This window comes from Coptis chinensis, chromosome 4 (genome assembly GCF_015680905.1).
Source record: "Coptis chinensis isolate HL-2020 chromosome 4, ASM1568090v1, whole genome shotgun sequence".
Lineage (NCBI taxonomy): Eukaryota > Viridiplantae > Streptophyta > Magnoliopsida > Ranunculales > Ranunculaceae > Coptis > Coptis chinensis.
In genome coordinates, this window is record NC_141459.1 from 18,835,312 (window position 1) to 18,907,400 (window position 72,089).

The 72,089-nt window shown below is 37.4% G+C and overlaps 2 protein-coding genes, 2 long non-coding RNA genes and 1 pseudogene across 6 annotated transcripts; 2 read left to right on the forward strand and 3 right to left on the reverse strand.

Annotated features, from left to right (window-relative positions):
* Nucleotides 1–8,353: 8,353 nt before the first annotated feature.
* LOC147502363 (short-chain dehydrogenase RED1-like) lies at nucleotides 8,354–9,212 on the reverse strand (annotated as a pseudogene).
* A 14,219-nt stretch (nucleotides 9,213–23,431) lies between these two features.
* On the reverse strand, nucleotides 23,432–24,405 carry LOC147502364 (uncharacterized). Its single transcript, XR_015221676.1, has 2 exons — nucleotides 24,272–24,405; nucleotides 23,432–24,056 (listed from the first exon to the last, which is right to left on the reverse strand). It is a non-coding gene; the product is annotated as an uncharacterized LOC147502364 (long non-coding RNA).
* Nucleotides 24,050–25,355, forward strand: LOC147502365 (uncharacterized). Its single transcript, XR_015221675.1, has 2 exons — nucleotides 24,050–24,438; nucleotides 24,588–25,355. It is a non-coding gene; the product is annotated as an uncharacterized LOC147502365 (long non-coding RNA).
* A 5,169-nt stretch (nucleotides 25,356–30,524) lies between these two features.
* Nucleotides 30,525–33,444, forward strand: LOC147502366 (callose synthase 7-like). 2 transcript variants are annotated; one of them, XR_015219987.1, is made up of 4 exons: nucleotides 30,525–31,060; nucleotides 31,158–31,307; nucleotides 31,799–31,890; nucleotides 33,026–33,444. XR_015219987.1 is itself a non-coding variant. In XM_086603873.1 (4 exons), exons 2-4 carry the CDS (start codon nucleotides 31,176–31,178, stop codon nucleotides 33,034–33,036), a joined length of 252 nt encoding a protein of 83 aa, XP_086459999.1. In that variant the 5' UTR covers nucleotides 30,525–31,060; nucleotides 31,158–31,175; the 3' UTR covers nucleotides 33,037–33,444. The 2 variants fall into 2 exon arrangements, 1 of the variants encoding a protein (XP_086459999.1); XM_086603873.1 differs by having other exon boundaries at nucleotides 31,158–31,324.
* A 12,281-nt stretch (nucleotides 33,445–45,725) lies between these two features.
* LOC147502367 (serine/threonine-protein kinase BRI1-like 1) lies at nucleotides 45,726–49,572 on the reverse strand. 2 transcript variants are annotated; one of them, XM_086607191.1, is made up of 3 exons: nucleotides 49,285–49,572; nucleotides 48,405–48,929; nucleotides 45,726–46,813 (listed from the first exon to the last, which is right to left on the reverse strand). In XM_086607191.1, exons 2-3 carry the CDS (start codon nucleotides 48,808–48,810, stop codon nucleotides 46,146–46,148), a joined length of 1,074 nt encoding a protein of 357 aa, XP_086463317.1. In that variant the 5' UTR covers nucleotides 48,811–48,929; nucleotides 49,285–49,572; the 3' UTR covers nucleotides 45,726–46,145. The 2 variants fall into 2 exon arrangements, with proteins under 2 accessions (XP_086463317.1, XP_086463316.1); XM_086607190.1 differs by having other exon boundaries at nucleotides 48,405–48,912; nucleotides 49,285–49,571.
* Between the last annotated feature and the right edge of the window lie 22,517 nt (nucleotides 49,573–72,089).

Here is a 72,089-nt window from a genome sequence, read left to right on the forward strand (position 1 = left end):
TGCATCAAGGTAAGTTTACATCATTGGATGGAGAGGAAGCCTACAACTTTCTCGAGAATTTAGCTGAAGAAACTCAACAATGGAGTACTAGCAACGAGGACGTAGCTAGAGTGGAGGGGGTGCCGAAGCAATTTGGCAACCAAATTCAAGAAGACCCAAATCATGCAATGCTATCAATTATGGCAAGCTTATCAACAGGGACTTGAAACTCTAAACAAGAAGTTTGATAAGTTCTCCATGAATCCTCCAAAAGTAAACAATTTCCAAGCTAAACCTCAGCCATCCAAGCCTTGTTATGCAATTTGTGAGCTATGTTCTGATGGAAGCCACACCACTGAAGAGTGTTCGTACTATCTGGATACTAATGCAGAGGCATGTAGTATCAACTCTTTAGGAAGAAATAACTAGTTCAATCAGGGACAGAATTATTGGAAGCCACAAAATACAAATCAGAGGAATTTTCCTCCGGATTCCGTGAATCGACCAAATCGCCTGTAATAACCCGATGATCGGTTCAAAACCGACAAAGAACCATACGTAAATCAACAGTCATACCATAACCAGCAATACCAAGCCAACACACACAGAGAGTTAGTACCAGATCTTATGAGTGGATATATTACCCCTATGCCTCAGTCGAGCAAAGCAGTTATCCCACATATGGAAGAAGCTATCACCACCATTGTCAATGAGCTGAAACAGACAAATCAAAGAACCTAGAAGTTGGAGAATAACTTTAGTGTCATTCAAGGCCAGATAGGGCAAATTGTTGCCGCCTTGACAGAGAGATCAAAAGGAGCATTACCAAGCCAGCTGGAGCCAAATCCGAAAGGAAGAGGTGTCCTGCAGGTGGATAACCTGGAGATTACTCAATCGAATGCCCAAGTTAATTCTGTCACCACTCTGAGGTCAGGCAAGATAGTTGATAACAAGATTGTCTATGAACCAAGAAAAGATTCTGCAGAGCCTAAGATAACTTATGTCCCCACCATCCCACCCAGTTCTAACATTCCAGATATATCTAGTGTTGTGCAACCTGCTGAAGAAACTGTTGCAAAAGAAGTTGAAGGAACTACTGTGGAAGTAAGTAAGAAGAAGCCATCACGAGTGACTCCACCTGTCACTCCATTATCTGTTACCAAGCCAACCGAAGCCGAACGAAGAGAACCGATATTGAAGAATCCGCTAGCACCGTTTCCTTTGAAACTAGTGAATACCAGAAAAGATGACCAATACAAGGAGATTTGCGATGTATTTCAGAATTTACAGATTAATATCCCATTTCTGACCGCCATCAAGCAAGTTCCCTCATATGCCAAGTTCCTGAAAGATCTAGTAAAGAAGAAGACCAACATTCCGAAAGAAGCTTTTATCGCTCAAAGATGTTCATCATACCTACATAATCTATCGGTTGTGAAACCGAAAGATCCCCGAAAGTCCAACTGTTACATGCGAATGGAGATTCTTTGGAGGAACAAGCTTTATTAGATTTGGGTGCCGGTGTGAATCTTCTACCATATTTCGCCTACAAAAGTTGGGCTTGAAGGATCTAAAACCGACCGATGTTACTTTTACAAATGGCGATAGATCGCTGAAGATACCTAGAGGAATAATTGAAGACGCGTCATAGTCAAGATCGAAGATTTCTATTATCCGGTTGATTTCATAGTACTTTCGACACATAACCTACATCGGTAGGCGATACCAATCATTCTAGGCGCACCATTCTTGGCCACTGCAAATGCACTCATCAACTGTCGAAACGGTAATATGACGTTATCCTTTGGTAATATGAGAGTCGAAACCAATATTTTCCATACGTTACAGCAACCACAGGAGGTGTGTGCTGTGAACGAGGTTTGTATGATTGAAGCGTTAGCACAGGATTATCTGACTCATTCATATCCCAACGACGAAGTTGTTAAAAGCTCGGCCGGACTTCGGTATGAGGAACTTAGTGTTAAGGCAATGCCTGATGTACCATATAAAGAGCTTAAGAAGGAGCCGCCTAAGCTAGAATTGAAGCCTTTGCCGTCTACACTCAAGTATGTTTTCTTGGGAGAATTGGGAACCTACCCAGTAGTCATTGCATCAGATTTGACTGAGGAGCAGGAATCCAGGTTAGTAGCACTTTTAAAGGAACACAAGTCAGCTATAGGTTGGACAATTGATGATATCAAGGGGATCAGCCCTATGATAGTTCAACATAGGATTCGTTTGGAAGAGGATTCCAATACTTCTAAGCAACCACAGAGGAGGCTTAATCTGAAGATGAAGGAAGTAGTTCGAGAAGAGGACGTCAAACTCCTTGATGCCAACATTATCTACCCTATTTCTGATAGTCAATGGGTTAGTCTAGTTCAAGTTGTGCCGAAGAAGTCCGGAACCACAGTAATCGAGAATGAGAACAATAAGTTGATTCCAACCAGGATTCAGACTGGATGGAGAGTTTGCATCGATTACAAGAAGTTGAATAGCGCATCGAGGAAAGATCATTTTCCATTGCCTTTTATTGATAAGATATTAGGAAGATTAGCTGGACAAGCTTACTACTACTTTCTTGATGGTTACTCAGGATACTTTCAGATCCATATTCACCCTGAGAACCAAGAGAAGACATTCACATGTCCTTTTGAGGATTGTCTGCATCATCTCTCCTTAGTCCTTAAACGTTGTTGCGATACCAACTTAGTTCTGAACTGGGAAAAGTGTCACTTCATGGTAAAGGAAGGGATACTGTTGGAAGGAATTCTAGTAGATCGAGCAAAAATGTCTACAGGAAGTAAGCATGTTGTCAAAAGATCAGTTTTGAGATGGAAACCTAAGTATTCCCCACCTGTTAGTTTATGGGATTTACTCCCTGTTGACCTTCAAAGGAAGATTATTTCTATGGCTCGTATAGGATTCGGTAAAAGTCCATTTGCACATAAGAGGAGAGTGCGTAAGCTAGGTTGCTTTGTAAGAATTACCATTCAAACTTGTCCCGGGTTCTGACCATTAAGAGAAAATTGTTGGTACAAGGTATACTTTTGTCAATCACATGCTGAGACAGACCAGAAGAATTCCTACAAAGTGGAACCGAGTGGGTGGGAGTACTAGTCTTGAGGATTTGACTATAAAGGACTCAAAAGTCTTGAGGATCTGACTTTAAAAGACTCACATTATGTCTTGAGGATCTGACTTTAAAAGACTCACATTACGTCTTGGGGATCTGACGTAAAAAGACCTAAAAATTTGTTTCTTGAAATAATTCTGATATTCGGCATCAATGGTAATATCCTACCTTTTTCTCATTCATTTCATTTACTTCTTTATACATTGAGGTCAATGCATGCATAAGTAGGGGGAGGGTGTACTTGAGAAATGAATTTCGAAAATTAGTTTTCAAAAACAAAAGTATTTTTGTTTCTATATCAGTAGCATTAGAAAAATGAATTTTAATGATGAGTCTGGGATATATATTCTATACTGCTTAGTGTTGAGTTTGATAGATAATTGATATTATTGATTTCATTACCGCTTAGACTATTTATTATGCTCGGACATAGTTCTTGTTGATAGAATTCTTTATCAAGGCACCACCATAATACTTGGTCAGTTTTGTGTACTTTTGCTAGAAGAGAGATTTAAACCCCTAGTAAACTGGAAGTAGAATTTTTAGACTTAGCCCGTGAGACTTGAGCTTTATATCCATTCTTTGGAGAGTTCTTATAAAAAATCCGAATCTTAGTGACTCATCATCTTTCAGTTCTTTATGTCGTTGTAATATAGTCTCATTATTCGTTGATTTGGTTAATCACAAAGTGACATCAACTGGGGAGATAGCCATTAGGTCTTGTAGTCTATTCAAAACAGAGTATCATACTGATAAGTCAAGTAGTAAACCCATTCAGCCTTTATCCCACCTAGTAGGACCATCATATTAAACCATTTTGAGCCTTACAATAAGCCATTTTCTTCCAAAACCCTTTATCCTTTACCCAACTCCAGACAAGGAGTATAGCCAAAATCTTTATCAGCCACACCCATATGTTTCTGAGAATACGAGGGGCACAAGGAAGAAAAAAGACCACAAAAGGAAGATTATAAGGAAATATCAGAGAGATACAATGAAGTCCATCATTCTGTTCAAAGTGAAAGAAGCTAGTGGAAAACAAGCATATCCAGTACTAATCAAGGATATACCACTTTTTTTTTTTTTTTTTTTTTTTTTTTTTTTTTTTTAAAAAAAAGTTGAACATAATGGATGGAAAAGCTAAGACAAAGGAAGAATTTTCTCTGCAATAGAGAATTTGAAGAAATCTTCCAAAGAAAGAAGCAAAACCCTTAGTGTTTTTCAGAAACAACCTTAGAATCCTTTTTACCTTTCCTTCATAAACCAATACCCAAGCCAAGTTACAACCCATGACTTATCACTACAGTATGGTACGAAGTCTAGAATAGGTGAGAGGATGCTAAAGTGAAGGACCCGACACTTCATATGTGATTGACATTCTTCCCATGAGACTACTTTCATTCAGAAGTCTGTTCTTCAAGGTAGTATGTGGGATGTTTGTATGCATTATTCTTTTCCTCACATACATGAGGTAAAATAGTAGACCATCTTCTGAGAGATTCTTTGTTGAGAGTATGACTAGTGAGGATTGAAAGTCGAGATTTATCTGTCTAAAGGTAAACTAGGGATTCCGTTTCTTGGATAGGAGAGTATAGAAAATTGACTAAGTACACACATAAGCCTTGACTAAGAATTTTTGTCAATTTTTACTATCTCCCATCATAATCTATGAGTCTTTGCAGCAATGTAGTTAGTAATGGAGACCGTCTGTTGGAGTAAGCACTAAGTGGGTAAGGAATTTCCCTCTCTTAAAAATATCATCATTCTTGAATATGCTATTGATTGATTTTGTGGGTATATCACCTGAAAACCCTCATGAGACTATAACTCGTCCTTTTTGGGGAACTTAAAGGTTTAAAGCCTTGTTGCATATAGTAAATGCAATCGCGATGCCTGCGAAAATGAGTTAGGATTTTATTTTTGTTATTAGGATGTGATTTTGATCACTTATCTATTTTTTTTATCTTATTTGCTAAGAGACTAGCAAAAGGCTAGTTGGGAGTTGTGATAAGTGCTCAAAAAGTGCTATTTAACCCTCGATTATGCCTTTTGTTTAGCCATCTTAGTAGACTAATAGTGTTTGTAAGTTATGTTTTAAGATTCTACAGGTGAAAAAGAGAGTTTTGTAGAATATTAGAGAAAATGGGGTAAAACGAAGCAATTCGGAGCATTAAGGATCACATGGGAGGTCCGTGGACAATCATGGAGAAGGCCAAGGAATTGGAGCTATTAAAGATGCGACTTGGACCTATTTTAAAGTCTATTTGGAAGCCCAAGGCTAAAAGATTCGTTGCTTGGACCAAAGCCCGCAAAAGAGGATAGAAGGATAGAGCAGAAGAGAGAAAATCAGCTTATGCGTGCCCGGACGATGGATCGAAAGGCCCAAACGTATTGACTACATCCGGGGCGATAGATCGAAAGGCCGAGACGCATTGATTAAGTCCGGGACGAATGAATAATGCGTCCGTGACGCATGAATCGACAATCGTGTAGTCAATTCCTTCTCGGTTTTGAAAGACAAGTCGGACTCGAAGAAGTCCATTTGTATTAGGAAACAAATGACGGTTTGGAATGCTTCTAGAGCTCATTGTAACCCCTATAAATAGAGGACCTAAGTGCCTCATGTATTTTGCCAATTTACTTATATTCTTGTCTCCAGAACTTGAGGCAGAGAGAGATTAATAATAAAAGATCGGTTTTAACTAGCTGAGTCTTAATAAATTAGTCTTTCTAGTCTTATGTTCTTCGACTCTTCTTCTTCTCGTTCTTCGTGTTCTTCCTTCTATATGGAAGGCTAATCTTCTCCTTCAAGGGAGGAGATGAAGCCGGTGCTTAAGGTTTAATGATTCTTTTGGTTCATGGTGTTCTTCAATCAGGTTAGTTCTTTATATTTTTAGTTATTAGTTCCATTGCCCACACCAGGGGATGGAAGTATAGAATAGGGTTTATGTTTTGCAATATTAACATCATGCTAGTGTTCTTTACTTTTCTTCTAGTAGTGTAATTCTTTAGAGTTAGGGAAGTATTCTTTGTGTTGCCTTAGAAAGGGTAGCTCAGGGAGTGGCTGCCTAGGGGAAGTATTCTTTGTGTTTGCCTTAAGTGGTGATTCATTGAATGGCCGCCCTATTAGGAAGTACTCCTTGATGTTGCTCTTGGTAATACATTGAATGGCTGCTCGAGCTTACATAAAAGGAAAGAAGATATTAATAGCATAAACATAGGAATAACCTTAAGTAGAGTTAATTGTTAACGATGTTTCATCCAAGAGGGCATCGACACTCGCTCGATTGCCTAATTGTAGTATACTTATAAGAACAACCATGAAGCAGAAGGTCATAGATCAAAAGTATTGGTGGATTCTAATCTCTTGAATTCCCTCTTTTATAAATTCTCAATAGTTTAGTTAATTTAGTTTAGTTTAGCATTAGAATCTACAATCTCTACAATATTAGTTTTTAATCCCTCAAACCCCTTTTCCAGTCTTGTCCTTCACATAACATACACTTAAAAGTGGAACGATACCCTACTCATCCTTTACTTATTGAGGGATAATTAGGTTTTGATACGCTTCTATTTGTTCAACGACCACATACATCTACATCATCTATCTACATCATTCATAAATCATCTAAACACACAAAAGGAGCGAGTGTCACTGTGTTGTTTCGAAGAGGCACCACTCACCTATAAATAGTGGATGAATTTGGAGAGAAAGACACCAGATCACACAGAGTTCTGATCTTTCTCTTCTCCCCTTGTTCTTAGTCAAATACTATGTTGTGTTCGCTGATTCTATAGAATTGAAGTGCTAGCTTTCTATAGAAGGAAATCTGTTCTATCTTAGGAGACAGTTTCTCATCAACCTTCAAGCACCGTGAGAGGTAAAATCTACCTTAAGGACATAGTGTATCTATACTAGGCTCGGATTTAACTAAGAAGTACAAGACACATACAAGACAAAAGGTTTGTATAGTTTGGTAATTGGTAAAGAGTAAGTACAATTAAATTGTATATTCCTAACAACTTAAGACAGATTTTCTTTTCTTCTTCTTCTTTACCGAACAGAATTTGTTTATGTTTTTTTTTCTTGGTTTAAGGGAATAACAAAGTGTAGTTGTATTTCAGAATATGGCATCCCCACCAGTTACTCCTGTTGTTACTGTTCCTACTGTTGTTTCCCATTCTGTTCCTTATAAGGAGAAGCCTGAAATGTTCAATGGAACTGATTTCAAGCGCTGGCAATAGAAGATGCTCTTTTATCTGACCACCTTTAACTTGGCAAGGTTTCTATGGGATAAGGCTCCTGATGTAAGCCCTGATGAAACCGACAAGGAGAAGGTTTTGGCCAAGGATGCTTGGTTTCATGCTGATTTCTTGTGTAGAAATTATGTCCTTAGTAGGTTGGCAGACTCATTATACAATGTGTATAATGTGTTCAAGACTGCTAAGAAACTTTGGGATTCGTTGGACAAGAAATACAAGAGTGAAGGAAATTCATAGTTGGCAGATTTCTTGATTTCAAAATGATGGATAGTAAGACCGTCATAAGCCAAGTCCAAGAACTTCAAGTAATCCTCCATGATGTCATTGCTGAAGGAATGGCCCTAGGAGAATCTTTCCAAGTGGCTGCTATAATTGAGAAATTACCACCATCTTGGAAGGATTTTAAGAACTATCTTAAGCATAAACACAAAGATATGAATCTTGAAGAACTGATTATCCGTCTAAGGATAGAGGTAGATAACCGCCTATCTGAGAAGAAGGGCAAGGATCCCATCGTGGCAAAAGCCAATGTTGTGGAAGGATCAAGTGCTAAGGGAAAGAGGAAGCGCCAAGACAAAGCTCAAGACAAATAGAGTAGTACGCCTACTAAGTTCAAGGGCAAGTGCTACAACTGTGGGAAGGCTGGACATAAGGCAAGTGAAAGTCGCAAGCCAAAGAAGTACAAGAAGCAAAAGACTGAAGCAAATGTGACAATGGACACGCTTTCTGATAATGTTAATAATATGAACCTATCTGTTGTGGTTTCTGAATGTCTCATGATTGGAAATGAAAGGGAATGGTTGGTGGATACTGGGGCTACTCGCCATTCATTTTTCTAACAAAACTTTCAATATTCAACCAAAAAAATTCATTACTCAGCTCACACTTTCTGATAACCATAGATAAAACACTTCTTCATATGTTCTAATACATAAAAAAATAAAAATAGAAAACTAGTAAACGAAATACATGAACTTATGTTGCAATTAAGCAAATTTTTTTAGAAGCAAAGCTTCGGCTTAAAGCCTTAGACCACAGATGCAGGAGGCTTAACCATTTCATTGACTTGCCAAAGATAAAATCTTTGATAGAAAGTGGTAGGTGATCAGAATAGCCGAAGCTGTGGAGTACGGACCATACGTGAACCACGCTGGTGGATTCTTTTTAAGAACATCGTCAATAGTTTTTTTTAGCGAACTCCTCAGGTGTGATAGGTTTCATGGTGTGTAACAGGGTGGTTCTTGAATGAATGACATCATTGAATGGTTTGTAAAGCTTCCACTCAGGCATCCGCTCATAGCTAGTTGTGGAAGTATTAGCTATATTTGTTCGTATTGCTCCAGGAACCACAGTAATTACATCGATTCCAAAAGTTCGCAGTTCACTTTCAGAAAGTCTAAGAATATAAATCATCTTTCGGCTAAATGACTGCAAAGATAAGCTATAGAATAGACAAATCAACACTTGACATAATGTCTGAAATAGATAAGATCCTAGTTTATGCAACCAGTTGACGAGACCTTAGAATAGACCTACTAATCCCAAAGGATTTACAAGTTGTATTAAAGCAGGATGAGATGCACAAGATACAATAGAGAGATGGTGATGTATATAAACAAAATAGATGTATTACAAATCTGTTGAGCTAAAGAAGAAACCAGGTGGTAAGCATTTAAAACCTCAAACTGTCAATCAGGGAGTGAAAAGCAACTTTGGAAGCAATGTAAGCACCCGCCCAGGGACCAGGTGCCAAAGCGCCAACACTTCCACTATTTACGATCTTTCCCTTTTTCCTAGTGACCATGTGAGGCACCACAACCTGAATTAACCTCATTGGACCTATAAAACAAAATGGGTAAATAAAAATGAAGGACTACACAACATCTGCAACAAGTTATACATTTAGTGACAGCTTTGTTTTGCATCATATAGTCTAAGCAACTTTGAGATTGACCACATATTTTCTCTTGATGTGATTTAATGGGAGAAGAAAGAGAAGAGCATGGGTCGCGCCTTGGGCAACAAGGCCAAGTCGAGCGTGGGTCATGCTAAAAGTTTTGGAGGCCAACCAAGGCAAGAGCGCGGGGTCGCGCCTTGGGCAAGGATAATTGGAGCGCGGGGCGCGCCCTAGTTGGTTTTGACAGAGATTTGCCAGATTCGTATGTTTTCTATAAAAGAAAGTCTCCAATCCTTTTGAAAACTATAGACACGAATATGCACTCATGTTGTGCTATATAAACATCTTTGTAACATAAAAACAAAAAACCAACCAAGCAATAATATCTCTTTCTTCTCCCATGGACGTAGGTTGCCGCATTGGCACCGAACCACTATAAATCATTGTGCTTTGTCTCTTTAATTAGGTGTTTAATTCTACATGGAATTAGAGCGGAGCGCTTAATCTCTCTCTAAATCAATCTTGATAAACACAATACACTATGTCAGATCCAAATCCAAACCCAAAGTCTGCTTTGTTACAATAGAGACTGATTCTAATCCTGGTTGGAAGCAGTCATCAGTTCTCTTGAATGGAATGAACTATATACCTTGGTCTAGGGCGGTTTCGCTATCGCTTAGTGGAAAAAGGAAATTATGGTTCATTAATGGTGCAAAGGTGTGTCCTGCCATTGATGATGCCGAATATGAGAATTGGGTTTCCAATGATCAGCTTGTTCGATCTTGGTTACTCACTTCTATAAAGTCTACTATTGCTAGGATTTTTACTTTCTCTGATTCTGTGAAAGAGATGTGGGATTCAATTGAAGATTTATACGAAAATCAGAATAATTCTGCCCGTGTGTTTGAACTTCAACTTGCAATCGGTGCTTTGCAACAAGGTGAGAAAACTTTTACAGAACACCTTGGGAATTTAAAGAAATTGTGGGATGAGTTAAACATATATCGTCCACACACCACTGATGCGAAGACTCTGTTGAAATGGGCTGAAGAGGATAAAATCTTCACAGTATTTCATAGTCTTAAACTAGAATATGAAAATCTGGAAAGCAACATTCTAATGGAAAACACTCTTCCATCACTTGCTGCTGTTTGTGCAACTATTCAGAGGGGGGAAACAAGGAAGAAAACCATGAACTCCGAGGTAAAGTCCTCAATCTCTGAATCTACTGTATTACTTGCAGAAAATGATTTTCGAAAGAAGTCACAGGGATTTGAAAAGGGTAAGGGAAAAAGGGAACCGTCTCACTGTGATCATTGTGGAAAGAACTGGCACACCAAGGATCGTTGTTGGGAATTATATCCACATCTTAAGAAGGAAAAGGAACTGTCCAAAAAGAGCATCTTTGTTGTTGCTTGCCGACATCAATGTCCAACTCAGATATTAGTCATCAGTTGAGTCAAATTCTCTAACAACTCACTAAGTCCATGTCTTCTAGCAAAGGTCAGTTTGCCTCAACTCATGTGTCAGGTAATTTACATGCCTATTTTACTATGCCAGAAAACAGTAACTCATGGATAATTGATTCAGGGGCTCTTGATCATATGGCTAATTGCCCCGCCTCTCGTCCATAATTTTGTGTCCAAAACTGAAAATCATAATATTTCCATAGCAAATGGTTCCACCGTTCCCATTCTAGGTAGTGGTCAAGTGAATTTTTTTGATAAAAAACTCAAGAGTGATGCTCTAGTTGTTCCTTCATTCCCTGTTCAACTTCTATCTGTTGGAAAACTTACCAATTCTTTAAATTGTGATGTCATTTTTTCTCCTAACTCTGTCGTCTTTCAGGATCGAAAGTCGAAGAGGACGATTGGTGAAGGAATTTATTCTAATGGACTCTATTTGTTGAAGTTGCATAAGAAGGAGTGTCAAGCTAGTAATTTACTTGAGAGTCGTATTTTGCATAAAAGACTTGGGCATCCATCTAGTCATGTCCTGTCAAATTTGTTTCCGCATGTTTCTTTAAACTCTGATGATGTTTGTGATGTTTGTCAATTTTCTAAACAAACTCGTTTATCATTTCCAAACTCGAATTCTGTGTCAAATAAGTTGTTTGAGTTAATTCATTCTGATTTATGGGTACCTGCTCCTGTTAATTCTTATGATGGCTATAAGTATTTTGTGTTGTTCATTGATGATAAATCTCGTGCTACATGGTTATATTTATTGAAATGAAAATCTGAGGTTGTGACTGTATTCAAGGATTTTCATACTATGATTACTAACTAGTTTGGTGCTAATGTCAAGACGTTTAGATTTGACAATGGCACTGAGTTTTGTAAATGTATGTTACCTGAGTATCTTTGTAGCCAGGGGATAATTTATCAAACTAGCTGTGTTGGCACACCTCAGCATAATGGTGTGGCTGAAAGAAAGAACAGACACCTTTTGGAGACCGCTCGTGCTCTTATGTTGGGCATGAATGTTCCTAAGAACTATTGGTCTCATGGCATCTTTAACTGCTGCCTATTTGATTAATCATTTTCCCAGTCGGGTTCTTGGTTTTAAATCCCCATTGGAGGTGCTCAAAGCTAGGCCACTAGATCTCTCTCATCTGCGAGTGTTTGGGTGTGTCTGTTATGCATCAGCAAGCTATTCATCGAGATAAATTTGATGCTCGGGCTACTCGATGTGTGTTTGTTGGTTATTCTACCACACATAAAGGCTACATATGTTACAATCATGCGACAAGGAAACAGGTTGTCTTTCGTGATGTAAGATTTGTGGAATCTGAAGCTTTCTTTCATGATTCAGTTATGCCTGGGAATCGGTCCCAGGGGGAGTGTTTGGCAGATTTGGCACCTCTCCCAGCTGTTATTACGACTGATTTGGCACCTTTCCCAGCTGTTATTACGGCTGATTTGGCTCCTCTCCTAGTAGTTGGCGAAGGCATTATTCCTGTCCCAATGGTTGGGCTCTACTGAAGCAAGGGCACGCTCAGAGACTGAGTATATTAAGGATGGGGCGCGCTCTGGTGCTTCTCTAGCTCCTCCAGTTTCTAGACAATCTGAAAGAGAGAGACGACCTCAAGTAACTCTCAAGGATTACTATAAATCTGATAGAGAACGGCATCCTCCAGTGACTCACAGGAATTTTTATTCTTTGCATAATGTTACATATCCTCTACAAGAGTATATAACGTATGCCAATATCACTTCATCTCATCATGCTTTCTTAAGTACAGTTGATGACGTGCAAGAACCCAAGAACTTTAGAGAAGCTAACTCTGGTCCAGTATGAAGAAAGGCGATGCAAGAAGAACTTCGTGCTCTAGACGAGAATAACACTTGGGATATTGTTATGCTACCGTATGGAAAGAAAACTCTTGATTGTCGGTGGGTGTTCAGAAACAAGTTCAACAATGATGGTTCCTTAGAGAGGTCTAAAGCTCGACTTGTTGCAAGGGCAATCACCCAAACTTACGGTCAGGACTACAAGGAGACTTTTGCACCAGTTGGAAAGATGAATATGTTTAGAGTTCTTTGTACCTCTAGCTGTGAATCAAGACTGGAAATTATTTCAGATGGATGTGACAAAGGCATTCTTACATAGAGATCTTAAAGAAGAAGTGTATATGAGCATTCCACCTGGACATCCAAAGGAGACTAAGGTCGGATTAGTATGCAAGTTAAAAAAGGCTATCTATGGACTTAAACAATCTCCACGAGCGTGGTATGCCAAGCTCAGTTATGTTCTAGCTATGACCGGCCTTAAGCGAAGTGATGCTGATCCTTCCTTATTTGTTAAATCTAGCAAGTCAGGCTTGGCTATTGTTCTTATTTATGTTGATGACATAGTTATCACAGGTGATAACCTTATCGAGATTTCTAAGCTCAATGAGTTACTGCACAAGAAGTTTGCCATCAAGGATTTGGGTATTATAAAGTACTTTCTTGGGATCGAAATTGCTTATTCAAAAAAGGGTATATTTCTAAATCAAAGAAAGTATGTGTTGGATATTTTGAGTGAAGCAGAAAAGCTGGGGGTAAAACCATCTGATTCTCCAACTGACAATGGAGCCAAGTTGGATAACATTGGTGCTCTTCTTACTGACATTGGTCAGTATTAGCGATTAGTTGGTAAACTAATATATTTAACTATTATCCGACCAGATATTTTTTATGCAGTGAGCTTGGTTAGTCGTTTTATGCATGCTCTAAGGACTCCACATATGAATGCAGTTTCTAGAATACTGCAGTATCTGAAAGGGTCACCAGGCAGAGGTATTTGGATGCGGAAAAATGGGCATACATCTATTTCTACTTACACAGATGCTGATTGGGCAGGATGTCCAGTTGATCGGAGGTCTACTTCCGGTAATTGTACCTTTGTGGGAGGTAATTTAGTCACTTGGAAGAGCAAGAAACAGAATGTAGTGGCTCGTTCTAGTGCAGAAGCTGAGTACAGGGCTATGGCTTCCACCACCAGTGAAATCATATGGCTTCGCGCTCTTCTAAAGGATTTGTGTTTTGGGTTGCATCTGCTAACTACACTTTACTGTGATAATCAAGCTGATATGCACATTGCTGCAAATCCGGTGTTTCATGAGAGAACTAAGCATATCGAAATTGACTGTCATTTTGTGCGTAAAAAAGTACAGGCTAACATTGTCACTACCTCCTTTGTTCGAAGTGACGAACAGCTTGCAGACATTTTTACCAAGGGACTTCCAGCTTCCAAGTTCCATGATATTCTCTCCAAGTTGGGTTCGCTGGATATCTTCGCACCAACTTGAGGGGGAGTATGGGAGAAGAAAGAGAAGAGCGCGGGTCGCGCCTTGGGCAAGGCCAAGTCGAGCGTGGGTCACGCTGAAAGTACTGGAGGCCGACCAAGGCAAGAGCATGGGTCGCGCCTTGAGCAAGGCTAATTGGAGCGCGGGGCGCGCCCTAGTCGGTTTTGATAGATATTTGCCAGATTCATATGTTTTCTATAAAGGAAAGTCTCCAATCCTTTTGGAAACTATAGACATGAATATACACTCATGTTGTGCTATATAAACATCTCTGTAACACAAAAACAAAAAACCAACCAAGCAATAATATCTCTTTCTTCTCCCATGGACGTAGGTCGCCGCATTGGCACCGAACCACTATAAATCATTGTGTTTTGTCTATTTAATTAGGTGTTTAATTCTACATATTCATATCTCTACCAACTACAAAATTCCATTTAATCTCTTAACATGCTCTGAATGCCCTTTTAGAAACCTCTTGCACCAACCCACTCCTTTTGATGTTGCAATTACACATTAGTTTACATGTTCATCTTGATCGAATCTGTTTGTAACCTACAGAGGTTCCTAGTTACTTAGGGAACATTAATTAAAAAAAGAAACCATTTACAATTCAAGAGGTTCAGCACAAGGGTAGAAGTGGCTTGGTCAGATTGCCCCTTTTGACATGGAATATCACTTCCTAGAGAATATTCCAAGTTTTTATTAGGTGCGAAGTTCCAGATCATGGGACCACATCATGATCATAAGCTCCTTCTCTAAGATTCTTGTAAGTTGAAAATGGAATAATATGTATAAGGTATTCACCCAAACGCGAACTTGAGATGTAATGTGTATATGACAATAGGGAAGGCCAGGTTTGGACACTCGATCAGTTGTTGTGTTGTAGGAAGTTCATAGTTTCATGGAGATTTGTGGAGAAAAAAATGAAAGATTTGTGGAGAAAAAAATTGAATGATTTGGAGAGGGAATAAAATAAATATTTTGTTAGATTTTAATTAATTAAAGTTAATCAATAGCCTCAAAAGATGTTGGATGTGTGGTGGATGGGTGCTTAGGAGACTTTTCGCTCCTAAGCGCCTAGGAGCAAATTTTTTCTCTCACCAAGCTAAAATAGGTTTTAAGCAACCAACTCAAAACGGGAATCTAACTCCTATTAAAATGGGAATTCCTTATTTCTATTTGAAAGCTCATTCTTTATTTTTGAAAGGAAAATTCTAGAACTTCTAATTAAAACGATAATCCTTCTCCTATTAAAACGGGAATCATGTGATCTCTCACCCAATTATAAACGGATTTTTTAAAAGACAATTAAAATGATTTGTTAGGAAATTCAACTAAGACATATAATTCTTTAAAATTTCATGTCATCGTCCTATTAAAACAGGAATTCCTTTCCCTATTGAAAAAGAAAATTCTAGCAATTATAAACTAAAAAGGTAATCATTCTCCTACTAAAATGAGAATCACAATTCTAAATTAAGTCAACTATTACAATGGGATCTCTCCCCAATTAAAAATGGGTTTTTAAAGGACAATTAAAATGATTTTGTTACGAAATTTGTATATGTTCTTGAGTAAGTTTTATAAAAAGTTAGTGCGTAAGCACGGGCCTACAAACTAGTGCTTGAATAAACTTATTACATCAGTTTAATCTCAATTAGTAGAGTACACCATAATTAACATGGACATTTAAATTGGACCAACCTTTTTTCTACTACTAAATACCCTTGATAAAATATTCAAACAAATTATTCAATGCTGTTAAGAAGGACTACTTTGGTCATTTCAAAATTTACTACCATTTATACCCTTAACATGATACAGTACTCTTAAGGATGTATAAATTCAAGTTGGAAATCAAGTACACGCCACTATTTAATTGTATGCGACTAATGCTTCACATTAATGCCCGAATTTATTACCATTTATACCGAATTTAAATGAGAGTAAACCAGACGTCTTCCTCTTCATCTTATTCTTATGCGCCCATTTCTCTCTCTCAAATCTCCCCTCTTAAAAGCTAAAACCCAAAAAAAAAAAATATATCCCAGACGTCTTTCTCTTTTATGAGTTTTATCTCTCAAATCTCCCTTCATTCAGTTGCCAAAAAAAAATCTCCCCTCATTCGCTCTCTCTTAAAAAAAAAAAAACAACAACAACAACAGAGATCCCCTCTCCACTGCCGATTATTATTAGAAGTCAAGAAAAAAAAAATCTGTTTCAAAATAGTCCCACTACTCAAAACCAGTTTCTTGGATGTGGTTGTTACCTGTCCCTCGAAAAGGTATGTATTTAGCCAAGTCTATGCTTTTTACGCAAATAATGTTTTCTTCTATGATCGATATAACTTATAAGTTCATCACATGATATATCGACGTGCCCATGAAATAACTGATGAAATGCCTACGACCATGATTCTGACAATTATGCCAATTTACACTATGTTTTGTCTGGCTATATATCAATGATATTAACGGCTATGCAAAATTCAGTTTTTGGGTTTATATCGAAAATAGTGTTGATATTTGGTGATATTATACACCAGTTTATAGAAAACCCACTGCATGAGAGAGTAGTGATTGGTTTTGTCATTTCGGGTGTAGCTACTTAGTAGTTAGTACCTCGTGGTTTTCCATATAGGTGGAGAGAAATATCACTAAGATTCTCAATATTTATAATGTGTTCTTGGAATTGCCAAACTCTGAAACACATTTTAGCAAGAGTTTGTCTAAGTTTTAAGGTCTACATGGGTTAAATTGTGATATAGGATGAATATTGGAGAGGACGATTTGCTTAAGAGGGTGTCCTAATGTTTAAATTCAAGTGGAAGAACTAATTGTGCTGCTACTTAGTAGGTTAACAATTGATGTATAAAAAACTAATTGTTCATGTAAAAGAAATGTAAAAGAAAAATATCAAATGGTCTGTTCATGTTGATAGTATATGTGTGTTAATTAGTCTCTGCCTTGTTCATCTTAATTTTCAGCGTCACGAGTTCCCACCATATCTTAAGAATCTTTGTACTTCTATATACCACTTTCTATAAACCGACTCCCAGCCTTCTGTTAGATAGTTGAGAAAACTGTAAGATTTGTAGTGTTGTTTATATTTACTAATTTTTATGATATATAGTTAGTTTGGCTATAATTTTAGTGGTGTTTGCATTTACTGATCAAGTTGTATGTGATCTTTTGACCACCGTATAATTTAGGTGCTTTCAAAATGGAGAACTCTGCCCAAGAGAGCTCATTATTATTACTTAATGACAATGCAATTCATGATCGTCGAGAGCGGCAACGACAGAGACAGAGAAACCAACGCGAAAACATGACTGAAGAACAATGTTGTTGTTATAAAGTAAGTTCATTTAGCTTACTGGAAACAGAGTGTTCCATCAAGGTGCATCCGTCTCCGCAAAAATTATTCTCTATGTCCTTGAATTTCTAGAAATAATATTATAAAGTAACTATGCACTATGAGCATATGCAGCTTATTTTACCACTATATAAGAAACCTGGATTCTTATAGGCGAGCTGATAACCAAAATACTTGGAAGTCCTTACTATATGGCTACACAGGTCCTAAAACAGAATTATATAGTCGGAAGTCCTTAATATATGGTTGTAGAAGTCTTGAAACAAAAATATGGGTCCTGAAGTTGATGTATGGATCGCTGAACTAATCCTGTGCATCCTACTTTCGGGGATTCCACTTTTCTTGACAGGTGAGTATTCTCTAGACTATACCTTTTCACATTCTATATGGTGTTTTTTGACTTGGGAAAGTACAGTTAGCCTCTATAGATCCAATAATATATGTTGAAAGGTCCCAATATGGTTATTTATTGAAAACCCCCAATATGTTCAATGCAGGTACTTGCTGTCTGATAAATCCTTCCAATTTAATAGACATTGTAAATAAGGATAGTGTGTATTAATCCGGGTAAAGGACTATGCAATGGTGCAAGATTGTTGTGTCGAGGTTTCTACTCAAACTTATATTGGTTGAAATCGTCAGTGGAAACTTTTCAGGTTCGACAACTTTCTTGCCTCGAACACCTCTAAAATCTTCCGAATATTCTCGAATTCCTTTTGTACTTACGAGAAAGCAATTTCCAGTACGTCTGAGTTTTGGTCTTACTATAAACAAATCCCAAGGTCAGACAATACCGCACATTATTGGAATTTACCTGCCTAATCACGTTTTCACTCATGGGCAACTTTATGTTGCTCTGATGAGAGCGGTGTCAAAGAGAAACACCAAGATATTGGTGAAAAATGAACATCTGAACGCCAGATGGTGCATTTACACACACAATGTTGTCTACATAGAAGTTCTGCGTAGGTGAATGTTTCGAAGCCATCTACATTTTCATGTGCTCCTGGCAATAACCATCATCTTTCCCATTCGATGATTAGTTGTTATATGTAAGTATGGTCATTATCTTTTCTACTTAATTATTCATGTTTTCTATATACACATTCACTTCATGAGATAACTTTAATTTGTTTTCTATTGTTGTATTTATATGCATAACTGCATAAGTGCTATTCTTGGAGAGCAAGGCCATGCTAGCTTACATAAGTTGTGTGAGAAACATTACAAGATAAGGCTTTTGAGTCTCAATAAATATTGAAGTACTAGGAAAATTCATCTTGCTGCTTATAGTGAATGCTTTGACTATGGAAATGCTCCTCTACTTATAGTGTTTAAAATGAGCTTGCAACTTATTTTTGCAAAAGTATCTCCTGCATTGCTGTCAGACCAACTTAAGGTTGGCAGGAAATTTCTCGTAGAAAGATTTTATAAATGGGACCTTTTATTTTTATTTTTTACTTTTTACTGCTATCACTTTGTTTGTACCTCAATATCATTTTGTTTTTGGATAATTGGAGTTATGCCCCGATATTATTCAATTTTTTTTTTACATGTTGTGCTCCTATGCTGTAAGTACCTCCAAGGCTCCAACACCTCTTCATAGAATGCAACTACTATATTATTTAAGATTTATTGTTGTCAGACCAACTTAAGGTTAGCAGGAAATTTGTCGTAGAAAGATTTAATAAATGGGACCTTTTTTTTTTTTTTTTTTTAAACTGCTATCAATCTATTTGTACTTCAAGATCATTTTGTTTTTAGAGAATTGGAGTTGTGCCTCGATATTATTCTTTCTTTCTTTTTCTTTTTTTTTGACATGTTGTGCTCCTATGTTGTAAGTACTTCCAAGGCTCCAACACCTCTTCACAGAATGCAAATACTATATTATTTTACATTTATATCTAAATTAGTAATACAACCTTTCATCTTCTTGCTCATACTTCTTTCTTGCTCATTTGTCAGATACGCGTCTGTTTCGCAACTCTGACTAATGCACTATTAAACAACCAATTCTTTCATTAATAACTATATATCTATCTCTTGGAATCACGATCCTTTTTTCTTTCTTTCTTTTTCTGTACAAAATTTTCATTTTTGTTAGATGGTTGAGTGTCTAAGTGCATAAATAGATTATAGCAGTCTACGTTCCTCTAATGCTTAATATACGTGAAATTTGGTCTAAATAGCTTTGATGTTATTTGAGAATGAAGCTAAGTCAGTTCTCATTTGATATCTCTTGCAGCATAAAAGGAGTTGGTGCAACAGTATTCCCTTTGGAAAGCCCAAGGAGCAACGAGGTCCCAAGGTACTGTACTATTTTGTTCTGCATATATAACATGGTAGTGTGGTACATATGACTCATTCTTATACACACCCTATATTGAAAATGTCTTGCAGGATAGTTTGCAATACAAAGAGTACAAAGTATACAATGTAGATCATATTCGAATGAGATATGTCATTCAAGTGAAATTCAATTTCAAGAGGTAATAGACAGCAAGTTCGGCCTACAACTTTGTGGCAACCACTTCTGATATGCGGTACAATCTTTGTATGTGAGGTGCGCTTCTATTGAGTTGTTGTCTCCTACCTCAGTAAATTTCTTGACTTTTCCCTCTTGCGTTTTTTAGAGTAAATAGTATTGAACAGTATTAGACATCTAATTTGAAATAGAACACAGCATTAACATGAACTCTGCATCATCGGAGAACACAGAGAATCCAGAGGTGCAAACTAGGCTATTTGATGAAACAGATATTTATAAGGATTTAGAGTTGTATATTTCCGGTACGGTGGTTGCAATCCCTCCTAAAAGTTGTTGGAATGGAATTCAAAATGAAGATTTTGAAGATCACATACATGCATCTCTCAGTTCTAATGAATGTGAAGTGCATGCAAGCAAAGAGATTTGGGAACTCAATTTCGAGTATTTCATACGGGTCAAGGATTCTATTGGGAACTATTACTGAACTACGAACCATCCAAGAAGAAGGGTCCTGCTTTGTCTATAATAACAGCGATGCAAAAACTTATGTGCTTATGAAGCATAGGGCCTTGCTGGTTTGTATATCTATGGCCCTTCAAAACATGCCTTCAATTCTTTTCTTGCATCCTTATTTGAAGCAAAAGGTTTACACAATTACATTCTGTTGAAATTTGTTTCAGGTGAAGCACATTCACTGGTATCGATTTGGAGACGAAGTTTCTATTTGTGAATGTAGGTGTACTAGAGCCCATTTACCGCCTAGAAAGTAAGCATACTTTTTGGCCCCTTATGTCCATGTACATAAATGAATTCTCATATTCTTAGCTCATCTAAATTAAAGGGTTTTAGAGGGAAAAGGGAAGAGTGCTGAAGATAAATAACCGAAGAAAACTTTCTACCGATACAATGGTTCACAGCCTGTTGAAAATCAGTTTTCTGTTACTTTTATGTAACATAAACTTCCATGCTTATCAACATTTCTTCTCTCCACTTAATAAGGTCTATCCATACTGCATATGTTGTTTTAGTTTTGAGATACTTTCCATTTAGTGTTGCAGCAAATATGTAAGGCCATATCTTCATCATGATTTGTCTAAAAATTATTCTGATGGTGTTTTTGATAGGAAAGCATGCAACGAAACAGCTACAACTATATTAAGCATTCTGATCCTGTAAATAGATCGAGAGTGAGAAGGTACTTTTGGAGCCAAGTGCGTAAGAGGCTATGAGTAGAGATTGTTGTAGTTCTTTTGGAAAGATGTAGTTATACAAGGTAATTGTCAGAGGGAGGGATGACAAATAGAACATCAGACAATCACTTCACAAATGTTAGGCATGTCTTGAAAGTTATGGATGACCAGTCACTAGGACCTTATATTGGAGTAACGAGGCAAACTTTAGAATCCAATTTGCCAAATGGCGAACCACAATAATGATATTTGTCATTTTGCTGAAGTTAAGAACCGTCCTGATCGATGATTTAGTCACAACATAGGTGTTTCATTGTTTGTCCCGTCATATGCTAAGCCATTTGTTTTCCCATGATACCTAAAGTTCTTGAATTTCTCACCAATGCGATAAGCCTATAATGTGCATCGCATGTGCATGATGCTAGCATATATAATATATATGTTGTTTATTGAAAAAAATAATAATAATAAAGTTGACCTAGATAGATGACACAACATTTGCTACACCATGAATTTTGACATAATTATCATTTTTTTTTCGATAAACACATAATTGTCTTTATTAATAACCATAATATTACTACTTATTCACGTTCACATTTCCATGTTCCTTGTTAATTAGGAATTAGTCAACATCCTTCATCGTAACAGATACACGTAGAAATTCCACGACACTCGAATTTAAGTTTCTTTTTAAAAAATTCTTGGCATAAACTAGTGCACTTCTCATTAGTACAACCATCAATTGGTTCCTCATAAGGTATGCATCCTTTTGCTTCTCCAATCATATTACCTGTAAAAGGACAATTGTAAGTTTAATATTCATTACTACCAAAGTTAATGTGTGACTCAATACCATGTACAAAAGAAAATAAAAAGGAAAAAGTAATTCCAAAAAGTAATGAGAGCGAATTTGTGGACAGACTTGTCCACAAACAGCAGCTTCTTATTGGTCCAACCACTTTGTGGGCCAGATAAATAGGTTTTTCGGGCAGGTAAATAGTTTTTTTAGGCAGCCTCTCCACCAATCAGAACATGCGGTCTTGTGGACAGCAAATAGTGGTATGTCCACAAACTTATTCTGAAAAGTAATTATCCAATAGCAGGGAAGGTAAGGTGTTTTTTGCAGTTTCATGGACTGTGACACTATGTGTTGGTTTATTCTAACACTGGATAGTAGTAAGTCGTCTTCATTCTTTGGTAAATTTGTAAGACATTTGACCTCAATGCATTGTTAAACCTTTTGCAATACCAGCCATTATATTGCCAAAATTTGAACTACAATACGTTGAAATTTAAAAATGATTGGAACGGAATAAGTTTAGCCATCCCCAAATTAGAGAAAAAGATCAAATGTAATTTACTATATAATATGTGAAAAATCAATATAAAAATTATTTTAAAAAGAACAATAATTGGGGATGACATAAGTTATCTCGTTCCATTCATATAATGAGAACAAAAACGATAATTGCGTTGGTGGGTAACATATCAATTGCACACTGTTGTGTGGCACTCCAGAGAATTGAACAAAATACCCATTATCTTTTCTTTTTGAAATAGTTAGAGGATTATAAGACACCCACACCAGTTATATTGAATAATGTCATCTGAATATACTGATCAAGATTTTACGCCCAGAAAAAATTGATATACTGTATGTGTATAAATTAATAACCATACAATTCACATTTATTCACGTTCAGATTTCCATATTCTTATTAATAACAATTGTTCAACACCGGCTACTGTAACAGGTACATGTAGATGAACCTTGGTACTCAGATATAAGTTTTTCCTTCGTAACTGATTGGCAGAAAGCAGAGCAATTTTCAGCTGTACATCCAGGGCGGAATGTCTCTACAGGTGTGCATCCTTTTGCCTCTCCAATTACATTGCCTGCAAATAAAGAAATTGCAAATTCCATATTATTGCCAAAGTTCATGTGTGTTTCAATACCATGTAGTCACGAAAACAATATATGAGATATTCTAAAATAATTAGTAAAGACCAAAGAACATGATAATGGTGTAAAAACATTGTTTTTGCACATCAAATTAAAATTTATTATATGAGCACAATTGATAACTTATTTTTTTATTTTTTTTGGTAAACAATTGTTAACTAATTGAATGGTGCAAGATCTGCTGCGATGAGAAAATAATGAAATGATTCATATTTATTCGCCGTTCACATCTACATATATATATATATATCTAAATCTATTATTGCACAGTGGGCGAAAATGCTCATCTGTGATTTCAGGAGGCCACGTCAGCAGTATTTTTAAGTGGGTACACAAAGTTAATTACAAAATAGGATAGTATTTTGATTTATTACAAATTGATCCTTGCCTTGAATTTTATTGGATGCAGGATGTTCTCGAGATTGTTTAGATATTCTCGAGATACATATGTTAAGAACAAACCAATTATACGCCAACTCTTTAAACCAATTTGCGATATAACCACAAATCATACAAACAGAAAGTTTGATTCTAAAAAAAACCCTGCAAACTCCAAACTACGAATCCTATAAAAACAAAAAACCACCCCAAGACTCTTAATTCACCAAAACTCTCTTTTCTCCAAAGCATCCTATCTTCCCTTGATCTACCCGAGGAGGTTGCATCTTCTAAGTTGGAGTTCCAAATCAGTTGGCTCGGGGAGTTGCTTTCTGTTGCTAAAGACACTATAGTCAAGTTGCAAGTTGAATTGATTAGTACCAAGGTTGTATCAGCTTCAATTGAATCTGCAACGGTTGAAGCTTTTGATGAGATAGACCACTTGAAAACATCTCTCTTGGCGCAGAGAAAGGAAAAAGATTCTCTACAAATGATGTTGGGGGACCTATCAAGTAAATTTGAGGCGAATGTTGAAATGGAGTTTAAGGCCAGACCTCACAATTTCATGCATGCCGACGATCAACTTATACTGGAAGACGAAAGTGGAAGAGTTAAACTTGGTGGGACTATGCTATTGAGTATATAATATTATCTGGTGCTGAAGTATGATTACTAGGTAATGGCATACAAAGAATAGAGATTTATCAAAACAAGCTATTTCAATTTGCTCCTTATCAATCCTCATGCATATATAACATTTATATGACTACATTAATTAATAGTTGTGTGTTCTGATGTGGCTACCTTTATATGACGCTTGCCTTTTGTTTTGCATGCCTATCAATTTGACTATCTAAAGATTAGTATGACTAATCTTAAGTGAACAATACTCATCTATGGTTTTAGGCTTTAGATAAGTGTCAACTTGGAGATGATGTTTAGGAAGAAGGAAAGGAAGCTGGATTCATTAGGTTAGTTGATTCCTTTTACTATTCATGTACCAGTATGTTGGAAAATTGTACCTTTATGCTTATATTTATATGTGCCTGGTCAGTTCATGGATTTCCTAATCCTGCTTATTATCGGTGATACCAATCAAGTTTTCATTTAGGTGTTGCAGTCACTCACTGAAAATGGAGAGAATTGGAGTATGGGTTAGAGGCAACTGGTATGCCTAGGCCGAGTACTACTTCAAAGGGCCAAAATTTTGGTGCTCGATGAATCGACATCTTCAGTCGATACTGCAACGGAAGTGGACCCTATATTGGAACAAAAATGGAAAACCCTCGAAGATGAGAGAGCGCGAGATGATGCAATCAGCACAATAAGATCATCAATGCCAGGAGCAATGGTCCTTAGAGATTACGTGATAGAAAGGAATCATCACTACTTCGATTCAGATGACGAAGAAGATGATGAGAGTTATGAAGATGGACAATGTTTGTCGTTCTACTTTTGGAAGCTTTTGGAGCAAGTAGGACCAGCCGCGCCAATCATCAGATGGTGAAGTGGTTCTCCGACGAATGTCTCTCAACACAGCTGGTTTTGAAGAAGGTGAGGATGAATCTTCTCTCAGTTGCTGCAGAGGGAAAGTAGTTGATTCTGGGCGGCAAGTGAGGAGGCATCAGCAGAGAATTCAGCAATTAATATCATTCCATTCTTTTGTTCTCCTATAAGTGTTGACTCATGGAAATTTTTTGTCGTGTTTAATATTTTTTGTTGTGTTTAATATTTTTAGGTCCCATTTCATGTTTGGCATTGTCAATTACAGCGTGTTAAAGTGTTGTTATTTCGTCATTGTTGTTGTCAAAAACTTTCTTGACGTACTGATTCCTATTATAGTTGGCCAGTTTTATACTTTTATTAGAATTTGATTCTTATTCAGTGATATAGTTAACATTTTTGAAGAATTCAGATCGTTGGTTTAGACTATAAAGTTGGAATTTACTTGCACTCTATTTCTCTTAATTTGCTTACGCATTTTGGTAGATTTGTACATTGTGTACTGATGCGCATTATATGCTTGCGGTGCATAGAGACGTACAAGGAGAACTAAAAATCGTGTGAATTATACTGAAGTTAGAAAATACAATATTGACCAAGAGTGTCATTGAGGTACAAGGGCCTGTTTTGAAATGCCCAATTGGTGTAATTAAAGCCAAAATGCCAGTTTTCAGCCCCTCCAACGACGATGGTATTTGCGTGACCAACTGCCAACATAGAGACAATTACTAGGGTGATTAGTCCTTGAGCATAACTCTCCCCACATTTAATATATCATGATGCACATTGAGAGGTTAAAGAATAAAACTAAACATTAGCAATAGAGACAACTTAGAGAATGAGTATCAACATACGCAATCAACGGAATGACGGACTCTAATATAATTCATTTAGCAAGCCCATCCTCTTGGATGAAACCATCCCGGCTATGGGCCGGGCGAAATGCTAGTATATATATAAAAGCTCGCACCTTACATCTCTCTTCATCACATGTCTTTGTTTTCTTAACCGGACATTCTCATTGACTCCTAAAAAAAAGGCAACTCTATAAATTAGTTAGACCTCCCTAGATTTGTTATTTTCTCCATCTTTTATTATTTATTTATTTGGGCCTCCTCAAATATCAAAACATACGTACAAACAAACTTCTTAAAAAAAACCCTTCTAGCCTTTCATGCCAATCCTAATAAAATAAAATTCCTAAAAACTACTAAACCAAATTCTTAAAATACGAGCATATTTTTTATGAAGCCTCAAATCACGAGGATGAATCGCTCTAGAGCATGAGCTAAATTCCGAAGTTGTTCTCCTTTGTGGCTATGAAGGTTGTGGAAAAATTTATAATGATCCTGTCACTTTAAGGAGACATTACCGAGTTGATGCAGAGCGAAGGTACGTTTGTCATTACGATGGATGTGGGAAGAAGTTTATGGACAGTACCAAGCTGAGGAGACACATATGCAGTCACACGGGAGAAAAGCCTTATGTTTGTCCTAATGAAGGCTGTGGAAAGGCTTTCGCTTTGGAGTTCAACTTGAAAATTCACTCGAGAACACATTTAAAAGAGAATTACTATTTTTGCCCAGAATGTGATAAGAGATATGCTTATGAGTATAAACTAAAATCACACATCTTAGCACGCCATGACAGATACGCAAAGAAGGGTCCTAAGATGAAGACAAAACCAGAAGCTTTTCCTTATCCTTGTCCTTATAAAGGATGTGATAAAGCTTATGTTTACGAGTATAAACTAACTCTTCACTTGCGAAGACATCATCCTCTTCACCTTACGAGACTTGATTCGGACATAGATAATGGTATAGATGAAGGCAGTGACGAAGTTGACGTCTACCGTAGAGTGCTCACGAAACAAAAAGTAATTAAACAAACTTAATACGAATAGGTACTTCTATTGCTAATGAGAAAAAGAATAGAACGTCTGTGAACACTACAAAGTCCAATGATAGCAAAAGGTTGGATGGAGAAGGGGTCTGGTCTGGTTTTACCTCTGTAAAGAGAAGTCTTATGGCTGAAGCCCCGGTTATGCCTTGGGGTGCAAAATGGGATGTCTTGGCTAATCAGAGAGGATTGGAACTAGAAGGCCATTGGGGTAGGGTAGACTATGATGCGGTTATTCCAGCAGAAAAGATTTCCGAGTTGAAATATCAGGCATCTCTATACAAGGAAGATCCCGTTGAAGTCCGCCCATGTCTTGCTCCATTGAAAGTAAGTGGACTTTGCCAGAGAAGAGACATGAGAGTTTGTCCGTTTCATGGCCCCATTATACCACGAGATTCAAAAGTAAATCTCATTGATCAACCCCAATTAACCAATACTAAAATTCTTGATCTGGAGAAAGTAGTTGAGAAATTAACAAAACAGGTTGTAAAGAATGTGCGGGAGAGAGACAGAGATGAAACAAAGAGGAAAAGTGATAAGAATACATCCAAACGTGCAAAGCTTGCAAAACTTCGCGAGCACAATGAATCAGTGCTGCGTGAAGCTGCTATAACATCAACCTCATATTCTAAAACATTGGGAGCAACAACTGAGAGTGCTTTATTTCTGAAAGAGAAGAAGCGTACTCTGGCTTCCATGTTGCGGAAGAAAGAAACACCAAAAGATAGAATAGTGAAGAGGGTTCTGAACAGGCATGCAAGCAATGCTGCACGACAGTGCCTGATGGGAGAGGACACAAAGTATAGAGAAGCTTATCCAAGTGAGTGGTAGACAACCACAAGGCCTTCCCTATGCCAATGATATCTTTCAAATTTAGTCGTGAGGATTCATTCTCCGGTAATGAAGTACATGATGCCAAACAGTTTGTATGATGCCGTGCCCAGTACTCTACCTTAGTTGCTGCCAATTCCATAGGGAATATTAAACTTTTGAAAATGGTTTGATTTGGTCTCTTCTGTACTACCACCTTACTTTCCCATTGAAATGCGCAAAATAGGCATGTCGTTGTATGGAAATAAACTCTGCAATTATTTGTTGGCAGTGAAGATGAGAGCAATGTGAACCATTGAACCGCCTTCAAGTGTCCCCATTTCTTTTAGTCTGAAATAGGCAAGGAGCATCCGCGCAGTACCTGATAGTTGATATCTGAATCCCCCCCATCTTCAATAAGAGTTTGACGAGTGAGTGCGGGCAATGAAGAAAGATGGAGTACGAATACCAAGTCGACAAGATGTAATGGAAAAGCAGGAGGCTATACAGAAGGCAATTAGTTATGTTTACTCATTGGAAACTGTGAAAATAATGTTGCAGGAGAAGAAATTCGCGTCGTCGAGGCCATTCACAGCTGATTACAAAGAGTTAGACCTAAGAATCAAGCAAAGGACCAAAGGCGACAACAGATATCTCAATGGAAAGACATTTGCATCAGCTTCCATCCTATACAAAGTCGTTAGAAAATCGTAGGTTTTATCACTTTGTATTGAGATCTTCATCGGTGCTATCATATCTTATCATAATCATCACATTGAGAGTTTGAGACTGTAGTAATATGATTACTCTGGTTTTCAATAGACTGGCTAAGAAGACTCAAGTCTACACAGAGGGAACAGCAAGGTTCATCTATGGCCATGGAGCAGTTCACAAATCGCATAATGCTTAGTGAGAAATGGAAAAGTGGGATTCCCTGTTGAACCCCAAAGAGTTGAGAAAGATGCAACATAATATTTTACTTCTCTTTTCTCTTTTCCCTTTTTTGCAATGCTATGAGGAATTGATATAAGTTTGTAACATGGTGCTTCCCTATATGATTATCCGTATCCATATGCCTTCAACAAAGTTTAAACGCATTGATATCATTGTACACCTTGGTTTTGGAGAATCCTATATATGATAATCAAATGTCTAATAATTATCAAACAGGCTATTTTAGTTTCACCATTAGAGTAGCATAAAACACATACATAAAAAAACTATTCGATCACTATACAATTTTTAAATTATTTACAGATTTTTATTTTGATTTTGATTTATATGTTGATTTATATACTTCAATTGTGCCTACATGAAGAAACACCGCCACCACCTCATCTTTTGTTTCTTCACTGAAATTTCTCCAACAAACTCCTTTAAGGCTTGGCCAGGTTTAAAGATATTCACTCACAACAGCATCTTCAAACTCTTTTCTCCAATGCTTTAAATCCATGCACCTCTTCTACTTCCATGATCAGTCAATTATCGAAGAATTTCAGTTTTTCAACTTAAAGCTATCACATTACTTCAAAGTAACAAAAATTAACAGAAACACGATTTCAACAAAAACAATTCAGATTCTGTGAAACGAATCATCTGAGGAAAAAAATAGCAACAATAACAACTACAATTCTTTTGCTTTGGAAAACCCTTACACCCCTATACATAGTACAAATCAAGTTCTTTCCACTCCAAAGTCCGAATTTCTTAGGCGACAACAGACATTTTTTTATTATAGTCTACTGTTGTAACAAAACAAACGCTGAAGTCATAACAACATTTGTTTGTGCTGCAGTAAGTGCCATTTGGTATGACAGAAATAACAGAAAATTTCAAGCTTCCCAGAAGTCAGCTCAACTCCTTATTCCAAGTTTCATTGCACACACAAAGTTCAACATCCAAGCAAATATAGAACATGATCCTGATACAGTGGACAACACGGTACTGCTGAACCAATTGGGTATTCATTCCAACTTCAGGGGCGTAACACCCATTCAGTGCATCTGGCTCAATGAAATGGAGGGTTAAACCGAACACAGATGGTTATGTTGGGCATGGTGAAGGTGGGATAGAAGGTATTGTCAGAGATAAGATGGGGAAACTTTGTGAGCTATGCATGCCCCTAAGAACGTGGATTCATGCAGGTATGCTCAGATGCTCGATTGGTTGGCAGACCACGTAATAAAGTAGCAAGGCATCCAGTGCCACCATTGAAAGAAAAATATATAGTCGTGCATGGTATACAGTCTGATTCCCAGGCCTACTTAGAATTGGTTTAGCCCAATAATAAAAACCCAAAATAATCTGACTTAATTGGATTCCCACCACCATAAGGACTTCTTCAACCCAAAGAATCCTATTAACGTAAACAAACCTATCTATATACAAAACTAATGATCTACCTAACAAAAAACAAAAACACTCATTATGGATATATACAAAATAAGAATGCTATTAATACTGAACTTCTAATGACATAAGAAAACCTAAACAAACCTATATATATACAAAACCAACGATCTGCCTAACGCAAAAATAAAAAAAATAGGTAAACTTTTAGTTTTTATTTTTATTTTCTAATTTACATGTTGAATTCAATACATTAGTTTTACATATCTAACTGAGTTCTTTTTCTTTTCTTTATTGCATACAATAGAATATATTCAATCAAGGCTTCAGAAAGAGTTAAAAAAATGGATAAGGTAAACTATTTTTTTCCCAATATCTTATTTAATAATTTTGTTGATTTCTCATGTTGTTATACATAAGCATCAAGTAGTATTTTGATTTATGTGTCTTTTTATTTTGAGCTTGTATGTTTTGTGCTTTAGATTAGACCACTTTCATTGTGAAAATTTGCTTTTACTGTTGCTGTTGAGTTTTGATATGGAGCAAACTTTCCTTCAATTTGTTCCCCAAAAATAAACGAAACCCCTACATTTGCCACATTTACTATCCATTAAGAAGAAAATATTCGGCCAACTAAATTAACAGAGCTAATCTATATTAGCTTCCCCCATCCAAAATCCGCTTCATAGAAATAGAACCCGCACAAACTTGAAATTGTATAAAGTTCCAGTTCACCTTTGATATATCGTTCGTTCAGATCCCTGACAGAATTCCATGACACCGAAAGTCCATCATCAACTTTAAGTTTTCTCACATAATCAACATCAACTTTCAATTTCGCTTCCACCAACTCGCCCACCAAACAGTGCAACTCTGGGGTGCTTTCTGTAGTTGATGATGATTTCATTGCAAGAGTCGTGACAGATGCTGAAAGTATTCATTGTACATTGCCATATGAGTGCAGAAACTGTATGATGTACTACAGAAAGGCTTTGAAGCTTCAAGCTTTCCTCGACATGGCTTTCGAAGAAGGTAAGACAAGAAAGCTAAATCTGTAACATATACTAAATTCGTTGGATTTATGTAGAACTTTCTAATGTATCTTATCATATGTGTCACTGAAATTCAGAAAGGCTACAAGGCAGTTATGGCTCTAACAGAGGAAGAGCGGAGAAGCCAGATATCTCTTTCTGATCAATTAGAGGCTCTAGCTGACATTAAATTCTCATATGTTGCTACCTGTCAAAACTATGGAAACCAGAAGCAATGTGGAGAGAAGGTGCGTCTCAACAAAAGGTGACATAGAAACTAATTCATTGACATTTTCTCTTATATAGTTAGATTTGGTTGGCTTTGTGTAATCACTATCGATATAGGAGTTTTGCAATGCTAGAACTTTAAGCTCCACGTCTTAGCGCCACACATGCTAGAAAATATACGCTTAGTAGCTTTCTTAGCTCCACACATCTTTAATCTATACTTTACCTCATCTATAATGCGGTTCGCTAAGTGTTTTGAAGGTGGCAACAATGATGTATCTATTTGTCTCTAGAGAGTTACCACTTGAAAAATTCCCAATGTTAGTCGCATTTGTGGCAACCAAACTAACTAAGCATGGAATCACAAGGTTCACAAAATCGAGGGTCACAATTCACAAAAGCTCATTAAGTTTTAATTATTGACTTACTGAATATTTATCAGATAATCATTGATTATTCATATGAAAATATTTGCAGTTCCTCACTGATATTTGCTTTTTGTTGTTTCCAGTGAATTAAGTTCAGAAGCACGTTACAGATCTTCCCCAAATTGTTTGCATCTCTTGAAGGAGAAGTTTATCTTCTTCCAGTTTGGAATTGTCGGTGAGTCGGCTTTGCTTATGCACTTGCTATTACCTGGATTGAATTTTATATTATACGGATGAATTTGGTCGATTAACATGACTCGAATATGATCTATTCAAATGAACTACAATTATTTATTTAATAGCATTGCCGTGCATCAATTTTTATTTTCAAAAAGTCAAGGTGGGGTTAACGAACACTTTCCAAGCTTTTACGTATTTTATTTAATTAATCATTAGTTAATTAGTTAAGCGTAAAGTTGGGGATTCAACCTACTTGGACCGGTTGGATGTGCGAGGTGAGTAGTGTTACCATATCATATATGTCTGGTATGGAAAGGTTTGTCTTAGTGTACATAATACTTGCTTTCTTCTTTCTATGCCAGTTGTTTTAAGAATAGCAACCAACGTCCTTGACTAAAGTCTAATATTTTGGAAATTTGACAGATGTAGTGTGATGTGATATAATTAGGTTGTAGGACATTACTTTTTTTTCCCTAAAATGTGCTACTTAAGTCTAGAAGACTAAAACTACTCATGCATGCCCAGCACAAAACATACTACGTTGGTGCTAGGATTAAATATTTCACCACATTGAGATGCACCAAGGGCTACGTGCTCTACTCAAAATTACATAACAATTTATTCATTATGCACTTATGCCAATCTGCTCATATTAAACATATCTTTATCAATATCATTGCATACAAGGATAAAGACATGAGGTTTGGAAAAATTACTATGTTATATACTTATATGTTATATGACTATCAGTATAAGATTTTATGAAACTACTACTACGCCCTCATGTACTCTCACCTCCCCTTTGATTGCATATCATGTGTTATTTTTTGGTAAGGGTCCACTTTGGGTTTTTCCTTGAATGGTAAGGAAGTATTAGTAAGTTTGCAGGTGTCGACTAGTAGAGTCGGTAAAACCTTTGGCTGATGATACCAGAGGTCTGGGGCTCGAACCCTGCCAGCATCAAAGAGTTACTGATCTCATTTAAAGCAGGCTTACCAATATATATATATATATATATTAGTAAGTTTGTTTTCTTATGTTCTTTTTGATACTCAGATTTCCCATTATGTTTAGCTAATAATTGCTCAAATGAATCATGGTTGAGAATACTAAATTTGGTAGTCGTGTAGGACTATCTTGAGAGCTCTACAAGAGTGTGAAATTTCAAACTGGCAGAACAGATTCTAGGGATGCAAAGATCGCAGTAGATCACATGGCTACATTCGAGGGGCATAACGGATTACAACTATTTATGGTCATACGAGTGCTAAACTATGAAGGATCAATACATAAAACAATTGTGTGATATACCATAGAGGATGATTATATTATGCAGATGGTGTTTAATATTTTTAAAAAAATGTACACTTGAATGAGTTTTTTTATCGGAGTGTGTTAGAGAGTTTACGACAACTGTTGAGATCATTTCTTAGTTATGTACATGTGTTGCTCTGTATGTGAAAGAGAAATATATATGTAGTTTAATATAAGGAATTTTGACATATTTTTGTGTTTCTGTTGATATGTTCAATGGCAGTTCATTTATCTATTTCTAATAATATGTTTAATGACAATTTTCCAAGGGAACCAATGTGTAAATCCAAAAGGTACAGTTTCAAGATTGTGAGGTAGTATTATAGTAGTCAGTCATGGTAGTATCCTTCGAACAAAGTGAGGGCAACTAAAGCAATGTAGCCCAGATAAGATGTTACAAAGCTCTCTTGACTACTAAAATTTTGAACCATTTCTATGAAATCACTCAATATGTTAGTAGTGGAAATAGTGCATTCAATAAAACCTTTGTCATATATCCAATGAAGGAAACTTTTCAATATCTCATGTGGTCTGTATTGTTTCATTCATGACTCAGTGCCATATCAGACCTTTTAACTTTGGCTCTTTAACTAAAGCATAGAATGGGCTACCCTTATTTACACATAACAAAACATCAATAATCTCTCCTCTCAACCCCTACATATATCTCTCATTGAACATTGATCATTTCAGCAAAATATTGATCATACAAAACATGGACTTAGCTTTCACTTGATTCAAAAGTTAATTGGTACTCTCTTATCTCCTTATACGTACAACCTTAAAATCCCTTAAACCATCAGAAAATATTAGCTTGACAAGTATAATTTCGTATTTAAAATGGTGTGTTATCATGCATCTTTTCAATATGATCTTCACTTTCCGTAAGTAATTAAAATTTATTTGATCGAATATCTCATAAACTATGCATAGTTATGAATATTTTTCATAACAATTTAATATAACGACACAAGTTTGTAGAGAGTTTATGTATGAGCTTAATATGTGGTTTGTAGAATAGATGCTTGAAATTTCTAAACTAAATTTGGTAATTCAAATCATTCGCTATCAATGACGGTTTCTTCTACGGCAGTTTTTAAATATTAAAACAAAAATGGTAAAATATGGGACACATTGAATATTTCAAAAAAAAAAATCGTTTTGATCAAAACTTGAATCATTCAATATTTTGGAGTTAAAATTTTTGACACATAATAATTCAAAAAAATAAATTAAAAAATATTAAAAATAATAATAATATGAAATCGGTCCCCATTAATATTGGACACATTGAATATTTCTATAAATTTGTGTTTTCATCAAAATTTGAATCATTACAATATTCTATAGTTAAATTTTTTTGGTACATAATAATTCAAAAATTAAATTTAAAAAATATTTAAAAAATCAAATCAATTATATGAAAACGGTCCCATTTGTTGAATGGGCTCAAAAACTAGTTTTCAATTCAATATTACCGGCATGCACTGAGACAGGATGAAACGCATTCAACACTCCAATGTTTGGCACCTGCAGCTATCTTCAGCCTCGCACAGTCGCACCCAGCTCCAACAGCAGTGCCTGCATTCAATAACTCGGCCAGCATACCATATAAAAGAAGTAATCAAAACCACATCAGATGATTATAAGCCAGTTTTGCAATTTGGAATATATAAATGATGAATCGTGCATTCTTTTTGCCTCTTGCATCATTTTACCTGTTTTTTTTTTAACTGGACAAAAACAAATATATTTGAACATGTATGTCAAAATGCTCATACCATATAAAAAAATAAGAAGATATTGGAAGTGGCGGATCATGGTACCACATCAGATGATTATAAGCTCCTTTTATAAGATTTTTGTAAGATGAAAATAGATAAAAAATCTACTAAGCATTAACCCTAATGCGAACTTGGGATGTAAAATGTTCCATTTTTAGTTCTTGCCAGTGACAACAGGCCAACAGGGTGACCAGGCTTGGACACTCGACCAGTAACATGTTTGTACTTTGGTTGAGCGGAAGTTCATGGTTCTGATTCCTGATGTAGATTTGTGTGCTTAAAATAAACCAGACATGATTTAAGATATATAAAAATCAAATAATATGGATCAGGTCTTAAATAATATAAGGAGCCCAAAGTCCCAAACTATACCATCTGTTTTATATTCAGACAGTAGGAAGTTTAACAACCAGTCAACCATCATAGCTAGGTGAAGTTTTTTGGCGTTAGTATAGATTTGCTCCCATTACCTTTTGTTTAAACTTTTTCTCGTCCAGAAATTAAGTGCATTATTCAAAAGAAAAACACAATGTAAAATTTGGCAATAACTTGACGTGAATTAGAAACTTATCAGTTCTTCTTTTTGTGTCTCCATTTTAAGCTCAACTGTCCAAAGTCCCAAACTATACCATCTGTTTTATATTCAGACAAACTGTCCAACCATCATAGCTAGGTGAAAATGCTGTAAATTTGCTGTAGGTTGGACAGTTGAGCAATGGAGAGAAAGAAGACTCAATTCCTCATTGATTGGCTAAACAAAAATGAATTCCTAATTAGGTGGAGCTTAAATAGGAATTTATCAAGAGAGAAAGAAATTTTGAGTTTAGAAGCTAGATTTTAGGAATTTTATATCTCATAATTAGTTTTTTCATACTTTGCGACAAATTATGGAACCCCTGGCACTCTCCTCAAAGCTGCCCATATTAATCCACACATTAGGTGCAATCTGTATTCTCTATGTAAACTGTGGTTGTTATGATTTGGAGAGGGAATAAAATAAATATTTGTTTAGATTTTAATTAACTAGAGTTATTCACTAGTTAAAAGAGATATTGGATGTGCGGTGGATAGGTGCTTAGGAGACTTTTCGCTCCTAAGCACCTAGGAGTGAATTTTTTCTCGCTTGGTGACGTAGAATTTTAAAGAAGTTTGAAAATTACCTCTGTGGGAGCTTTAATAATAAGATATAGATACACTTTGGAAGATTTTCTCCCCATAGCTGATGGTTCGCCCAGCCACCCAGAGTGTGAGCATCCCCTTTAAAAATTTTACTTACCCATCTAAAGTTACTGAAACTAAAACCTGGAGACAATGATAAAATAAAGTTTATAAGGGTTTCCAATGCCCAATTACATCCTGGTGCATTCAAAGCTTTGATGACCTCTCCTTCAAAAACATATTCAGTGCCTCCCAACATTGTAGCTAGCTAACTTTACTACCACTTCGCCCCGGCCGCATTTTAACTTCCTCTGCATTCTTAGCTCTAAACCTCCTAACAGTTGCTCCTATTGCTTTCCCTTCATTACCCCATATATGTTATGCTTCTAGCACCAGCCCATCCATTTCCGATTGTGTAAGAAACATCAAACCTTAAAAGAATGCATTCATTAGGGAAGATAGGGAAAATACAATCAAGAATATAATTACTCTGTTATATCAATTAGAGGTTTGAGAGATTCTTCTCTGAATGTTGTGAAGCATTTATCAGTCTCTATAGTAGTGCCTCTGATGATCCTCTCCATGTTAGCTTTCCTATAGTCAAATTTTACTCCATTCCTTGTTTCCCATAGTTGTTGTAGTAAAATACAAGTGTACATAAGTGTCTGCTAGAAGCTAGAGCTGTGTTACTCTCTTTGCTATTGTACATGAGGGACATATATTGTCACCAATACATTTGTGACACGTGTCATTGTCATTTTATGTCTCGTTGATCATTTATCTTGGCACCATCCTTTTGGATTATCACAACCGCTCATCTCAAGCGTCATGAGTTACGAGATTGTTATAAAGTGAACATTAATACATGCATGGTGCAATAATAGCTATCAATGGAGCACCGTACCAAAATGTCATGAGCTATAAAAGAACCAGGTCGGTTACAAACAAGAAGGAGGGAATTTTATATATTTCCGCTCCATTCTCTAAGAGGGAGGATAATGGAGGACAATTCTACGAATCTAGTCTATTCCCTTCCTCCACACTGAGTTTTTTTTCCATGATCAATCTCCGGCCATCTCCCATTCAATCTACCTGTAAGTGGGTTGGACCACTTAGGTCCGCCCACATGGATCAAGGATCCATCTCCTATTTAAGCTACTCCCTGGATCGTAGGATCGTAGTCCTACTGGATAGAATATACACTAGATAGAATATAATCTATCATGAATCTCTTGTTGCGCAAGAGTCGTGGGAGTTAGCTATATGCTTGGTTGGTTTTATATACCTTACGAAGGTATTAGAAAAACAACAAGCAGAAGGAAAAAGAAAATAATTCTCGACTTTCTTCTTTCTCCATTCACCAAAGGGGTGGGCTTAAGGTGTGGATACAAAGGGGATTGATTCTAGTAACAATCCTTCTCAAGAGACAAGGCTAGTAACAATTCACAAGGTTATCATTCTTTGACTTCGGGTTTCTTCCGCTGGACAAGAGGTATGTTCTATAACTCGAATAACATGTTAATGTAAAACTTACATTGGTATCAGAGCTATTTATGTTTGTTGATTCGCCATTGTAACATGCAATGATAAAAATCAAGTTTTGTTAGTTTTTCTCAAAAACCATTAATAAACAATCTGTTGATTTTCGATCTCTACATGTCATGAGTTTTTAAAAACTAATTAGTAGGGTTTGTTGCTCTTAGTGAGAGGAACGTTTTCCCAAAATTTCATGGAAAACCGTTGAGTAGAATGAGAGAAAACTCAAATCAAAGTTTTTGATAAAAACTGTTTTTGTGGTTTTTTCAGAACTTTGAACTGTTTTTTGATCGATTTACAGATCTTATTAATGCTTAATATTTGCATGTTAGTAATCTATGTTGTGAGATCTTTGTAACAGTATAAAGTATGTTTCGTTTGGATCTATAATGTGATAGATACACGTCTCTAAACATGCCTACCTTGCCATAATTTTCTGCGAGTTTACTGAAGAACATGACCGAGTTAGCTCATCAGTTGACTCGGTCAGAGCTGTTTCAAATCAGTGTAATAGGTTGAGTTGACTCAGTTCTCTGTTTTTTTCTGACTCGTTTTCTGCACCTGAACCAACCCGATTACTGAACCCGGTTCTATCCGGTTAAGTGTGAACCGGTTATAGTTTTTGGTCTGGTTCAGGCCTTTATTGAAGACTAATTAACCTGAAATTTCTTACCCAAGGGTTTTTGACTCTTCTGAATCTGTTGGAATCATCGGTTGATCGAAATTCTAGGTATAAGTTGCTGTGACAGTATATCTTAAATGAACCGGTATAATGTTTATGAGCCGGTTCAGGCTTTTGGAGACGGCCAAATGATCTGTTTTTTTGTATACATGGGTTTTTGACCCTTCTGAATCCATTGGGATAGATCCCAGGTCATGATTCCGAGCTTTACATATAGTTACAGTAGAATTGTATGATTCTTTATGCCATAAAATGATAGATATTATTCTTTGTTTATGTTTGGCATATTTTTTTTTAATCGTATTAAGTGGAATATGATTAGTAGAGGTTTTGTTCCTCCTAATATGGAATTTGTTCAAAAATCAATTGGAAGATATATTCTATATTTACATTGTTGGGAGATGATTATGAGCTTTGCAAGTTTTCGATCCCAATATGTGGAATAAGATAATATTTTCTTGGATTGGATTTTTTTGGAATAAATTTAAAAGAATGTGTATAGACTAATGTTATATCCACCATTGCATATATGTAGAAAATGGATACAGAAAACTTAGTTGCTGACATATGTCAATCCTTGCGAAATCTGAATGTAGTGATGGCCACCAAGACCGTAGTAGCAGACCTTAACCATGGAACTAAACTTGATGGGACAAACTATGATATATATATGGCATAGGAAAATTCAATACCTCTTGAATGAGCAAGAACTCCAAGAACACTTAACCATTTCGATGGCCCAACCTGAGATTGGGACTGGGACTACAGCCAAAAATCGTCGTGACCTTGAGACTTATCAAGCATGGACCAAGTCGGATCGTCGTGCGCGCTGCATTATGTTGAGCATCATGCATGATGATCTGATTGGAGAATATGAGACATTCTCCACAGCTAAGGACATGTGGGATCAACTGAAATTTGCTTTCGGTGGAACATCAACTACTAGACTTAGAAGTCTAGTTTTAAAGTTTGAGATGTTCAGGAAAGATCCTAAGGCAACCATGCCTGAACACCTAAGGGTGTTATCAAGCATGATTCGTGAGCTAAAGGCCGCAGGAAATGTCCTTACTGATGAGCAGCAAGTCCAAGCTGTGATAAGATCTCTCCCTGATTCTTGGATGCACATGAAGCAAATCATGACTCACAATGAGAGTATTAAGAATTTTTTTGATATTTCTCGACATTGTGAGCTTGAGGCGGAGCGCCAGGATGCAAACCGTAATGCTTCTGCCCTAATCGCATCTGGCGAGTGCAAGACAAATGGGTCTAAGCGCAAGGGTAATAACAAACCCAAGAAGCAAGGAGGGGCTAATAAGTTGGCTCCTAAGGCAAGCATAGCCAAGCGCCACAGAGGCAAGCGTGGTGGAAAGAAAGAAATTGATATGACCAAAGTGAAATGCTACAACTGTAAGCAGATGGGACACTTCGCTCGTGATTGCACTGAGCCGAAGCAGGTATCCATTTCCCCTAACTCTCATCACATAAGTGTATGTACACATGTTTTAGTTGCTCATTCTCTCCCTGAATGGATTGTAGATACAGGAGCAACCAGGCATGTAGCTCGAGAGCGAGTAGGGTTTGTAGATTATCGTCGAATTCCAGAAAACACCCAAAGGCTTTATATGGGAAATGGCACTAGTGAAGATGCATTAGGAATTGGTACATACCAACTCTCATTACGCTTGGGCCACTTTTCTTCTACATGATGTGCTTTATGTTCCCGAATTCAAATAATCTGCTTTTACGTTTTAGCACTTCTTTCTTTTGGATATTCTTTTGATTTTAAAAGTCGATAGGTTGGATATTAAGTTGGATGGTATTGTTTTTGGACATGGATTCCTTATGAATAATTTCTTTAAAGTTGAATTGAATGATTCTGTTTCTTCATTATCTTACATGGCTAGTGCAAGTAGAAATATTGATTCTGTTACTTGGCATGCTAGACTAGGTCATATAGGACAAGATAGGATGACCAGACTAGCTAGAGAAGGCCTATTGGGCCCACTTGCTAAGGTTGAACTACCTATATGCGAACCATGTTTAGCTGGTAAAGCATGTAGAAAGCCTTTTGGAAAGGCAGTAAGAGCTACTCAGCCACTTGAGCTAATCCACTCAGATATTTGTGGGCCTATGAATGTTAAGGCACGTCATGGCGCCTCTTATTTTCTCACTCTTATAGATGATTACTCACGATATGGTTATGTCTATCTGATAGCTCACCGCTATGAAGCTTTGAATTGTTTTAAACGCTTTATAGCGAGGGTTGAGACACGTAAAGAGAGGAGCTTAAAACTCTTCGAATCCGACCGAGGGCGTGAATACTTATCCGATCGGTTCAAGGAATTATGTGAGAAAAAGGGGATACGCAGACAATTAACTATTCCTTATACTCCGAAACAAAATGGTGTAGCGGAGAGAAAAAATAGAACTCTTTTAGATATGATTAGATCAATGATGGCACAAAGTAATCTCCCTATATCATTTTGGGGGATGCACTTTTGATCACGCTTTGCCTACATACTTAACCGAGTGCCTTCTCAGTCAGTTCCTTCAACACCTTATGAACTTTGGAGAGGCGAAAAACCCCATTTGGAGCATTTGCGCCCATGGGGTTCAGCAGGTTTTGTTCACAACATCTCCCATAAGTATGGGAAACTAGGCCCTAGAGTGAAAAAGTGTATCTTTGTAAGGTATTCTGATAGCTCAAAAGGTTATGTTATGTATGGTGAACATCCTGATGGAGGAATGACAGAAATAGAGTCTCGCAATATAGATTTCATTGAGAATGATTTTCCTAGCATAAGTAACGCAAAGAAAGATCTTGACCTCTATGAGATAGAGGAGTATGAAGACATCCTACCATCTTCAAGCGAGGGTGGGGAATTAATTTCTCATCCCGTGTCGCGCCGAAGATAGTAGGAGTGGTTTTTCAACCTAGTGGGAGTGTACCGCATGGGCGATTGGGAGTGTACCACTAGATTCTCCACAAGATCCTCAAGTCGCGTAGGGAGTAAATGTGGAAATATTCCCGTCATCATTTCGAGATTGAAGGGGATATTTTTATGTGTACTCCATTAGATGAGGAAGAACCTACTTCTTTCAAAGAAGCAATTTCTTCTCCTGCTAGAGACAAGTGGATGGCTGCTATGCAAGATGAGATGAGCTCAATGGGTAAAAACGAGGTCTGGGAGTTAGTTAATCTTCCGTCTGGGCGTAAAACCGTTGAAAATAAATGGATTTTTAAAGTTAAACGCAAGGCAGATGGTTCAATTGACAAGCATAAAGCACCTTTGTGGCGAAAGGTTATACCCAACAACGGGGTATAGACTATGAAGAGACATTCTCCCCTCGTGGTGAGATTCGCTTCAATTAAGCCTCATTCTAGCTATTGTTGCACAACAGGATTTAGAACTTTTTCAAATGGATGTTAAGACCGCATTTCTCAATGGAGAATTAAAGGAAGAGATCTATATGGCTCAACCGATTGGTTTCGAGGTCCAAGAACAAGAGCGCAAAGTTTGCCGCCTAAAACGTTCTATATATGGCCTTAAACAGTCGTCTAGGCAATGGTATCTCAGATTTCACAATTCAATTACCTCAATTGGTTTTGAGATGATTGAAGAAGATCACTGCGTGTACACTAAACGATCCGTAAAAGAGTTTTTCTTATCCTTTCGTTGTATGTTGATGACATTCTTTTAGCTGGGAATGATATGGATTCCATTGTTGCCACTAAGAAGTGGTTGTCCTCCAATTTTGAAATGAAGGATATGGGTGAAGAAGACTATGTGTTAGGAGTTAAGATCACGAGAGATCGCAAAAAGAAATTTCTTGGTTTGTCTCAGGAGACTTACATTAGAAAAATTCTTGAGCGTTTCCGTATGCAAAACTCCAAACCAATAGACACCCCATTGGAAAAAGGATGTGACTTAAACCTTGATCAGTGTCCCAAAACTAAAGAAGAAAAGAATCAAATGTCCAATGTGCCATATGCGGCTGCAATTGGTAGTCTGATCGATGTATGCCATGATGTGTACTTTCGACCGGATATCGGTTTTCTTTGTCGAAGTTAGTCGATCATTATCGAGTAATCCCGGTCCAAAATTTCATTGGAAAGCTGTGAAAAGGATACTCAGCTATCTACAAGGGACTGCTGATTTTGTCCTACGTTACCATGGTGGAGACTTGAAACTGAAAGGTTACACTGATGCAGACTGGGCTGGTGATAAAGATGAGTGCAAGTCCACTTTGGGTTATGCTTTTATGCTCGGAGGTGGAATTATTACTTGGTGTAGTCAGAAGCAAAAATGTGTTTCTTTGTCTACAATGGAGTCAGAGTATGTTGCTTGCTCAGCTGCAGTCCAAGAAGCTGTTTGGCTAAGGAAATTCTTGATACACTTAGATATCACAGCTCATGCAGAGGATGCAGTATTACTTTATAGTGATAGCACTGCAGCTCTGGCATTTGCAAAGGATCCTAAGTATCATGGGAAAGCCAAACACATAGAGACTCGTTTTCACTACATTCGAGATAAGGTTGCAACAGGAGAAGTGGTCTTGAAACATATCTCCACGCTTAACATGCTAGCTGATCCCGTGACTAAACCTATTGCACGAGATGCGTTTAAATCTCATGTTAGGAGCATGGGACTTCGTAGGATTTGATATGTTTGGACATCTTTTATGTAATTGACATTGTTTATGATATATTTCATTAATTCAGATTTTTTTTTGGAATATTCTTTTAATTACACTTTCTTGATTTGTTTTTGTCACCGGGCTTGAATCGACCTACTCACATGGGTGATTTACCTTGGCGCTTGGAGAGAGCGAACAAGATGAGACATCTATATTCTTGGCGCTAGATGAGCGAAAAGAATATTTTTTAAATTCTTGAATGTCACCTTAGTTAGAACTAAGATGAGACCTTATAAAATAAAGGTAGAACATAAAATTTATCCACAATTTTATGGAGCCTGTAGTTAAGCCGAATATGAGTGTTTTTCTTGACAGGCGCTAGCAAGTGACTGGGATAAAACTCAAGTTAGGCACTTGTTTAGCAACTAGACTAAGATTCGTATGGTGTTACAGTTTTGCAAGTGACATACCCATTTTAATGGGATAACACCATAGCATACATAACATATTGTATGTGCTTTGCCGACCAATAGTGAGAACAATGAATGAATCCCTTCTTCATTGTTATGTGAGCCACTAGGATAAATGAAACTTTTTCCCATCGTATGCCTTTCTTAACCTAAGGTTATGTCATGAAGAGAATATTTGGTGACACTACTTTAGTGTGCTTCCTAAGTACGACGAAATATTACCGTATTACGGGGCATTTCTAGGAAAGCGACTGAATATAATTGAAATGGCATGAATATTTAGGGAAGACTTTTTGATATTACATCTATTTTGTGACTCATAGCGGGCCCGCGACCATATTTTAATATGTCATGAGTACAAAACAAGGAGGGGATGTAGCACTGTTTTAAACGAGGGATTAAGAGTGCTGATTCCAGTGTAATCAACAATGTCTAAGGCATATACGAGATGCTTCTGGGTGATGCGTTTTTATTAGTTGGGTGAAAACTTAATAATATCGCTCCTGTTGCTCTTTGTTCTTCTCATGAGGTCGCACACCTTATTCCCTATATGCAAAGATGAGTAATAGAGATATTGAGATTTGCCCTATGTGGGCGAGTGGGAGATGTAAGTGGGTTGGACCACTTAGGTCCGCCCACATGGATCAAGGATCCATCTCCTATTTAAGCTACTCCCTGGATCGTAGGATCGTAGTCCTACTGGATAGAATATAATCTATCATGAATCTCTTGTTGTGTAAGAGTCGTGGGAGTTAGCTATATGCTTGGTTGGTTTTATATACCTTACGAAGGTATTAGAAAAACAACAAGCAGAAGGAAAAAGAAAACAATTCTCGACTCTCTTCTTTCTCCATTCACCAAAGGGGTGGGCTTAAGGTGTGGATACAAAGGGGATTGATTCTAGTAACAATCCTTCTCAAGAGACAAGGCTAGTAACAATTCACAAGGTTATCATTATTTGACTTCGGGTTTCTTCCGCTGGACAAGAGGTATGTTCTATAACTCGAATAACATGTTAATGTAAAACTTACACTACCAATTCAAAAGAGGAACTACGACAGATTTGATTCAACTTCACTTGAAAACTTGATACATAGGCAGCTCACACAGACCCGATCTCAGTCAAATCCATACTAAACCCCCATTTCCCCCTATTTTCCTAGAATTCTAGGGTTTTGCACAAAACAGAGCTTTACAAGTATGTCACCACACAAGTATTTTATTCGATCTAGCCATTCTTTGACAAATAATTCTTGGTTCTGAAATAATCTAAGACCAATAGGAGAGGTGTTCTGGTCTAGCTACATTCATAGAACAAGTGAATTGTGGTTTCCACAGTCATATGGCAAAATGGATGAGAAATCTCCTTCCATTTTCTTATCCCTCAGATCAGAATATCCCCCATAGTCAAAATATTCATATACATTTTATAAATTTTCCAAAGAAAAAGCTGAGTAGTAGCAGAGATTTTAGATTTCTAGATATTTGACAGTTTATTGGTTAAAACTGAAGTGTTGTCCTAGCCAATTCTTTTCCATTAAGAATTTATAGGCAGACTTCTCGGTTAAGAACCATGACTGTCAGCACACCATTTCCCTACTTGCCTCAAAAGGTCTGACCACAATCTCTTCAATCTGTTTTGGCTAATAAATGGAATTCTTGAAACAGACAAATCTTTGCCTAAGCATGTGATGCATTCGATCTATTGTATTACACTACAACTATTTATGCAAATTTAAAGGCATGCCATCAGTCCATAAGTTTGCACGTGAGTTGCACACTCCGACCAAGCGTCCAAGCGACTTTTCAAGCCAAATCTGCCTGTCCAAGAATAAGTTGTGGAATAATCTTGAATTATGGAAAAACAAAGGCTGTGGAATAGTCTGATTATGCATTTATGCCCCATGTTGGCGAGACCTTTGGGGTTACAAATTAAAAGGGGTGCAGGTCGGATTAGTGACGCACTTTAGAATTGCTTTAAGTCAATTCCGTTCACCTCTTTTGAAAAGGACTTTCTATACCCTCTTGTATCTCGAGGGTGCAATATTTGGAAAATAAATAAACTGCATTTTCTACAACCAAGAGAACTCAAGTACTCAACAAACAAGTTTTTCCGTAAAACATAGAAGATTATTTTGACAGACAAGCCTCTTTTACGAATTTGTTTGATAAGTCTTAATTGATACCTCTTGAAGCTAAAATTTCTTTAACTTTTGCTCTGCATTTTGCATTCAATTGAAGTTGCAAATAACATTACAATCCGTTCTTCAATAACCAAATAACATTACAATCCCTTCTTCAATACCCCAACGGATAATCACTCGGCCCTGGCCGGTCGTACTCTGGTGGAAACATTGTTTGATGAGTGAAGATATACAAACCGTCCGGTCCGGTCCCTGTTATCTGATATTCTTCAGTGTTTTCTTGAGATTTTTTAAAGCGATACCATTAGGGCTGGAAATGGAGCGGGTCGGATTTTCACTCAAAACTCTTTACTATATTTGGATATCCATATCTATTAAAAAACACTCAAAAATATATTATTTTAATAATTTTCATATATAAATGTAAGATATAAATTAGATTTTAAGCATCGAAATATAAATCTTATTAAAATAATTCGGATATTTGGGTTGGATTCTAGTCACAAACATAGAGACCATATCCGTTAAAATGGATTCGGATATGGTCGGATTCGAATCGCATCCCGTACCATTTTCAGCCCTAGATACCAATAAGCAAGTGAGAAAAAACCAATAATAATGAAAAACCCCAATACGACAGGCACCACTGTTAGTATTACTCTGCGAGAAGACTTGTGACTGTGGGGGGGATTATTTCTTTCCGTGGAGATGGAATGACTTGAAGAACCGTGAGAATCACGAGCTGAAGAATCTGGGAACCTCAGCATACCGTTTCCTGGATGAAAAGAACTGCGAAATCTCTTTAAACTGTGTGGTATTGTTCCACTGAAGTCATTTTTTGTTAAATCAAGTGTCTCCAAGTGCGTGAGCATGTTAAGCTCACTAGGTAACTTTCCCGATAAGCCATTATTTCCCAACTTCAGTGTCCTTAGGGACTGGTAGTAACCTATAGATTTGGTTAGCGGTCCCGTAATGTTGTTACAAGAAACATCAAGTATCTGTAACGGAAGAGATCGATCTGGACCTACGAATTCACCAAGAGAAGGTAACTCCCCAGTTAAATAGTTCTGCGAAAGGTTGACCGTTCGCAGGAAAAAGGAAATGGTGAACGTTCGTGGAATAGCTCCTGTGAACTGGTTGTTACTCAAGTCCAATTCGACCAGCACACGGAGAAATGAGAGTGGCAGAGCACCTGTAAAGGGACACAAACATTAGCAAGCCTATTTATGTCCGCTGATAAGCCTGATATCCAAATAACAGAAAACATGCCTGTACCACATATCGAATTAGTAGTAGTACTCTAAAATTCCTGATTCCCATTTAATATCCACTGATGCAGTGATGCCCGTCTTTGTTGAGCAATAATTAGGTATACTTGCTTAGTTGCTGGTCAATTCCACATGTAAAAAAACTAGCACTTGCAGTCTTGCAGATTAAGTACAATTGACAAAGTAACTCACGCAAAAAAAATAAATAAAAAATCCAGTAATCCACAAAAATCCACAGAATGGCAGATAAAATAGAACAATCATTCAAAGAATTAAATCAAAGCATTCAGTATCCCGCTACTTAAAACAAGTAAAGACTTTTGAGTGTAGTTCTAATTTCATTTTGTTGAATTGGGTTTTGGTAGGGCTTTCTTCATATAGATTAAATAAATTGGTAAGAGTACTCAATTGGTAATAATGAAATTTTGCTTCCGAGGCAAAATATAGTGGCAGGGCAAAATAAAAGTGGTTTCTTGCAGGCCTAATCTAGTTCAATCAAAGGGTAGTTCAATCAAAGGGGTGTACACAAGAGTTTTTAGCTCAATTGGTTATGTACCCCTCTTTTTCATAGGGGATGTTGCAAGTTCGAATTTCACCAAATATTGGTTGGGATTTCTTTCTTGTATAATTATGTGATGCGTTTTTGAGCCAGGTGAGCCTTCGGGCTAAAGACATGGTGTTGCTACGATAGGTAGGCGAGAGCCGAAAGCAAGTCTTTATGACAAGGTTGAAAAGTGGGGCATCGGCGAGAGCCTTCGAGCTAGGTTCTCTTCGGGATTGATGAACCCTTCGGGCAATGTAAGCTTTCGGGCTAGGGTCCTTCAATGTAACTGGTGTGCTTTGTCTTAACCCTCTAAATATTCAAAAATTCAAAAAAAAAAAAATGTTATTATTCTAAAAGCCCTATGAATACCATTTGGTGAAGTTGTAGGTTGACATGAGATGGTACCACTGATCGTAGATTCAATTTTGTTAAACCAATGTTAATAATCAAAAGCTTGCTTATTCGATTTATTGCCCATTTAGTTTAAAACTTAATCTATAAAAAAAAAAAAAAAAAGTTTAAAACTTTGCGAGTGGATCGGCGTTAGCATCAAATTTATTGTTACTATTCAGACGTTTGCTCTTTGAAATGGGTTTACTTAATGTTACGTATGTATTATAGCAAAGAAGGCATTTTATAGATTAAACATTTAGCTGACTATCCTGTCGATAACTATTAAAAATAGGAACAAATTCCAGTTTTCGATTCTCTAACCAAATGCTATTTTCATAGTAAAAACTAAAAAAGTAGGACCATATGCTTAATAATCCTTACATAAATGTTATGTTAATTCTAAGCAAGTGGGTTGGGACCAGTACTACTGAGTATATGCCGAGCTTAATTTCTCTAACATATAGGCCGACTGGCCGAGCTATCCCAAAGCCATCATAGAAAAGATTCTATCCTAAAATAAATATATGTACTTTCCTATTTTTGCTATAGATTTTATGAAATTCAAAATAAATATTTACCTGAGAACCTATTCGAACTGAGGTCCAAGGACTCTAAACTCCAAAAGCTGAATGCGCCTACCCCAAGGAATGGCTGTCCACTCAGCTGGTTCCTAGCAATGCTTAAACTCCTAAGCATTCTCAACCCAGTAAGTGCGCTCAAGTTTACCTCCCCCACCAAACCCAGACCTTCCAGTGTGACCCCAATTACTGAGTAGTTCCCATAGTTACAGTCGATTCCGTGCCAACTGTATGGACACCGAGTGAAGTTCCCAACCCAAGTATCAAATACTTGAGGGGCGTTTTGAATGTCTCGTTTAAATGCCAAGAGACATCCAATGTCTGATTCTCCCTCCTTCACAAGAATTGAACCACTAAATGAAAGGGTGAACAACAAAAATAAAAATACAATAAATTTAAGAGCCATATTGGCTTCAGCTACGTATTTGGCGTGTAATTGCCTCCAGCAATATGACTTCAGCTACGTATTGGGCGTGTAATTGCCTCCAGCAAGTTGGACAAGTCAAACCTGATCAAGATTAGAAACTGAATTTATGTTTTGAGGACAATTTTAAGAATCAACACTGTACATTCAATAAACACATTCAATAAACATATATGTATTGAGGGAGTGGTAATAAAATCCACATAATTATCCCCATAGTCTACATGGTCAATTAAAAGTTTCAACGGTTTGTTTTAGTTTCTAATGAATATATATACGAAACATAAAAAGATGCTGAAGGGCCAAATTGATCTGATTAAAAAAATGTAAATTTAAATGTATATTTGGCTAGCTCTCTTTTGCCCTTTAAAGACAGATGCAACAGTTTAATAATCAATATAGTACGATGATATTAAAGCAAGTAAATGAAGAAAGAAAGAAAGAAAGAAAAGTTACGGTGGTAAAATGGAAAGCCGGCAGATTGAGTGGAACGTTGTGTAACAAAGTTTGGATCTTTTTTGTTGTTGGTGGTGATGGTGAAGAAGAAGAGTGTTGAAGGAGTAGAGAGAGAGATTAATAAATGAAGTGAAGAAGAAGTGAAGAAAAGAGTAGAGAGAAATTGAGAGAAATTACTTAAGGTGCAACGTTTGAATTAACACTGCATTCAATAAACACATTCAATAAACATATATGTATTGAGGGAGTGGTAACAAAATCCACATAATTATCCCCATAGTCTACCTGGCCAATTAAAAGTTTCAACGGTTTGTTTTAGTTTCTAATTAATGAACACTTCTGTCACCAAGTTTTTGTTTTTATATATTTGATTTGTTGGGTAAAATACATATTAGTTGTTAAAAGTTAGTCAATTATAGACTTGAAGTTTTGATGCGTAAGGATTTAGAAATCTTTCCTATATACTTAGATTTTTGGATTTTAGTAAAGACTGTTAGTAAATTAAAGACTATGTATAGGTTAGAAATTTAACTTACATACTACTATTTCGATGGTATTAATTATTGTTAAGAAGGTGATATATATTGGCACCAAAGCTTTTTGTTTTATGTGTAGGTATGTTTGTATAACTAGGCATGTGTAGTAATACCTGTTGGTTTTTGTTTTACTTGGTCTGACTTTATATGTCAGAATTTGGGCGAGCTTTTATGTTCAGAATGAAATTATAAGCTTAAGCTTAAGGTTTAATAGCTTCAAGCATTTTTCAGTCATTAATGATTTGATATATAGCAAAAAAAAAAAAAAATGGAATAGCATTTTTTGAGCAAAGTCATTAATGATATTTGATATATTGGTAGCTTCAAGACTTTTCTGAGACTGATGATATTAGATACTTGGTACTGTTTGATTTACTTGATAGCTACAGGTGGAATAACATACTATTCAAATAATGAAAGGTGAGCATAAATAGACTGTCATAATATAGATTCTACAAAAGTACAAAACAGTTATAAAATCCAATAAAAAGTGTGTCTGTATAGATCCAAGGAATTGATTACATGTGAGTATAGTTTTATTTCTGGTCTGACATGGATTCTCTTTACACTCTGGTATATATGGGTTTGCTTGTATTGTCGTTGGTGGTCTGTAGGGCATTGATTATTTGGAAGCCCTTAATATATATTTGAATCTTTGATTCTTATGAGTATGTAAAAGTTCGGTATAGCTATAACTGATGTGAAAACATTATTGAAGGTAAGAATAGATTTGCTGAAATTTTAAGAAAGGTTAGCGCTGGTCTAATTTCGAGCTCAATTTTGGTTTAGTTAGAGTTTGAACTAGTTTTTTTTTAAAACACAAAAAAGTAAGGTCTGGAAGTCTGCTTTTCAACCCAATTGACCTCGTTACATTCCGAGGTTTGTGGATATGGTTACGGTGTTCGTAAGTTAGCCTGTCAAAATTTTCTGACCGCAGAAATCCGGTCTGTGTCTGGTTTGGAATTGAGTTTTCACATAGTTAGAGTCAGATTCAAACTCTCGTCAAAACATGAAAAAATAAGTTTTATGTGTCTGTTTTCCAACCCAATTGGCCTCGTCACATTCCGAGGTCTGTGGTGGTAGATATAATGTTTGGAAGTTTGGTTGACAGAAAACAGTGCGTCAGAAATCAGTTTCTATGCACTGTTCAAGCCCAGTTTTAAAATAGTTAGGGTGAGAGTTAGATTTTTTTATAAAACATAAAAGAGTAAGATTTGGAAGTCTTCTTTCTATTCCAATTGTCCTCATCGCATTTCGAGGCCTGTGGAATTAATTATGACGTCTAGAAGTTTGACTGGCAGAAAATAGTGCGTCAGAAATGAGTTTCTGTGCACTATGTTCTAACCTAGTTTTCATTCACTTAGAATGAGATTGAGTATTTTTGTAAAACATAAAAAAGTAAGTTCTGTGTGTTATCTTTTCAAAACAAAAATTTGGGTTGTGACAGTGTGGTTGTCCATGCGAGTGAAAGTTGAAAGTTGAAAGATAGATCTAATGCAGATATCCAAATGAACAATCAGGTGATCATCCATTCATAACTCAAAATATGCATATAAGATGAATACACAATTCAACTTGTCGGCTTATGTTAATTCAATAATCTGATTGTGATTTATGAACCAATTTTCTTCCTTTTGCATTTTATGGTAGGTACAAAATATGCATACCAAACAATCTATTTAAAATTGCACTACGCACCTGATAGCCAATCAAGTTTCTAGCCTGGTAAACTTTCAAGATGCTACCAAAGAAATTAACTACTTGCACTTTCCCAAAAACCATAGATACAAGTATACAACACTTCTTCTCGATGTTCTAATACATAAAAGAAATAAAATCAAGTACTAAATGAAACGCATGAACTTATTTTGTAATTAAGCGACCATTTAGAAACTATAAAGCGAACCTTCGCTTTAGGCGACAACTTCAGGAGGCTTTAACATTTCATAGCCTTGCTAAGGATAAAATCTCTTATAGAAAGTGGCAGGTGATACGGGATAGCGAAAACTGTGGAATACCGACCATCGTGAACCACGCCGATGGATTCTTTTTCGGCGTCAAACCGCCTTTTTAGCTTAACTCTTCAGCTGTGGTAGCATTCACAGTGTGTGACAGGGTGGCTCTTGAATGAATGACATCATTAAATGGTTTATAAAGCCTCCACTCAGGCATCCGCTTGTATCTAGCTGCGAAAGTAGTAGCTAAATTTGTTTTTACTGCCCCCGGAACCACACTAATTACATCGATTCCAAAAGTTCACAGTTCCAATCTGCAAACATATGTTTGTGCAACCTATATCACAGTCTAAAAATTCAAGAATAGAAAAGATTTTTGGACTACAAAGATAAACTATAGACTAGACAAAGTTCATAATCTGCAGAACATCTCAAAAAGATAAGATCCTATATCTGCAACCAGAGTTGGTGGGACCTTACACTGGACCAATTAGTCCCAGAGGATGAGAGGAATGTTATGAATTGAGGGAAAATAAGTATGAAGATACTGCTGAGAGAAGTTAATAAATACAACCACATGAGATATATATAAAATCTTTTGAGGTAAAGAATAAACAAGGGAGAAAGCATTGAAACCTTAAGCTATCGATTAAGGCATGAAGAGCGAGCTTTTTGAAGCAGAGTAAGCACCGCCGTGGTCCAGAGCCAAAGCGCTAACACTTCCAATATTTACTATATTTCCCTTTCTCCTAGTCGCCATGTGAGGCACAACGGCCTGAATTAACCTCATTGGACCTGTAAAACATAAGTGTAAATCTAAACGAGGATTTGAACACCATCTGCAATGTGTTATAGAAAGTTAGAAACACACATCATGTTCCTAAACAACTTTTTTTTGCATCATCATAGTCTCAGTAACTTCAGGATTCATCACATTCATATGTTTTTTCGACATGTACATTCTCTCAATGTGATTCATATGCTAGTGCTTTTAATCGTTAGATTTTGGAGTTGGAGTATCGTTTGTTTGTCCACGCAAGTGGAATTTGAAAGATAGATTCAGTGCAAATATCGAAACGAACGAACAGTCAGGTGATCATCCATTTTTTACTCAAAATATACATATATATCAACAATGAAATACACGTAAAGGATTGTCGTCTTATGTTTATTCAAGAATCAGACTGTGATTGGTGAACCAATTTGGATTCCCTTTTCTCTTCTATGATAAAATGATACAAGATATACGTATCCACTTGCCAAACAATCTATCTAAAATCGCACACAAGGCGTATGACAGCCAGGAAAGTTTCCAGCCTGGTAAAACTTCAAGATGCGACCAAAAAAACTCATTACTCACACTTTCTGACAACCATAGATAAAACACTTCTTCATATGTTCTAATACATAAAAAATAAAAATAAAAAGCTAGTAAACGAAATGCATGAACCTATGTTGCAATTAAGCAAATTTTTTAGAAGCAAGCTTCGGCTTAGAGCCTTAGAGCATATTTAGGAGTGATATCAACCTAGCACCAAACACCAAATTTCTAGCACCCTAACAATTTGGTGTTTTTTCAACTTCAGGAGAGCTACATGTTGATGAAAACACCAAAAAAACAGCAAATCAGCCAATATTTGGTTCCAGGTTTGATGCTGTATCAAATCACTCACGCGGTTTTCCCAACACCGCGTGGGCTTGGGCTGCTAAATGGACTTGTTTGGCGTGGTTTTGGCAAAACCGCATGGGCTTGGGCTTCTAAGGGTGCGGTTTTGGCAAAACCGCGTGCGTTTTTCCTGAAAATTAGAACTGTGGTGCATAGAAGTTGAAAAATTATGAGTTGTGCATAGAAGTTAAGAAATTAATAATTGTGCAATTGAAGAAATTAAGAAATGTGATTCAAAATCGAAAAAATTAATGAAATTAAAAACCTATGATTATGATTATGATTATGATTATGATTATGATTATGCAGTCCAAAATCTATGATTATGATATAATCATATAATATCCAAAATGATCCAAAACCTATCATATTACATCAAATTTATTTAGCTCTCTTCTTATGCCCCTTACCACTCGATCCCTCTCCTCTCTCTATTTGGATATTCCTAAGCTGCTCTTCTAAGTTCCTAACCTGATAATCAAGATCTTCTCTGTCTGCACGAAGGTTAACTACGTACCTCAACCTGAAGTTCCTCATATCCCTGATGTTGTTGCGTATACACCTGCTGAATATCCTCGTACGCTTTTCGAGTCTCGTCATATGCATGTTGGGATTGCTAATATGTCTGAGAATATGCCTCCTCCCTTTCTTGGCTATAATGATACACGGCAGTCCTCATCCCATCAAACATACAAATCTGGTTCTCATATCTTTCCCGAATCTCAGCCTGAAAATCCAAGAAAATACATTGTGAGTACATATTATATATATAATGAATAAGAAAAATAAAATAACTAAACTCACCATGGTATACTGATCAATTTGCGGCTCTAACTCATGGCAATGAGCACGAGGCACCTCAGGAATGGAAATGTAAGTAGCCTCCCCATCAGGTCCACACATGGCAAACATCTGAGTTCGGTTGCACTTGTGGCGATTGTGAATGGTCTTGCTTTTAGGGGTTTCTTGAAATGGCATTCCCAGTCACCCAAGTGCCCAGATATTGATACTTTGGCTCATTTGTGGGAGATTTTCATTGTAGCAGTGAACAAGCTATACAAGTTCAAGCTAGACACGAAGTCAGTTGTTAATAAAGACTTCTACAATCTGGTTGTGGAAATAGATTTGCTGAGGTCGTGGGGTTTTGATGTCAATTTCATGGCTAAATATCTTTGGGAAATGGTATGTGATTGTGAAGAAGTTTTGGGCATGTACACATATAGTATTGAAAAGAACATTAGGAGCCTAAATGTACTTTCTGTAAAGTTTTCAGTTGGATTTGTGAAGATAGAAAATAAGCACAAGTCTATGACAATACAAAAGCTGCGATGGTTACAAATTCTAACAGATGGTATGTTAGGTAAAAGTCATGTTGGTGGACTTGGAAAACAAACTGATCTTGTTAAAGTCGAGTTATTATATGTAGCCAGAAATATCAAAATGGCTATGACAGTGATGTTTCTTCGCTCTCCCACTTTCATTTCAGCATTTAGCTTTCTAAGGGGGTTCGATACTCCAAAAGAATTTGGTTTGTCTGCAGCCTTTCCAGAGGTTATACCCCAACCATATTCCCCACCACCTCGTGCTAGATTGATGGTAATTTCTATTTCGTTGTTACTTTATAGTATCAGAGAGGTTCTGTATAATGTCAGGTTGTAATTTTATTACTGTTGGTATATATTAATTAGCGTATTGTTTGTTGTTACTTGTTACAGTCGATGAAACGAAAACACTCTGACATGGATTCAGAGATGAACATTTCGGAGGAGATAGAATTTGATGCTTTTTTGCTTACAACAAGACGAAGACTAGAAATCGTCCAAGGCGTCTGGTATCCTCCAATGCCAAAGATGCGCTCCATAATTTATACGCTCCCCTTTCCTGTGAGAATTCTGATAGAAAAACACATTAGTAAAAGCTGAGATATAGTCCCAGTAATTATAAAGGAGATTTGTCGAACTCAATTTTCGACACTTGTTGGGATCCAAACCCCACTCATTGTAAGAGATAATTCTCTTGAAGATTGCTTTGCTGTAAGAGATCGGACTATATTCCGAATCAGGATGCTGTAATGTATGGTGAATATCCATACTAGAAGTAGCCGAAGCTAACATTTCTTCATAGATATATCTATGTTTGCCGTCAACAACAGGATACTGTTGTGTGTCAAAATATCTTCTTTGAATTTCCCAAGGATCAGGCATCCACTGCTCATCACCTAGTTGAAGATAAATGACTGTTTGATTTGCCCTTTTATTAGGAACATAAGGAGTCAGAGGAGTAAGAACTGCCTCTTTCATTGACTTTCCTTTTTGCTGTGATAATGGAGGAAATTGCTCCGTATTGTTAAGGAAATTATATTTTCCTTTGTTCTTTCCGCGGCCTCTTGTGGTATAACCACGACCTTTGCCTCTCTGAGAGGTGCTCATGATCCCTGCAAGAATTCCCTAGTTAGAAAATCTGGCAAAGAATTAAAATCACCCTTGATATATTTAATATCAAAATCAAAGGCAAAAAGATCCGCTTACCATCCTGCAAAAATCTGTGTAGAAGCAATATTCTTGATATCTTTATGTAATACCTGTTTAGCAGCACTACAATCAATTCGTACCAAGAACTTCTGATTTAATAAATCATCCTGGAATTTATGAATACATTTTACCAGTGAAAGAATTTCCTGTTTTATAGTGGAATAATTAATCTGTGCTTTCTTCCAAGTTCTAGAAGTAAAACGGATTAATTCTTCTTTACTTGAAATATGATTATTTTGTTTTAAGATACCACCATAACCAATGTTGGAAGCATCTGTTTCCACAATTTTCAACCAATCAAAATTAGGCAAAGATAAGCAAGGTAATTGTTTTGCTTTAAGCTTAATTTTTTGTACTGCAAGAGTATGAGCTGTACTCCAAGAGGTTGGAACCTTAGTTAATCTGGAGTATAGAATAGAGGTATCCTATGAAAGATTCTTATAATAGTCTGCCAAATAATTCAAACTACCAAGAAATCTTTGTAACTGAGTTTTGTCTAGAATTTCATCAGGAAATTTAGAAGCAAACTCAATACTTCTGTCTATAGGGATTATTTTCCCTTCAGTAATGTTATGACCAAGAAAACGAACAGTTGTTTGAAACAACTTCATTTTTGGTGCCGACACTACTAAACCATTTCGTTTAATAAGCTCTTTAAAAATCTTTAAATGCTTAATATGCTGTTCTAGGGATTTATAATAAATTAGAATATCATCAATATAGACAATGGCAAAATCCGAATAAGGATTGCAAATGTCATTCATAATATTCTGAAATTTCGAAGGAGCATTCTTCAAACCAAAGGGCATTACGGTCCATTCATAATGTCCAAAGGGTACTGTAAAAGCAGTCTTATACCTGTCTTCAGGGGCAATTTGGACTTGCCAATATCTTGACTTAAGGTCAGATTTTGAGAAGATGATCGCTGTAGATAAGCGATCTAATAAATCCTTTTTATTAGGAATTGGATATCTAATCCATTGTAAGGCATCATTAAGAGGTTTGAAATTAATAACCAGTCTGGGAACACCTCTTTCTTTCTCAGCTGCTTTATTGACATAAAAAGCTGTACAACTCCAAGGAGATTTACTTGGAGTAATCAACTTCTTATCCAGAAGACTCTGGATCTCTTTCTGGCATAAAGTCAAATAATCTGATTTCATTTGACTAGGTCTGGCTTTAGTGGGAATAAACTTTTCATTAAAGCTTGATTCATAGGGTAAAGAGACAATATGTTTCTTTCTTTCCCAAAAGGCATTGGGAATATCACTACAAACTTCAGAGATAAATTGGTTCTTAATTTTATTAATTATACTCTGAAATTCCTTACTGTTAAGTCTTTGCTGTAACTTTAAAGAAGTTATTTCTTCTTTGAGAAAGTTTAATTGACTTTCTTTAGCTACCAAATTAGTATTAATCATAGCAATCTGCTTTTGCACCGGAGGAGTTATAAACTCAAATATAACTCTATTTTTATTAATAGTTGCATGAATACCTATATTAGTAATACTAGTAATAGGCATGATAGAATTAAGGAAAGGATTCCCTAATATAGTATGCTGAGACATATCTTTTACCAAAATGAAAGTGGAAGATAAACAATGTCCTTCTTTTCAGATGAATACATCTGTTAATTTATATGCTACCTGCATAGGTGCACCACTAGCAGTAGAAAGGTTTTGAGTAGATTTCTCAAAGTATTTAGTAGGAACTAAACCCTCTTGAATACAATTCAGATCTGCTCCGCTATCAATAAGGGCAATATGATTAGTGAGAGTATACTCTCCTTTAATAACCAAAGTAACATAAACATTCCATCTCTGGAATATGATGTTGTCAGCCTTGCTATAGTTCTGAAGTACTGAACTGTCCAAAAGATTCTTATTAATCTTTAAGACTTTTATATTTTTTTTAAGGTTATTAACCTCATACTGTAAATCCTGAATATTAGTAATACGAGAATTACCTTTAACATATAGAGTATTAGGAAGTCTCATATTATTATAAGAACCAAGATTCTGTAAAGTCATGAAGTTTTGAAGATAATTAAGATTATAAATCTTTTCCTGTGGATTAATCTTAAATTTTCTTATCTTCAAAAGATTACTATAGTCTTGCGGTCTAGTAGAACACTGACTAGTCTTATGACCATAATGATCACATTTATTACATAAGCGAAGAGCTTTGGCTTTAGGCCTGAGTCTCTTCCAATGCTGTTTTTCTTTAAGACTTTTGGGTTTTTATAAGTCTTAGAATTATTATTGATTTTAGTAACTAATATGTTACTATCTTTCTCTTTTAAAGGTTTTATTGGAGGAGGAACAGACAAAATCTTCTTGTTCTTAGTAGAATGTTTTATCTCACATTCTAAAACTCCAATATAATTATCAACAGGTTTATGATTCTTTTTAACCTGAGTTTCTCTGTGGTATTAGGTAAATCTTGTTTTACCTTGGATTGAGGGGGTAAATAATTATTAACCTGGGAAGTAGGTTTTACCCTGTTATTGTCTACAGGAGTAAAGGTACATTTTTCAACAGTAATAGTCTGCTTTTCTGTAGAAATTACTGGTTGAGAAATAATCTTTCTCTGTAGCTGATTATGACTTACCTCTTTATTAGGTAAATTATTTTCCTTTTTAATTAAGGTATTTTCCTTAGGTAAATCTATTTTTACCTCGGCCATTAGCCTAGCCTCTTGTTTGGCTTTAAGATAGTCGCTAATATCTTTTCTCAGAGTTGCTCGCTCAACTCTGCCATTCAGAATTTTATGATTCTGATACTCTAGACAAAACCATTTTGCAAGAGTAGTACAATTCCTCTTATGATAATCATAATAATCATCATAAGGTCTAAGCATAGGCTTTAATTCTGTAGGAGTAAAATATTTACTCAGCTCTTCATATTTTAATTTATAAAATTGATTAGTTTCATAAGGTGTGTAATCCATTATAAAACAAAATCCATCTCTGACGCTGTGGGAGATTCCCTAGCTTGCTGTGTATAAATATCATGTGGTATTTGTTGATTAGAGATACGGATCTCTTCTACAGATTGATTATACTGTGATGTGGATTCAGCTTCTGAAACTGAATGCCTAGAAGATTGTGGTATGGAGATCTTATAAGATGATCTCGAAGACAAACTTCTACTAACAAAAGGTTTCTTAAAGTTCAATATAACTTCACCTTCTGTTGTTTGGACTATTTGGTCTAAATCATTATTAATGATTGGCTGTGGTTGAACAGCGTTTCTGCAAATCCATGAATCTGGAAATTGAATTTCACCCCAAGGAATCATCCTGGGTGTTGCTACACTGGAAGTTAAAAGATTTGTGTCTATTAACACAGTCTTACCTGGTGTAGTTTTATGCCGTACATTAGGTGTTAAAGTTTGTAACACCTTATAGTGAATTCTGTATGTAATTCCTATCACCTCAGATCTAGGTAAAAAGTTATAACCTTTAGCCTGAATTTGTAATGATAAAGAATCATAAAGATTTCTATCCGATAAAGCTAAACTTAAATTAGGATAGACATCAAAATAGACTGGTCCATGACAAAGACTAGTCTCTACTGCTCCCATAAGGGACGGTAAATAGTCGAGACATCTAGCATCTCTGAGTGTTGCTTGAATACAAGCATTCATACCCAAAAGGGTCAAAGGTCTAAAAGCAACCTGTATTAATCCTATGTGAATAAATTTATAATTTTTCACATGGTGATATAAATCACGAGGACTTAAAAGATTCAAATTATTACTCATGGAATTTAAACTAATAGTTTGTTCCATAGTTTTTACAGCAATTTTACTAGTCAATTTTTCAATCCAGTTACCATATCTGTATATGGTTTTGGGATCCATATTAGGAATCGTCCATTTATTCATTTTGTCCTGTGTGTCGAGATCATACTCGATTAATTCTGTGTTCTTAATTGAACTCAGATCATCATTATTTGATGACTGTGCCATGGGTGTTGAGGTGTTAGTGCAAAACAGGTAGAGTATAATGAATTATAACTATACCAAACATTATTAAAACTATTCTTGATGCAATCATTGACACATCGTCTTCTTCTCCAAATATTATAAACAGTACAATCAAAATTAAGTCTTCAGTGTTTATATTAAGTAAAACCACGTCTGTCAACGCTTCACAGGGAGCAAACGGCCTAAACGCATATCCTGCTAAACGACACTACATATACCCTACGCGACTTGGGTGACGTCCCAGAGTTACCAATATAAACGTAAAGAAACAATAATGACCTATTGCTTATGCAAATAGTCTTATATTAACAAGAATGAAATTAAGTAGTCCCAACTTCATCTCTAATAAGATACTATTCATAATACTGGAAAGGAAGAGTCAACAGTATTTTAGGATCCAGGCGGACATTCTTGTGGTCGGAAAACCGAACCTTTAGCAAGTAGTCCCAAAGAGTAACCTTCAAACCCTTTTCCTTAATCATACTTATATCTCTTACTTACATCTTTTCTCAGGAAATAAAATAATTAAATATAATTGTAAAACATTTCCTCACCGTTATGCACTAACCTCAAATTAAGCTGCCATGGCTCTGATACTAAACATAAAAAGATTACTATAGTCTAATTAAAAGGCAAATTAAAAGGTAACTAACCCGGGTTTTTTACTTGAACACTTTATTAATGATTAAACTGAATGGCAGTATATATTTAGTTTTTTAAATTGGATCAAATATTATGGGATGCAACTTACCAAGGCCCAAAATATCACTGAGATATCCGAGATATCGCTGATATATATCATTTTTTGGGTACACCGAGATGGAAATATTTGATATATCTCAACCGAATATTGAATATGTTTTTTTTCCGATATATTTCATAATTTCTGATATAACGATTAATATCGACCGATATATCCGATATAAATTGTTCACTTTGACCGATATATTGACAATATTCCTGATCCGATATATTGACATACAAAACAAAATTTTGACTGGTTAACAAAAAAAATGGATATCTCCGATATTTCCGTTATATCTGATATATCTCGGTTTATTAGTACATCGAGATATTCACCGAATTTGATATTTCGGCCCTTGATAATTTGGTCCTTGTTACTGCGCCATGATTTATTCGTATTTTTTGGGGGGAAAGTGTTTTTTGGAAATAAGTCATACGAAAAAGACCTAAGGATCCCTTAAATATAGCGCGAAGCCCAATACATTTGTTTGCATTATTTTATCCAACGTGTCTGAGTGTTTCTCATCTCTCTTCAACAGTCTCTTCAAAGCCAATATCAAAATCAAGAAAATCAAAACTCGAATTCGAAAGAACAACCGACATTTAAATGTATGTTTTTTCTGTTTTTTTTTATCTCTACTTGCATCCTACTCTTTATTTGTTCGACAGAGATGACCTAGTCTAAACCAGGTATTTTAACTCGAAGTGTTTGTTGAACACAAGTTTTTGTTGGCAGACAGAGATGACATAGTCTGAAAATTAAATTAAGTTTTGTTTTTTTTGCTAAGTGAGCTGAGAATTTGATTAAGTATAGGAAAAAGGGGAGGGAAATTACAAGAGGTGAAAGTATAAAAGAAAGAAAAAGAAAACCAGAATGACAGTGTGATACTGTCTTAGGTAATAGTATTTGAGGGAGTGAATTGCAACCCTACTAGGTAGGCCTCCAATAAAACACTTCTTCAAGCACCTCACCCATTCAGTCCAATCTAAATTTAGTACTTGTGCAAGCTTCCCATTTATATAACCATGGATGCTTTCCATGATATAGAAAACGTGACACAGACGACATAGTTGTTGCATTTTTAGCCGCTTGATCTGCCGAGAAGTTCGCTTCCCTCCAAGTTACGATTATTAAATTAAGTTATTTGTTGAACACAAGTGTTTGTTGGCACACTCTATATAAGCTATCCAAGACAATAAATAGCTTTACCAATAAACTATATTAGGTTCAGAAAACCTTGTAACTTGGGTGTTTTTGTTGTTTCTGATAAATTATCTAAGCAATCTTGTTTCGATATATTTAGGATGAAAAAGGGAGTAGAAGGGAAGGGGAAGCAGACTCTTATAGAGGAGGAAGATTCTGGATCAGAAGGTGGACCGGAGATTGACATCACGACGCGTTGTAGTCTGAAAAAGCTGCATGCACAGTTTTTTGAAACATTCGATGCAGATGAATTAAATGACTTCAAAACTTGTCCGTTTGGTTTCCTTCTTTGCACCACAGAGGAAAAAGATCCAGAAGATGACAAGGTGTACTCGTTAGTAACCCACAACAACTTAATTGTTGCGATTTTGAACCGGAGGGTTTGTAGGCTTACTTGCAGAATTAGAGATGTGCATTTTAATTTCAAGAAGTCCGATGTTGCGATACTGACTAGACTGTCCACCACAAAACCTCCCGATGAATACTGGAATATGGAGGATACAAAGCCCACACCTTTTAGGCTTAAATATTTTCTCCCGAATAAAAATGCCAAAAATAACAAGACGGTTAAAGGAGTGGTTCTTCTGGACCTGATATTGGAAGCCAGGGAGATGGCAAAGAAAAAAGCCAAGTCACATCCGAAAGCACTCTCGGATGTCTACCGACTGAACCGGTTGTATGTCCTTGGTGCCTTCTTGATTCCATCGGGGAGTAAGGGTGTTAATGTAAAACATATTGACCTTGCTGATAATCTTAATAGCTTTGATTCTTTCCCTTGGGGTTATCTTGTCTATGAAGGAATCAAGGATGGGGTAGAGACGCTCCATGGTTAACTTGTAAGTCACTTCAAAAATGCTCCTCAAGAAAAATTTACAGCCTACCTTCATGGTTGTGCAATCTTGTTCACTCTTTGGGTTTTCCTCCACGTTCCATCTTTGGGGCCTTGCCGACTAGATCATAACAGTTTCCCTTTGGTGCTTGGGTGGGTGAAAATTCCTGGGAAAAGCACCCGTGGAAGTACCTGGCATGGGAGGCTAGGTTGGCGAAGGCAAATTTCAGAGTGAAGAAACTAGTGGAACTTCCAAACTCGGTGAAATCTGAGGATGTCGTAAGGCTCGCGCTAAAGGTTTGTTTGTTTGTTTATTAGTCATTGCACAAGTTAGTGTACTTACCATGTCAATAGTTAACAATATAGTATTGTCAATTGCGCAGATTAAATGTTTTGAAAATTCTTATAAAGTGGCCTTCCCAGCCTATATAGAGTCCCCCGGTTGTATAAATGTTATGTACTCATACATAGTCCAGAGTTCTACAACATAATGAAATTGATCACATTACCCCCCTTATATTGTATTTCCTATGAGTAGTGTGTATAAAAAATTTCATATTTTTAATTTGTTGTTCTTCCACAGGAGGAAAAGAGCGATCGATTGTGGTTGTACGACGTCTTAGATGCGATTGTGGACAACTCCCCAAATTTTGTAAGTGGTTGTTGTAACTCATTGTGTTTAAATATTAGAAGCTCTTACTAAGCACATTGATAGCAATTTGACTATTTGGTTTTCAAATTCAGATAAAGAGATGAGAGACGAGGGAGTACGTAGAGAGTGAAGAAGAGGTGGAGTTGGAGGGAGTTAGGACACGGCAGAAAAAGGTGCCTCCAGTGGGGAAGAGTACAGTGGTGTTGGAGGGAGTTAGTACATGGCAGAAAAAGGTGCCAGTAGTGGGGAAGAATACTTCAAATAAAGGAGTCGGTGTTACCCAGACTTGTAAGAGGAGGGCAGCTAAGGAGGGCAGCAGTAAGAGTGTTAAATAGGGTAACCATATTGAAGCGCCTTTGAAGAAGAAAGCATGTCTTGTGACTGGCGGGAGAGAGGTCATAGAGGGTGACCAAGACCCTTTGAAGAAGAAACTTACATCTGGAAGGAAAAAGTTGCATGTTACCCGTGTTGGCACTCAGTTGAGGAGGAGCACTAGATTGATGGGTTTGGATGACGTTGTGCTTCTTCAACCAACTACTGATGAAGGTGTTGACATGTCTGTTGGTTAGAATGATGTTGGCCTTGTTAAACCCGGCACATCAAGTGATGAAGGAGATGACACGTCATTTTCTGAGGATAAGGTGGTGGGTTTTGAATCTGGCACAGCTACTGAACCAGAGTTGGGCGCCATGTCATATGCTAAGGATAATGCTGTGGAAGTTGAACCTGGCAAAGCTATAGATACTGATGAAGTTGATAGTGAAGTAAGTTATTGCATAATAGGAGACTGTATAGATGCTTTAGGTTATTATTTTGGTTTCAGGAAAGTGAGTCCGTCAGTGAAATTGAGTCTGACGTAGAAAAGAAGAAAGTTGCTCCGCAAGCTAGTGCTCAGATTGCCTCTGCCAAGAAAGCATGTCTTGCAACTGGTGGGAGAGAGGTCATAGCAACTAGCGGGAAAGAGGTCATAGAGGGTGACCAAGACCATTTGAAGAAGGAACCTATATCTAGAAGGAAAAAGTTGCAAGTTACCCGTGTTGGCACTCAGTTGAGGAGGAGCAGTAGATTGATGGGTTCGGATGATGCTATGCTTCTTCAACCAGTTACTGATGAGGATGTTGATATGTCTGTTGGTCAGAATGATGTTGGCCTTGTTCAAGATAATATGGTGGGTTTTGAACCTGGCATAGGTACTGAACCCTCATTGGCTGCCATGTCATATGCTGAGGATATTGCTGATGAAGTTGATAGTGAAGTAAGTTGTTGCCTATTAATTGTTAAATATTGTATTGTACTAATGTACTTGAGTTGCATAATAGGAGACTGTATAGATGCTTTAAGTTGTCATTTTGGTTTCAGGAAAGTGAGTCTGTCTATGAAATTGAGTCTGAAGTAGAAAAGAAGAAAGCTGCTCCGCAAGCTAGTGCTCAGACTGCCTCTGCCAAGAAAGCATGTCTTGCAACTGGCGGGAGAGAGGTCATAGCGACTAGCGAGGAAAGAGGTCATAGAGGGTGGCCAAGAACCTTTGAAGAAGGAACCTATATCTAGAAGGAAAAAGTTGCATGTTACCTGTGTTGGCACTCAGTTGAGGAGGAGTACTAGATTGATGGGTTCGGATGATGTTGTGCTTCTTCAACCTGTTACTGATGAGGATATTGATATGTTTGTTGGTCAGAATGATGTTGGCCTTGTTCAGGATAATATGGTGGGTTTTGAACCTGGCACAGGTACTGAACCCTCATTGCCTGCCATGTCATATGCTGAGGATATTGCTAATGAAGTTGATAGTGAAGTAAGTTGTTGCCTATTAATTGTTAAATATTGTATTGTACTAGTGTACTTGAGACGCTTTAAGTTATCATTTTGGTTTCAGGAAAGTGAGTCCGCCGCTGAAAGTGAGTCCGACGAGAAAGAAGAAAGTCGCCCGCAAGCTAGTGCTCAGACTGCCTCTGCCAAGGAAGCAAGTTATAAGGATGGTGATGAGGATAGTCCTATTGATTCTGAGGTAGAGAAGAAAACAGCTGGTAGTGAAGGTACTCCTGATACTTAACAAAAGAAGGCCGGTATTAGTCATGGTAGTGATCAGAATGACTCTGTCAGTGATATTGAGTCTGAGCCAGAAAAGAAGACGGCTGCAACTGAAGCTAGTGATGATGAGAGTGATGAAGATATTACGTATGATATTCCTCCTCCTAGGGTGAGTATCATAGGGGGGTGCACAAAAGAACAAGCTAGGTGGGTGCCGAAGGTGAAGGGTAGTGTTGAATCTGATAGTGAGGAAGATGAGGACAGTAATGAAGACTAAGATTAGGGTAAACAAGCAAGGGTAGTCACTCTGTCGTATTGGATTGTTCTTAACATTTATTTATTTATTTTCGCAACTACTAGACAAGTTTCCCTGTAATTTAAGATGGCTGTGTGAGACATCATAAAGGTTGAAGAAGACATTATACTGGACACTACAAGAGGAGTAGCCTGAAACTTTGGTGATAAAAAAGGTAGCCAAGGTATTTGTAAGTACCCTCCGTTCTACACTACAGAGCACGTGTCCGCAAGAGAGGACGTCTTACTTAAGCTCGTCCCACCACATCAGATCGTACCAACGACCTAGCACCCAGGTCGTCACCAGCAGCAGTTACAGCCATTCATGGAAAGATATCAACTAGCACAATCTTGGAGCTCAATCAATGCCATAATCAAGGAAACATTAATTTTGTAACAACACATTAATGGCGAATCATCAAGATAGCACACAAAGTGGATCTGCAATCCATAACGGTACAAGCACACATCTATAAATAGAGAGAGATGAACTACGTAAGGCTTGATTCATGTTTACCCCGAGAAACTTGATACGTAGGCAACTCTTATCCCAAGAAAAATGCAGCCATTCCCTATCGAACAAATCATCAAGTTGTAGTCCCAAAATAACCAACATCTACATTGGTGTCGTCTGCCGGTTCATTTCCTTAAGAAAAGAACAACTACTCTTTTCTCAAGCCCATGAAGCTGGTCAGAAAAACCACAATGGATCCCAACCTACAAGCGTTGGCAGACCAGATGAAGACACTCCAAGAAGCCTTCATCACTTTGCAACAAGAAAACCAGACAATGCGAGAGTAGGCCAACTTCAACGCCAATAATGGCACCACAGAAGTCGGGGAGCATAACACTGTTGCAGCCCTAACCAACACCACCAATCAGCGTTTAGAAAACTTTGCGCAAAAATTAGAGAAGTCAAACAAAAGAGCCAGCTCAATCTGATCGCTCAGAAGATGCTAGAAACGTACAAAGCATCACCATTCATCCAAGATATCAGAGACAAACAACCTCCTTCAGAGTTTATCCAACCAAAGTTCCCGCCAGACGACGGGTACTCTCCTCCCTAGGCGAAAGCATGTGCTCGCGCTTCAAATTAAATCCTAGCACTCTACAGCCATCCTGACTACGACTACCTGAAGTGTAAACTTTTTCCAGCCAGTTTAAAGGACGGAGCAATAGACTGGTTTTACACACTCCCTCCCGATTCGATCAACAACTTCAACAAAATTTTGCCGACGACGTTCAGAGCAGAATTCGGCCCACAACAAAAGAAGGGCGCCCGACTGACTCCTTTGTTCCAGCTCAAGCAATCTCATGGCGAAACGATCCGAGCCTTCCTAAGACGTTTTAAGAAGGACCTCCTCTCGCTGGAATCAGGACTCAGTGACGATTTCGCAATTTCTGCATTCACAAACGCCCTCTTGTACGACTCTGACCTAGCAGGGTCCCTCATGCGCCACAAGCCAGACACTTCAGCCGACCTGTATCACAGAGTCGACAAGTACATCAAGTACGAAGAGTGTATGGCCAAGCGCAAAGGCAAAGAGGTCCTCGCAGTTAGCAACAAGCCAGACCCCAAGGAAAGCAAGCAATGTTCAAACAACAACAACAACAAGAGATCCAACGCCAGCAAGCCCTCATACACAAAGAGGGAATTTTCTAACTTCTCCAGAACGCCGAGTCAGATCCTAAAGAAGATATATACAGCTCCATACTTTAAACCCAACATCAACAAGGTGATCGCCATACCAGAACGTCCATACTGCCATTTCCACAAACTCCACCACCACGACACCAATGATTGTTGGAGCCTCAAGCACTACCTCCAAGACCTAGTGGAGGAAGGCAAATTAAAAGAGTTCCTGCCAGAAAGAATGCCACAGAAGCAGGAGCCGCAGCAATGAACGACCTGCCAACAACAGAAACAAAAGCAGGAGCAGATCAACTCGACGATCTAAGTCTCCAGGTCGGTCAAGGCACAACAGGAGACAACACTCCTCCAACCACGATGAGGACAAAGTAATCAACATGATTACAGACACCTCAAACGATGAGACCTCAGGTCGGGAGAAGCGCAGAAGAGTAGGAGCAATCCAAGAAATCTACCACCTCTCACACAAAGCCGAGATGATCAACCCTACCGACCCTAAGACGACAACAACAATTTTATTCACAGAAAAGGATCTAGACAAGGTGTGCCTACCTCACAATGATGCCCTGGTAGTGCATGTCAAAATCAATGGTTGGACAGTCAAAAGAGTCCTCATTGATCCAAGGAGCTCATGCGACATACTTTTCTATCAAACATACAAGGACATGCACCTGCTAGACTCGGTGATGATAGAGTCCAATGCACCGCTCTATGGGTTCAACGGAGATCATACAGATGCCATCGGAGACGTAATCCTACCAATCTCCATTGGCGAAAAAGAGGACATGGTCAAAACTTCAATATGCTTCAGTGTGATCGATGTCAGGTCGTCCTACACTGCCATTCTAGGACGCCGTTGGATTCACAAAATCTAACCAATTCCATTAACCCTACACCAGGTCTTATGATTTCCCAGTCCCAGAGGCATCATGGAGCTCAGAAGCAACCAACTAGAAGCTCACCGATGTAATCAGGTTAGCACTACAACCTCACCCAAGCCTCAGGTCATCGAAGCCAAGGACGTCCCAAAAAGGCAGGATCTTTAAACATACAGCCCTATAGCAACGGCATCAAAAAAGCTCAAAGGAAAACAAGCTCAAATAGAACCAGGAGAAAAAGTCAATTTGGGCACAACTGATGACCCAAAATTTGTTTATGTAGGGGCTAACTTAGACCCCAAGCTCAAGGAGTAGCTTGTCAAATTTCTATCTCTCAATAAAGATATTTTTGCTTGGTCGTATATCGATATGCCAGGAATCGACCCTCAGGTCGCTTGCCACAAGTTAAATGTAGATCCAACCATCAAGCCTATCAAACAACGACCTAGGAAACTAGCACTCAAGTTCTAGAAAGCCATCAATGAAGAGATAGAAAAGCTCAAAAATGTTGGATTCATCAAAGAAGTTGAGTATCCGACTTGGCTTGCCAACATAGTCGCTGTTCCAAAGAAGAATGGTTAGGTACGACTCTGCATAGATTTCACCAACGTCAACAAGCACTGCCCAAAAGACAGCTTCCCCCTACCAAGAATCGACATACTGGTAGATCAAACTTGCGGCCATGAGCTCTTATCGTTTATGGATGCATACAGTGGATATAACCAAATACCACTTGCAGAAGAAGACCAGGAAAAAATGTCCTTCATAACTGAGCAAGGTACTTTCTGCTACAACGTCCTACCTTTCGGCTTGAAGAACACTAGAGCGACCTACCAAAGACTGGTCACCAAAATGTTCAAAGACTTGCTAGGAGACACTATGGAGGTCTACATAGACGACATGGTGGTCAAAAGCGAAAAGGCAGGTGACCACATCTCCCACATACAAGAAGCCTTTGAACGACTTAGCTAAAACAAGATGAAGCTCAACCCAGCCAAATGCGTATTTGGAGTAGCCTCAAGGAAATTCTTAGGTTACCTCGTCTCACAAAGACGCAATGAAGCAAACCCATAACAGATACGAGCTCTCCTTGAAATGCCAGAACCAACGACAAAGCAACAAATCCACAAGTTATCTGGCATTATTTCAGCCCTCAACAGGTTCATCTTAAGAGCATCTAACAAATGCAGACCATTCCTGCAAATACTTAAAAAGGGAGCAACATTCACTTGGACAGACGAGTGCCATAAAGCTTTCACCGACCTAAAAGCTTATTTATCAACTCCACCCGTCCTGTCCAAACCAGAAGAAAGAGAAACACTAGGTTTGTACCTTGCAACTACCGACTTCGCAATCAGCTCAGTTCTCTTTCGCGAGCATGATGGAGTCGAAAAGTCGGTCTACTTCACCAGCAAGATGTTGGCAGATGCAGAAAAGCACTACTATCCGATGGAGAAAACAATGTTTTTTACTCTACTCAGCTCGGAAGTTCCAACCTTACTTCCAATCTCACAGCATCAAGGTCATCATTGATGTACCCATCAAACAGGTATTGAGTTCCAACAACAAAACAGCCTACATGGCCAAATGGGTTGAAGAACTCGAAGAACATCACATCGAGTTCATTCCCAGAACGTCTCGCAAAGGCCAGGTCGTTGCTGATTTCTTGGCAGATTTCCTCGTCGAAGACATCAACTGGGAACCCAAGCCAATCACTTCACTCCATCAACAAGCCACCCCAGACATATGGCACCTCCACGTAGACGACGCATGCAATAACAGTGGTAGTAGACTGGGGCTATATTAACTTCACCAGAGGGAGCCCAACTACAGAAATCAATCAAAATTGATTTCACAACGTCCAACAACGAAGCAGAATACGAAGCATTGATCACAGGCCTCCGCGTTGCACAGCAACTACAAATCCCAAAGCTTAAAGCTTACAGCGACTCCCAGCTAATCGACAAGCAGATCACCAAAGAATATGTCACAAACGGAGCAAACTTGGCAAAGTATGCTCAAGTCGTCTATGACATAATCAGCTCATTCAAAACATTCTCCTTAGAACATATTCCTCGAGAGGACAACAGACATGCAGACAGCTTGGCTTTCCTAGCCTCCAAAACACAAGAGGCATGTCTGACCATAGTCTACATTGACATTCTGGAACGACCTGCTTACCAGAAAGAAAGTATCAACAGCCTCACAGATTTCCAGCCCTCATCCGAAGAAGAGATCAATCAATCTTGGATGGGCCCATTCCTCAAGTTCATCTTACATGGTGAGATCCCATCAGAAACAAGGAATGCTCGTGCAATATAATTTTGAGCCCCAAAATACACAGTGATCAACGGAAGACTGTTCCGCAAATCAGTAGGAGGACCCCTCCTAAGGTGCATAACTCCAAGGGAGGGATAACTCATTTTCGACGAAATCCACAAAGGTGAATGTGGCAACCACGCAGGAGCAAGATCACTAGCACACAAAGCAATAGCCCAAGGGTATTATTGGCCAGGCATACATATCGAGGCAAAAAGGTACGTTCTTAAATGCCTCCAATGTCAAACTTTTGGCCACAATCACCTAAGTTCGGCAAGGGAATTGATCAACATAGCCAGCCCATGGCCATTCCACATGTGGGGGCTAGACATCATGGGACCGTTCATCCCACAAAAGAAATCAGGGATTAAATATGTCCTAGCAGCCACAGATTACTTCACCAAGTGGGTTGAAGCAATCCCACTAGTCCAAGTCAAAGAAGTCAACGTAATCAACTTCATCTGGACCAATATCATCACTAGATTTGGTCTACCCCACACCCTAGTCATGGACAACATAACCCAATTTGCTGGCACACAAGTCAAGGATTTTCTACAAAAATGGCACATCACTCAAACATTTTCTACACCTAGATATGCACAAAAAAAAAATGGCCAAGCAGAGGCCACCAATAAGGCCATCAAAGAAAACCTCCAAAAGAAGCTGGAGAGCAAGAAAAACCAATGGCCAGAGCAACTCGAAAATATTCTATGAGCATACAGAACAATAGCTAGATCCAGTACAAATGAGTCTCCTTTCACACTTTGCTTCAGAACAGAAGTAGTGATACCATCAGAGCTCACAATCACAACTACACGTTCTTACATTATTGAATCAGGAGTTAATGACAACATCTTGGCAAAAAAAGTTGATCTCCTTGAAGAACGTAGAGAAACTGTCGCAATATCCCTAGCTCGGTACCACCAAATAATCCAACGTTCTTACAACAAGAAGGTCATCCCAAGATCTCTCCAAGCTGGTGGCCTAGTCCTCAAAAAGACAGTAGCACCAGCCAAGCTCGACCCAACATGGGAAGGCCCCTACATTGTTGACAAAGTCATTGGAAATTGTGCATACTAGATCAAAACCCTGCTCGATGATAGGCTTCCCCGACCTTGGAATACAGCTCTCCTCAAGTGCTTTTATCAATAAGTTTTTCTCCAAGTACATAAGTCAATATGAATGAAATTTCATCAACACTTTGAGTGCAGCTATCATTTTTGTAGTACATGAGCACCTTGCATTTCACACTACGCAGCCCGACCTAAGACATCACAATGTAGCGGTTAATTTTAAATCAATTCAAACCAAGGTCCCCCAAAAAGACCCTAAACCAACTTAACACCAATGCTAGGGTTAAGTATGGTTCAACTGTAATTGCCACTCAAAGGCCAATTATCAGACAAAATTCAATCTAGGGGACCCCCAAAAGGAACCCAAGTCAACTTACGACCTCACAAATGGTTTAAGACAGACTCAAATATAATGGCCACTTAAAGGCTAATTATATCAATCAGAAGTTCCCCCAA

Excerpts from the sequence above, each read along its gene's own strand:
- LOC147502367 (XM_086607191.1), bottom strand. The coding sequence starts at position 48,810 with ATGGCTCTTAAATTTATTGTATTTTTATTTTTGTTGTTCACCCTTTCA. Across the intron at positions 46,814-48,404 it reads CAGTTCGAATAGGTTCTCAG|GTGCTCTGCCACTCTCATTT; the intron begins GTAAATATTTAT and ends GTCCCTTTACAG.
- LOC147502366 (XM_086603873.1), top strand. The coding sequence starts at position 31,176 with ATGGCTCTAACAGAGGAAGAGCGGAGAAGCCAGATATCTCTTTCTGAT. Across the intron at positions 31,325-31,798 it reads AAGGTGCGTCTCAACAAAAG|TGAATTAAGTTCAGAAGCAC; the intron begins GTGACATAGAAA and ends TGTTGTTTCCAG.